General features: G+C 41.0%; 1 long non-coding RNA gene across 1 annotated transcript; it reads left to right on the top strand.

The window, feature by feature from the left end:
- Positions 1-34,996: 34,996 nt before the first annotated feature.
- LOC137141455 (uncharacterized) lies at positions 34,997-46,514 on the top strand. The gene is made up of 3 exons (XR_010916645.1): positions 34,997-35,205; positions 36,306-36,415; positions 46,377-46,514. It is a non-coding gene; the product is annotated as an uncharacterized lncRNA (long non-coding RNA).
- The last annotated feature ends 25,575 nt before the right edge of the window (positions 46,515-72,089 follow it).

The raw sequence follows: 72,089 nt of genomic DNA, 5'->3' as shown, positions 1-72,089 counted from the left end.
GTGACTGGTTGGGAAGTCTGACTTCAGTGTCACCCACCAGTGCTGGGAGAATCTGCTCTCCTTTTTACAGCCTGCCCTGACCTTGGCATTATCAGTTGGCTACCCTGGGCACGGGATGGGTCACAGCATGATTCTGCAGTCCTTACTCATGCTGAGTAGTTGTGTCCAATGGGACTATTCTACTGATTATGTACTACTCAGGGCTTGTCTACATGGGGACATTCAGGAAAGTAAGTTCACACTTTTAGTTAATTCAAATTAAAAGTAGATTAGTTAACCTGCATTAAACCCCCTTGTAGATATTTTTATTCAGAATTAAAGTGGCCTTAATTTGGTTTATTTTGATTTACAAAGGGTATGTTTTCACTGATGGTGGCAAATTTGTCGCCATCAGATCAATCTATTCGGATCGCTTGAGCAGTCAGTGAAGGCCCGCTCAATCGATCCAGAAGTTGACGTATTAAAACCACCCCCTCAAGTGGCATAGCGCTGCGTCAACGGGAATGTATTTCCCAGCGGCACAGCACAGTGAAGACGCCACGTGGAAAAGGAGTCACGAAGTCGACGGGAGTTATGCAAGCTACTCTGCGTAGCTTGCATAACTCCCATCGACTGCAGCCGAATTTCAAGATAAGTGTAGACCTTTAAACCGACTTAAGGCCACTTTAGTTTTGAATGAGAGTGTCCACAAGAGGGTTAATGCAGTTTAACTAATCCACTTTAAATTCACTCCTTTAGTCCATTCATATTCTCTTTCCTGAGAGCTGGTCTATGCTGAAAACATTTATTGGCATAGTTATGCCTCTCAGGGCTGTGAAAAATCCACACCTCTGAGACATGTAGCTATGCAAACCTAACCCCCAATGCAGGCCGCATTAGGTTAATGGAAGACTTCTTCTATCAAACCAGCTGCCACCTTTCGGGAAGGCGGATTAACTACTGTGACAGGAGAACTACTCTTGTTGCTGTAGTAAGCGTCTACACTGCATTGCTACAGTGGCACAGCAGTAGACTTTTAAGTGTAGATATACCCCGAATGTCTCCATGTAGACAAGCCATCAGTGTGAGTAAGGGTTAAAAAATCAAGCCCAAAGAAACAAAAGAAATTGGTAAGACTATATATGGTAGAACAAGATGCTACAGATTGAAATCCAGTAGACAATCATTGTAGTGGAGGAGGGCAGAGATATGCACCATAAACTTTGGTAATGACTTTAGAAGGTGTTAAATACTTGAAATGGCTTGGTTGGACTATTAGAGTTAATACTGAAGTATCTGTAAATGAGCACAAACTCAGAAAAATTTTTAGAAGGGACTGGATGGCTCGGGTTTAATACTGCAAAACTTTTCACCTGTCTCTCATGTTCAAATCCAGCTCTCAGCTCTATTAACCCCAGTAGAAAGGGGGGGAATGGGTTGTCAGGAAGGTGGTATTGACTCCCTGATTCCCTAGCCAGACCCAGGAGACAGTCTGCTCCAACATGTACCAGCTGGCAATGGTTCCAAAAAGACTGTTCTCCAATTAGGGACTGCCAGACTTCATTGTGCTTGCTCTGCATTTTCACTCCCTGCATCCTGGGCTGCAGGGAGGGGAGCAGAGGAGCCAGCTCTGTCCATTCTGTGCCAGCTGGGGACTCCCCAACATTGGGGTATCCCCAACTAAGTGTTGCTTTGTGTGACACACTGATGAATTGATTAATTGAATTAGGATTAATACCTTTGGGGTCCAGTGTACTAAAAATACATTTGTATATATTATTGAGGGATTGTATGTATTTCCATGGAAAGGGTAGATAGGAGAACATCAGGGAAAGTTCACTCAGGTTGTAACTTCTTCAGCGAAGCCACCCTTCCTAGACTGGTGCATATATACTGGTTCCAATTGGATTCTCCAGGGACCAACAGACACAGTAAGGGTTTATAGATAAATAGCCTGGTTATAAACTGGCTCAAGGCCTTCTTTTTGATCCAGCAAGTGGATGGGACGCCTGGTCCACAGACTACCCCAATCCTTAGGGAGGGGTTGGAAGGACTGGGCCTGCCAGAATCCATGCTGGGATTGGTGTTAATTCTGGTAAGCTTATTAGCATGCATATAGATTCTTTTATTAGTTTTTAATGTTTTCTCTGTAGTGCTTTTACTCTAAGAATAAAATTAGACTTGGATAGAAAGAACTGTGTGATATTTATAACTATAGCAATTACACCTGCTAACCATCTCTGAAGAGAAAGCAAGCCGGTGTCCTTGGGTAACGCAGCTGTAATGGGACTAACAAAGTGAAGGCAGGGAACTGTGCAGCTTGGAAAAACCCTGGTTGGATGGGGGAGAGAGACAGATTTCCATCCAGAAAGGCAATGGCTGGGGGCCAGAAGCCTGAGAGTGGGTGTCTTTGCCAGGTCAGGCCAAGAGATACAGGTGTAGCTGTCCTGAATTGTGACACTTTGCAGTGCACTACCCAAGGACCTATTCCAGGTCATTTTGATCATTAAAGTTACTCACATTTGAAAACTGTGGGAATTTACAAAATGTGACCTTTGTCATGCTACATAAAGGTTACTTATATTGTAATTAATTTTATTATGTAGGTGTATGCTATATGAAATTTATCTCACTGAAATAGAAAAGCTTTGCTTTCAAGGACTAATTTCAGAACAGTGGCTTATGGAAGGAGGGAGGCAGGGGGGCCATGCCCCCGGACACCAGCCTGGGGAGGCGCCAACCAGGCCCTCCTGGAAGGATCCACTCCCTCACTGTCACAGGGGGCCAGGGGCTGCTGGGCTTTGACATCCCTGACTGGCGGCTGAGGGCTTCCGCTGGGGGGAGCAAGCGTTTTCCTGTCTACCCCTACGCTGGGCACAGGGGTGCCATTTAGGTAGGGCGGGAGGGGTCTTTTGCCTCACCTTCATTTTCCTAACAGCAGGGAGCAACACTGCTTGCTTGGCTCTTCTTCCCCTCTCCCCTTCCTTCACCTGCCAGGGGCCAGAGCTCAGAGCAATGACATTGCTTGCTTGATCCTCTTCCCCCCCTCCAGCCCTCACTGGTCTAGTCTTTGCTCAGCCAATAAGAATGCAGCACGTGGCAGGGCCAATAGCAGGGCTGGGAGCCTCTGAAGCACTTTTTCAATCTTGAAACAAACACGCTCAGCTGGGAGGAAGCAAGGCAAGCTCTCAGCAGGCTCTGTGCTTGGACTGAAGATGCTGCAGATTTCATCATGATCTGCCCTCAGCTTCACATGCTGACATGTTAAAAAGGCAGGAGCAAGCTCCTTGTGCTGCTCAGGCTGGGGAGGTGGCTGCTGCCCCAGGTGCATTCAGGGGATGATTATCTTCACAGACACCCTACTTTTGGAAGTTCAATGGCACTGGGGAGCCGTGGACAACTTGGCCACACAGGTGCCAGGCAGCCAACCCAATAGTAGGACTCTGGGGCAGAACCCGTCTCATCCCCCCCCCTCTTGCCATTGGGTGGCCTGGGGGCATCTGCCCCTGTCACTCCCACTTCCAGCCATACCTGCCGCCCCCATAGCAGGGGGAGGAGTAGGAGAGAGTGGGAAATGGGCCCGCAGACACTCCCTCCCCCCCTGTGGGGTACTGCTGCTGACGGGGGAGCCCACAAATGCAAGTACTGGTCCCCAGACACTGGAGACCCATGGCATGCCACTGTTTCAGAACCATAATATGCACTATGTGGCTACAAAATAATACCCAAAGAAACCATCAGTGAAATATATTTGAATAGGTAATAAAGAATTGTAATTGCATTAACAATATTTGCAAGGTTAACAGAAACAAACACCTTGTTTGTACCAATATCAGGGCCAGATTCTGATCTTGGTTGTAAATCCAGAGTAATGTCATTAATTTCACGGAGTTACCCAGGATTTATACCTGGGTCTCTGAGATTGACATCGGGCCCAAAGTTCATGAAACTAGAGTCAGTTTTGTAGTTCTATGTGCAGTGCACCTAAGGAAAATGTCAATAAAAGCTTAAATTTGGGAGCTTTTTTTGCTATATATTTCTTTGAGCAAAGCATGTTTCTAGATTGTAAGATCTTTGCGGTAAGGGCTGTTGTTTACTATATGTTTGTACTGTGCCTACCACAAGGGCACTCTCACCCGATCAATATAGTATAATGACTGGAATTGAAGAAAGAGGTTCAGGTTTCAGGAGGGACTTAGTTTAGTGGGACATCAGGGGCTCTGCAATGCAAGCTGAGGTCAGGCTGGTATGAAATAAACACAGGCCCCTCGGTGTAAAACTCTGGCCTCATTGCATGTTCAGCAAAGATCTTCCAACAGCTTTCGCTACTTGCTGCATCACTTATTACTAAAAAAATGGTTGAACCCTCTGTGATATTGTAGTATAAATGATTAAATAATAACGATTTGAGTTCCATGATTATGTTCCATCAGGGATGGGGCTAGTGAAGATCTCCCTCAGTGGCTCCTCCTTCATGCCGAGGGAAGTTGTTCCCTAAACTCCTCTAATCTTGGAAAGGAGTAGATCGTTTGTGGGCCCCCTTCTCCAACCAGACAGCAGTGGAAGTGTGGAAACTGGAGGAAACCACTTAACATGAGAATTTTGGGAGAAGAAAAGAATGGGTCCATGAGGAGAGAGAGAGGGAGACTAAAGTGAGAATAGTAAGAGTGGGAGACGGGGAACCTGAGGATAATGACAGAGGAGAGAAACAACAAGGTGGAATATGTTGAGGGAGGATTGAAAACTGAGAAGTCGGAGGAAAATGAGGTGACAGAGAGAAACAATGAGGCAAGTGCAGTGGGTTTAAGAAAGGAGAGAAACTGACTGAGGACAGTTGGATTGAATTTAGAGGAGATGGCAGGAAAGAATGAATGAGTAGACTGAATAAAGAGGGAGTCTGATTGGGAGGAAGATAAAGAGACTGCAGTCATCAGTATTAAACTTGCTCTCAGTCAACCTGACAGTCTACATACAGAAGATATATACTACAGGGAACACTGATTAAGAGCAAGGGATGGTATCACTGCTTCTCCAATTAACCCTGCCTGACATCCACTAATATTTATGAGACAATGCCAGCATTGCACATAATGAATCTGACTGTGTTCATGTCCCCATTTCATCTGGAGCACTGGGAATTTGGTTACTACTGGTCTGATTTGCTTGGGCAAATTGTATGTGCCTGAGTCCTGGGCCTGGCAATGACAGTGAGTTAGAGCCATATTTTATTATTTAATAATGTACTTTTTGTATCTTTCCTTGTTGTTGCTATGGCAGCTGCCACTTGAATTTAGCTGTACTCCCTTAAATACCTGTTAATCCCCTGACCTTTTCTGCAGGCTTCATCCCTCGATCACCCAGAGAGCAGGCAGTTAGTTTACAGAAGGATGGCATCATTCACTGTTCAGAGTATGGCAAAGCCTGCTGGTCCCTCCCCCACACTTATAATTATTTTGTGGCTTTGTATCATGAGAGCATTATCAATTAACTTCCCAGAAAGATGCTAACCTTGTGAATCAAGGCGAATTGCTTTGTCTAAAGGCGAATTGCTTTGTCTAAACCCGATGCTGATTCCAAAGTGAACCACTTCTTTCTTCCTCAACAATTAAAAGTTACCTTGATAAATGCCATGTCCTTGAGCAGCACAGCCTTATTGGTTAGTGATTTTATAACCAATCAAGTGTTGGATTCAATGCACTGTATGTCACTGAGATACTGCTGTGAAACTCCAGTCACTCAATGATTGCTAAACGCTTCCCAGTTCTTTCCCTCTGTTGCCAGTACCTTCAAATGCCTGGAGTAAAATATTCCCTAAACTTTATACCTGTAACTCCTTTTTAAGGGTGCATTCTTTCTTGCATTCATGCTACTTTTGATTTTGATCAGAGGCTTGCATAATTTTGGGTGCTGTATGAACAGTACTTTAAAAAATCTGTAATAATAGAGAGGGGTGTATGGAGGATATCAGAGAGGAGTAGTACCTCTGTCCTTAGGGAGTAGTTCACCCTCTTTGGTCCCCAACTACATCCAGCTCTCGCCTGTGGCTCCAAGTAGCTGTTTTGCATGCAACAGCTGGGCAAACCACTTTGAGTGGGCTATACCAGGCGAGGGTAGCTGATAGGTCGGCGAGTTAGGGAAATTGCATGTGAAGACTGTTCCAGTGGAATTTGTGATTCAACAGCCATGAAGGCAGTTAAGCATCATGCTGTGGGGTGTGGAAGATATCCTGGTCATCCACTGCAGCTAAGGAAGTCCCCAGATGTAACAATTCTTTGTGCTGCTGGAATCAGGCTTCTACAGCTGAAAGAGTGAGACTGCCCCTGTGCAAATGCTGTCACACTTAAAAAATTTCCTGCACAGGTTTTCCCACAGATCTCAATCCAAGTCTTGCAGTGATGGGAGTGTGGCAAAGTGACAGGAGGAGATGACCACTGGCAGTTGTAGCCACAGTCCTACATGATGCATGAAGGCCTGAGAGAAGAACAGCTCTTGTCTCCAGAGAACTCGCTTGCTACAATATTGCTATTGCAACACTAAGTGAGACTATATTGTCTGGAGAAGGTTCCATCAGTGAGGTAGGAGGCAACTATACTTTCTTTTGGAAAGGAAAAGCAGAGGCTGAAGACAAGATCCATGGAGTTGGATTTTCAATTAGAATGTCTTTCCTGAAACAACTTCTGGACCTCCCTGTTGGCCTGAATGAATGGCTCATGCAACTTTGATTGCTCCTGAATCCTTTCTGGCATGTCACTGTTATTAGTGCTTATGTGCCTACACTGACCAGCACAGAGGAAAGCAAGGAGCAGTTCTACTCAGACTTGGACTCCATTCTCAGATCTATCCCTGCATATGACAAGTTCATCCTGCTGGGAGACTTCAAGGCTAACGCTGGTAGAGACTGCAGTGTCTGGAGCAGAGCGATAGGATGACATGGAGTGGGAAAAATGAACAGCAATGGACACCTCCTCCTTGGGTAAATGTGAAGAACATAGTCTGCTTATCACTCACACTATCTTTAGGTAAAACGATAAGTCAATCAGGTTCCATTGTTTAGACAATGGGTGCATCCATGTCATTTTATATTTATCACCCCCCAACGAGACATCCGCAATGTCAGAATTACCAGAGCCATGTGTGGCGCGGAATGCTGGACAGATTACAGATTTGTGAGAACAGCGCTCAATCTTCATATAGCCCCTCACAGTGCAAGCATCCCAAGCTCAACAGAACAGCCTTTAACACAGCAAAGCTCAAGCACACTCACTATCAGGTGCAGTTTCAGCAGTTGCTTGATGACAAGCCCTTTTCATGCCCACCAATCACTGGTAATCCCACAGAAAAATGGAACCAGTTCAAACATGTGATTATTGACACAGCTATATCAGTGCCGGGGCCAAAGAAAAGGTTACACCAGGATTGGTTCGATGAGAACAACGGGGACCTTTCCAAACTCCTAAGTGACAAGCAGAAAGTGTTTGTTGAATGGCAGAATGATCTACTTCCATCTCAAAGAAGGATAGGTTTAAATGCCTACAGACCAAGGCCCAGTTTGAACTGAAGAGAATGCAGGATGAGTGGGGAGAGAGGAAAGCGCCAGATGTTCAGTATTATACAGATACAAGCAATGCAAATGTGACTGTCCATGCCTAGGGTAGACCATCTGAAAATGCTAAGGTGAGAAGGCTGCAAAAGGAGAGCAGATGTTCCCAGCACTGGTGGGTGACACTGAAGTCAGACTTCCCAACCAGCCACAAACAATGCTTCTGATTCCCTACACTGGTTATCAAGAAGCTAAAACAAAATATACACAGCCCCCTTTACTGCATTTCAGTGTCTGGCTCCCAATCACCCACTAGGTCCAATAAAGAGACCAGTTATTTAAAACTCTGTGCTCTTTACCAAAAAGGTTCTCCTGACCCCAAAGAGTCAACCACAGTACCAGATCAATGTAAGTTTGGATCTTACCCAAAATACCATGCTACCAGCCAATCCTTTAGCAACTAAAACTAAAGGTTTATTATAAAAGGCAAGAAAGAAACTATAAGAGTATTGTTAAAGGATTACAGCAATCAGATACATACAAATGATTGGAAAGTCCATATATATCAGGTCTCCACTAGAACTGTGGAGTTTGCAGGCTTGTATAGTCCTTCTGGTGTGCATCCAGTACCTGGATGGGTCTCAGTCCTTTGTTTCACAGTTTCAGTTGTAGATGAATAGTTGATCCAGAGGTAGATGAAGACTGAAGTCTACAGACTGACTAAAGACAATATGGATGTGGTGCAGTTGCCTTTTATAGTGGATGGATTGCCATGTGGCTTATTTCAAACACAAGCCCTCAGCACATGGCATGGAAAAGCCTCAGACTCCAGAGAGAGTCCCCTGTCCATAGGGTATGTTCTTACACGTCCTAGCAACTCATCAGGTGTAGCCCTGGCTTTTCTCCCTGGGCCAATTGTACCTGTGAGTTTCCTTAATGGGCCATTGAGCAGGCTAGTGCTGCTGCTATCCTGTCTGGGGTGTCGGCCAGAAACACAGCACAAGGTGAAACACAGATACATCAAACCTACCCATAACTTCCAATACAAATATGACACATACACCTAAACAATATCATCTCAATTAGCAAATCATAACCTTTCTCATGGTACCTTACATGGCCTATCTCATATGAATTATTGGAAATCTTGAAATACTGCTGTTAAATAATATCATAAACGGTCCCCTTAATCCAGCCAGCATCACAGCAAAGATGTTCTTTGATTCTCTCAAAGCAGTCTACGGACCATCTAAATCTGGCACAGCTCCCCTGAAGACAGCAGATGGCATAATTCTTATTAAAGACAATGAGAGACTCATACAGACATGGGCTGAACACTTCAATAGGCTACTCAATAGACCATCCACAGTCAATCGGTGTGTCCTAGATCAATTACCTGAGAAACCCATCAAAGAGGATCTCAGTCTCCCTCCATCAATTGAATAGGTCATGAAAGTCATCAAACAATTGAACTCTGCCAAAGTGTCCAGAAGATACAGTATTCCAGCAGAACTGTACCAAGTAGCAGGCCCAAAGATGATCAAGCTGTTTCACGACATCTTGAGTAACATCTGGGAGGAAGAAGAAATGCCACAAGACTTCAAAGATGCTACTATTGTATAACTATTCAAAAACAAAGGTAGCAAAGCTGACTGCAGAAACTACAGAGGCATTTCTCTCCTCGGTACAGCAAGGAAAATACTAGCTCGCGTTCTACTGAATAAACTCATTGCAAACATATCTGAGGAGAATCTGCCAGAAGTACATTGTGGTTTCAGACCAGAATGTAGTACTACGTACATAATTTTTGTTGTAAGGTAGGTCCAGGAAAAATGTTTAGAGCAGAACATGGACCTACCTGTATGCACTTTTCATCAACTTGATCAAAGCTTTAGATCTGGTCAACAGAGAGGGTCTATGGGCTATTCTACATAAACTGGGATGCCCAAGAAGGTTCATACAAATCATTCATCTGATCCATGACCACATGGCAGTGCAAGTGCTCTCTAATGGTGACTCCTCTGACGCATTCGAAATCTCGACTGGAGTAAAGTAAGGCGGCATACTTGCTTCAGTGCTGTTCAATCTGTCCTTTGCCTCTGTCCTCAGCCATGCCACAAGGGATTAGACTGGGGTATATACATCCGCTATTGACTCGATGGATCCCTGTTTGATCTTTGAAGACTCAGTGCTAAAACTAGGATACTGGAGAGACTTCTCATTGAGCTGCTTTTTGCAGATGTCTGTGCCTTGATGGCCCATAAACATGACAAACTTCAGGTCATCGTTGACAGGTTTTCTGAAGCATCCCAGCTCTTTGGCCTCACCATCAGGCTAGGTAAGACAGAGGTCTTGTTCCAACTAGCACCTCATTTCAATGCCCCAGCACCAGCCATCTTCGTCCAAGGCATACAGTTAAAAAATGTGTTTCTTGTATGGGGAGTTGAGGCAGGGCAAAAGAAAAAAGGGTTGTCCGCATAAGATAACCTGAAGAGTAGTGTTCAGGGGGCTGGCATCAATTTTAAAGAAGTCGAGCAAGTGACTCAGAACAGGACTCACTGGCACTCTCTGACAAGATCAGCATGTAACAGGTTTGAGCAGGATCGACAAAATCGTCTGCAAACTGCATATGAAAGGCACCACAGAGCTGCATCATCAAACATCACAGATACGGACTTCTCAAGCCCTCAGTGCAGCCAACTCAGAGCATTAGGGTTTGGACTTCAGAGTAATATGGGTAGCCATAAATAAGAATTCAGACAATATCGCCATCATCGTCAGTGATAGACTACTACCAACACCACCAACAATAGTGGAGAGGAAGGATGTTCTCATGGTTAAGGCACTGCACTAGAACTCAGTAATTCTGGGCTTAGTTCTTGGCTCTGACACACATTTCCTATGTGACATTATGGAACTCACTTAATTTAATTGTTCTCCATCTTAAAAAAAGGAATAACAAATTCTCTCCCACCCTTTGTTTGTCTTGCTTATTTCCACTGTAAGCTCTTTGGGGTGGGAATTGTCTCACAGGGCTTGTCTACACAACAGGCACTACAGTGGCACACTTATGGAACTGTAGTTTAGATACTTCCTACAGCAACGGAAGGAGATCATTACACCTCCCTGAGTGGCAGTAGCTAGGTCGACAGAAGCATTTTTCTATTGACCTAACCATGTCTACAACGTAGTTAGGTTGGTATAAATACAGTACTCAGGGGTGTGAACTTAGTGAAGTAGTTATGTCAATCTGAATGTTAAAATTAGATTGCATGGACAGCCTCTAACACAGTTGGGTTCCAATCTCAGTTTCAACCCCTAGATTCTTTTGTAATATGCCTATGACTACTACTAATTAATAGATCTCAGTCTTGCATCCCTGCTGACTGTTAAATTCTCTAAAACAATTTTTTTTCATCTCTCGAGGTGAGTGGATAATTTAATCTCACTGGCCAATTCAATCATTGGTCTGTTTGATGGATACTGTCAGTACCAACAAGGATTCAAAATTATTGCCAAATGTTCAGGTAGCTTTTGTGATATGGTTTCCTGTTCTCAGTTAGGTAGATTTTTCTAATTTTCCTTACAGCAAATAGATTGACACTTTTTAATGGTATAATTTCTATTTTGGGGCAATCATGGGTATAATTTCTTGAACTGATATCTCATTAGTATGAAATTTTGTGTCCATATGCATCTAACCGTCACCTGATTAAATTAAATGAAATATACATGAATATGTCATATTCTCCTTCTCCTCCAGGGCCTGTGCGCCATTCTGTCAGACTGACATGTAGTTTCTTTGTGGAACTGCACTCACAATTCCATTTTTATTTACCAGACAAAGAAAAAACTTTAGGATGGAGTTAAAGGTAACAGTTTAAATCAGTAACTTAAGAGTAAAGCCCTTTAAAAGAACAGTGTATTAATCAAAAAACAATAGTTAGAAACCCAAAGCATTCAAAATAAAGGCTCAATTTAAAAGATATCCCAAAATGTGAAAGTCTGAAAATGCATAGTTTGAGTATCCAAACAAGCTTAGATCTCTACTACTGTACTAAAACCAACCTAATATCTTCCTTTCTTTACCCTTTCATGCCTGCTTTTGTAAGATATTATTTTGGGATCTTAAACTTTTTCAAAAGGCTTCAAATTTGGAAAAGCCACTGTATTGACACAATGGCCATGATGTCACGATCCTTCCCTCATAATCTTGTCTTCATAAGGACTTAAAGAAGTCCAGAGTCTTAAAACACTATTCTTGTACAGCTTGTGAGTGGAATATTGAAATATACATCACAAAGAACTGGCTTTATGTATCAAAACTGAAAATCCAGAAACGTGGAACTTTTATACAAATAATGCAATGCCCCAGTTTTCATATTTGAATATACACTCTCTCATGACTAAATTAGCATATTTGTCTTGAGTAATAAAGTTCTTTGTTGTTTTCTGCTCCCTCAGTTCAGTATCATTTGTTCTGCTCCAATGATAGGAACATTATAAAAGTCATTTAGAATTATTTTAATAGACATTAAGGTGCCTTTAAGTCTTGGTGAAAATGAGCATACATACAAACAAAAGCTAAACACTAGATTTATGATTTTAAACATATTATTCACTGACAATCTGACTGGGTCTCTCCTATGAGAAACTCCAGCAGCAGCTGAAGGAGTAGGAGTGAGGAGTTCAGACATTGCTGTGCAGGGTAGGGAGAAATGCCATGTCAACTCCATTAGTGATGTTAGAAACACCACAACAGCTCCAGGCAGGAGGAACCTTGAGATTCCTGGTTGCTTGAGTGGGAGACTCTTTTTCAGAGAGGCTGTATTCAGCCCACCTGCCAAGTTCCCTGGGAGCCAGGAACATTGAGGCTGGCTCCATTCTGACTCTGCTACTACTACTGGGCCTTGCTCTTCTTCCTCACCACACTTCCTGTTCTCACTGCAAAAGCCCTACATAGGGGACTACAATGTGCCCTACCCCAACATACGGAGGTCTGACAGGAAGCAGGAGGAGATTTTCTAGCAATTTCAATGGGCTGTGAATTGGGTCCTTGATGAGGAGAGGGGAATGATGACCATAAGTATGCTATCTTCCAAACCAGGAACTGATAACATATGCTTTTTTTGTGTGGTCTGAGTATGGCAAAGAAGAAGGCCAGAGTTGGCATGAACACTGCAGTTAAGGGTAAAATATTCTAGTATCTAAGGGGACTGAGATGGAACATTTACAATTATAGTGGAGCTGGAAGGGCACAAGGCACAACTTGGCAATCTTAACTCTGCAGAACAAAATTTTGGGATGATTAAAAGATAGATAATGGTGTCTCAGAGGTCTTGAACTTTCAAAGGAATATTGTCAGGCAATGGCTGCCTTAGTTGTGCATTTCCATAGCTTCAAAAGTTTGGGTTTCTTTAGGAAAAACCTCATCTCTGAATTTTCTGAGTGCAGGAAATGATTAGCAAAAACAGCATTCACTCAATTAAGTCAATAGGGAAACTGAGGCACAGAGCTGTTTAGAAAGTGGGATATGTCTACACTATAATAAAAACACATGGCACCAAGTCTCAGAGCCTAGGTTGATTTACTCAGGCTCAGAGGGCTACTAGGATGAACCAAAAAATGGAAAACCTGCCTTATGAGAGGAGACTCAAAGAGCTTGGCTCGTTTAGCCTAACCAAAAGAAGGCTGAGGGGAGATATGATTGCTCTCTATAGATACATCAGAGAGATAAATATCAGGGAGGGAGAGGAGTTATTTAAGTTAAGCACCAATGTGGACACAAGAATAAATGTATATAAATTGGCCCTCAACAAGTTTAGGTTTGAAATTTAGGCAAAGGTTTCTAAACATCAGAGAAGTTAAGTTCTGGAACAGCCTTCCAAGGGAAGCAATGGAGGCCAAAAATCCTAAATAGCTTCAAGACTGAGATTGATGAGTTTATGGAGGGGATGGTATGATGAGGCTACAATGGCATGTAGCTGATCTTTGACTACTAGCAGCAAATATCTCCAATAGCTGATGGGCTCTGAGTTACTACAGAGAATTCTTTCCCAGGTGTCTGGCTGGTGGGTCTTGCCTACATGCTCAGGGTCTAACTGATGGCCATATTTGGGGTTGCAGGTTTAAACTAGTGTAAATGGTGGATTCTCTTTAAAGTTAGGTCTTTAAACCCTGATTAGAGGACTTCAGTAACTCAGCCAAGAGGTAAGGGTCTATTACAGGACTGGGTGGGTGAGGTTCTGTGGTCTGCAATGAGCAGAAGGTTAGACTAGATGATCATGTTGGTCCCTTCTGACCTTAAATTCTGAGTCTGTGAGCTGCGGGGCTAAGTGTAAATCTCCTCTGTTGCGGGATTTCACAGCCAGGGCTCCAGCCTGAGCCTGAATATCTGCACTGCTATTTATAGCCCCACAACCCAAGCCCAAGGAGCCTGATCAATTGATCCAGGCTCTGAGGCTCAGTGTCATGAGTCTTTTATTGTCTAAGAGTATGCTCTGTGGCTAAACTGGTCATAGAAATTAAGACTCCAGTCTTGTGACATTTGATCACTTTGCCGGAAGTCTGCTCTAAAGACCGTATTGTATTCTTGTTAGTCTTTGAAAATAATGGGGCTGTTCTGAATAATTTGGGGTTTAAAATGAACGTACAAGTGGTTTTGTGCCCTGTGACATTACTGACAATTAGTGCTGTGTGTACTTTGTAAGATTTTTGGTTTCTGTCCATAGTTGTACTAAGTAGCATGGCTACCTATGGTACACTGTTTTTAGCTGTGTGTTGTGTTAAAATAACTGCTGAGCAAAAACCCCATCCCCAAAGTCTTCAGGTGGCTAGCATCTGATCAGTCTAGTTTCTAGGTTACTAGTTACCCAGCTGATTACTAATAGCAAAGTAAAAGGAACAATATATTTTTCTTGCATTTATTTAATTATGTTTTCATATTCTACATCAGATAAGTTAACCAGCTCTGAAAACAAATATTTCATTTCAGGAAAAAGAAGTGTTTTTCACCCCATGATGTAAATAAAATACCTGTAAGAATTGTATTTAATTGAGATGCAAATTCCTAATTTTGTTTGAAACAAGTCATGCAGTATAATAAAGCCTAATATATGCCACCGTGTAATTATGCATAATAACCAGTGATCAGTGTGTGTGTGTGTGTGGGGGGGGGGGGGGGGGGAGATAAAAGAGAGGAGTTGTGTATCCAGCTGGTTCTCTGTACCTGCAAAAAGCAGACAGCTCCTTTCACTGCAGAGGAAACAAGGTAATGACAGCATGATATTAAATGCAAACATTAATTCTCTGGAACAAAACACAAGGAAGAGGTCTATCAATTAAGATATGTTGTTGTGAACAACTTAAATTGTGTTTCATGCTATCTTAAAGACAAATAAGAGACTGGTGGAATGAAAATCTTAATTTGTTATTTACTGCATTGCCGTTAAAGCCATTATTATTACTTTGGAAAAGATTTATGTGGGCTATTTAAATGCCCATTTAACTCTCCATATAGGTATGTATGAATGAGACCTGGATTTTGAAATAAATCATAAGGAAATTCTCAGCCTGGCGGCTGTAATATTTCTTTTCTTGGACTAAAAAGCAACACCCTACTCTGAAAACATGCAAGTCCTTCTGCTGGGGACTTATTAGCTTTATTAATAAAACTAAAACTGTTAGTTGGGGTCTCCTTGCCAAACTATTTGAGCTCACATGGGGAAACAGATACTCGCCTCTTATGGATGGTGGAAGCCAATAAAGTATATATTAGGCATACAACTGATGGAGATGAAGACAGCCTCCTTCAGAGAAAGCAATCAATTGACCACTCAGAAGAATGGCATCATTCTCCAACCAGAATTTGCTGCCAACTGTCTTCCCATTACTCTCCAGTCTCTAATATACTTTATCTGGGCAAAATTGCTGAGAAGACAGTGATCAATGCTTGACCACTGCCACCATTTTACGTCTTTCCTAATTGGGCTTAAGAGTTGGGACTTGACAGGGAGATGACTTCAGAGCCTTGATGAATGAGCTCCTTATGGCTATGAAGAGAGAGGTCAGTCTTCAGGGCTCATGCTATTGGATATCCCAGCAGCTTTGACACAACTACAGACTGGAACAAAAAACGGAGCAAGAGTGGACAGTGTGACACTAAGCTCCCTGCAATCATTCCCCTCACGTGGATTGTGTACAGTCATGATGGATGGGCAAGGGATCCTTTTCCTCAACACCTCGCACATGTAAAGTCTTCAATGGTGAATTCAGTGTCCTCACCTTTTAATATATATGAGACCTCGGTGATCATACATAACAGGCTCCAATGTCCCCAGTAGACTGTGTCATCAAGCTTTACATCATATTAAGAGCAGATGCCACCAGTTAGCTACAATTGGGTTACTCTGAATTTATACAAGTGTCCTGAGAGCAGAACTACAAGTTAGCAGGAACAGGCTAAGTGCTTTTGTTGCTATGTGTGTGTTCTAGAGTATGTTAAACCCTGCGAGGTGGGAGAGTCTCAGAGCCCAGGGCTGAGCCCAAATGTCTACAATCCTATTTTTAGTCTCACAGCCCCAGCCCCATTAGTCTGAGTCACTTGACTCTGGCCGTGAGACTTGGTGCCATGGATTTTGTTTTGAAGTGTAGATGTACCCATTGTCACCCAATTGCCATAATACCTATCTGTGAGGGTAGAGCACATGGTTCAAGATTAATACAGATGAGGATGAGGTGATGTTGGAAGCAAGAGGGAAACAGCTCAATCAACTATCTGACTTCACCCTTAGTCAACAGTATCGAATTGTCAAGGTAGTTTGCAGCATGAGGCTTTACGGGGGTCATTGTTTAACATATTCAGTACACTTGAAAATGCAACTAGCATCAAAAGCAATTACCCCGTTCCTGCTAACTGGTAGTTCTGCTCTCAGAATATTTGGGTAAATTTAGAGTAACCCCATTGTAGCTAACTGATTTACCCTGGATTTAAACCAGTATAAGTGAGAAGTAGAATGTGGCTGCTACAATTCCTAGTCACCATTATATGATCATATGTTTTGGTGCAGGAACATGGCAGAGGAAAGTCTTTTATTACATTGCCTACCATCTGATAATAAAGAACCCATTCACAATAATTAAATATAGTAGGATTAAAAGGTGAACACAACTCATGCTACCATTATACTAAAAGAACATTACTATACAATTAACATTAATATGCAATAATTATCTTCACAAATTGATGATCCCAGTCAGCACTGTAAAACAAATATACAATTTAAAGCATCAATGTAATTAAGAGCAAAGTGTTCTTATACACCATGATACAAACAAATGACTAAAAATTTGAACCAGGTGTTCAGTATGAAATTAGATGTCTATAAATCTGAACATAGTGTTATAGCAATTCACAAAATGAACAACATATAATTTAGAAGATGCCATAACATTGGAACTATTTTACTGAGGTTAGTGAGAACTAATTTTAATGTAGTATGCTGCAGCAATCGGGAAATCCTAGTCGGAGCACTTCTTTTTGTTCTTAGACATTTAATTTTGTGCACAAGGAAAATTTCCCCATTGAGCCGTCTTTATCCACATAGACTTCCATAGGAGTAAATATAGCTATTGGTGTTGTCTGTTTTAAGTCCACCAAGTTGTATAGTCTTATATTGTTCTTTCCTGAATTAAGGCCTGGTCCAAAGTCCACTGAAATCAGTTAGTCTTTCCATTGACTTCAGTGGGCTGTCAATCTAAATGAAGAGTAAAAAAGGGAATAATTTGTTTTCATGCATTCTGTCTATCTGTAGATTAGTTGGGCACCAACGTAAAGTTTAGTAGATTATTATTAGTAGATCTTGGGCATGAATAGCAGTCCTAGTGAATTTTAAAATCCAGAAACTAATCAACATTTGTTTAAAGTCTTCCATGAGGCTCGTTTGACAATTTATTCCTAAAGTTCAACAATTTCAGTCTGGACTCTGTTAGCTTCTGCTTCTGGCCAAGACTAGAATAATATTATAAGGTGTTTATCTCTATTAATTCTATTGTGATTGGAGCTGTTAGCATGGACATCTCTCATACTGCCATGTGTAATGCTGAAACTTTCTTCCATCAATTTTATTTTGCCTACCCCTTATTCTTGGGTCTTGATTCCAGTCTTGCATCAGTCTTGCATATCCTGAAGAAGGAAGAGCAAAAAACACCCAAAATGAATAAATTAAGTGGAACAAATACCTATGTAGCAGGAGAATCAGAAAGTCCTTTCAAGAATTAAGGAAAAATGATTTAGAAAACATCCAAAATTGTGCCATGTATTTTACAGAGCAATTCCTTATTTCAAGAGTGTACAATCTAATTTGGGGAACTCCTCAGGCCAGGAACTATGTCTTCATACTTCTGTTCATTCTAAGGAAGAGCAGCTAATCTTAGAAGAGGAGGTGAAAAAAAGAAAGTAGTTTAAACCCTTGAATGGTGAAGAGCATGCTCTATATTACCATACTGGCTTTGTATGTGATGTTGATCTCTCTGGCCCACAGACAGGATAAGGGACTTACTACCACTGCCAGCCAAGGGAGAGCTCCTTTATATCCAGTGGTAGAATTGAAAGCCAAAACTGCTGGTCCTGGTTCCACAGGCACATGTGTAGCAATTATGTCTGGTGTCTGCAGCACATGGATTTGTTACATTTACCATATATTGAAAGAGAAAGTCAAATCTCCATTTTTCTGAAAGTTCTTTTCATATGTTTCATTGGTATGGCAGTTACAGTAGTGATTCTGAAACCTCAAAATAGCTATGCATTAAAGAAACCATTATTACAGGGATGGGAGGTGGAAGGAGATGACAACCTTCATATGGTCTCCCCTGCTACAAGCAAAAGCACCATGAATGTCATCAGATCAGTGACCAAAGGTCCTTAGAAGATCTCCCGGTCAGAAAAGCCATGGCAAAAACAGCTCATGTCAGAGCTAAACCTTCCATCAAATAAGCCAATCACTGTGAGTTATACAGCTCAATACTGAGAGCCTATCCAACACAAGGTGCAATTATATCTCAATGATCATGTGGATTCAAAACCTCAGTGTCCTTGTGCTAAAAGAAACACATCTGGAGAGTGAAGGCCATGAACTGAAGATCAACAGATATGTTCTTTTATCTGCAAGCCATCACCCTAAACATGGATTTGTGACATTCATAAAACATGACCTTAAGGATTCCATCCAGGTTATGCCTACCTTGAACCCCTACTTAGTCATCATCAAACTCAGTGATCTGACAATTGTAAATGTGTACAAGTCAATGGCAATGAAATGGCCACATCCAGTGTTACCAACACCATGTCGTCCTACCATCCACATTGGCGATTTCAGTAGCCACCATAGCCTATGGGGCTATAACAAGAACGACCATTCTGGAGAACAGCTCACATCTTGGGCTTTCACCAAAGACTAGTGCTTCTATGGTGCCAAAGACTGTGGCATGTTCAGGTCCGCTGATGGAGGAAATGCTACACTCCTGACCCGTGAAACATCATTGGCCCCACAATATCATCCACAAGGTCAGTTCTTGATGACTTTCCCAAAAACCAGCACCACTCAGTCGTGACTTGCATAGGCCTCCAAGTTCCACTCATTCAATCCCTCTCAAAAACACACCAGAATCTACAGTTTATGGACTGGTCTTGTTATATGGCCATTGCAGAGAGCTTGATAAACCAGATTCCACCATATCCGGCTCATTACTACTGCTTTGTAGGCCTACTAATATCAGCCACCAAACTGAGCACTGCAAGGGGCTTTAGAAAAGCATTCACTCCTTGCTGCACAGAAGAGAGTGAGGAAGTCTTCTGTAAATATCAAATTAACAAAAGCCTTGAAACTGCAATGGCATTGCTTGACGTTTTGAACTCAGCAAGAAGAAAAAGGTGGTGCAAAACCGTGATGGCTCTTAACTTCGTAAGGTCAAACTGCAAAGCTTGGAAGCTCCACCAGCTTTTAGGCCATGCAGCTCCAGCAGCCTACAAACCACCTCAAGTAAGTGCAGATGCCATCTTCTCAGTTAATTACCATCTCCAAGGTGCCAATGGATAACAACATCAGGTAGAAAGTCCACAAACAACTTTACCATGCACTACACCAATCACTACATGCAATCACCAGGGAAACAGTATCAACACTGTAACTATCAATATTATGCTTTACTTAGTGAAATAGTATGAATAATGTAAATACCAGGAAAACAGAATCAACACTGTAACAATATCAATATTGTGCTTTACCTAGTGATTACAAATTCAGAGATTCTTGTTAATAAAGTATACTTCATTGACACATGTTTCAACTGGTACTTTCATTCATACTCATACACACAGACAGGCAGACACAGACAGGGAGACAGACAAACATACATAGGGATCTCACAGATGTTATAGTTACCAGCCTCTTGGTGCTCATGGTTATCACTGGCCAGGTGACTGTAGCACGAGGGTGAGGAGCAAGGTTCTGCCGATGCACATCAGTATTCCTGGATGGTGTGGTGACGTAGACCCGAACCTCCAGTCTTCATCTTTCTATCCCATTTTATAGGGGAAAGACCTCATGTAAGTCTATGGGTTTTTGCTCTGTCATGCTGCATCTACATTTGGTGCGATCCTTAATCACCACATTGTTGCAAGCCTGATCAGATTTTGTTCTTTGAAGTGGGCTGACTCCAAAGTTATCAGGGTGGACTCCTCTTCGGCCAGTTGAGTGATAAAAGGTATAATCTTCGCTCCTTTCTTCCTCCCTACACGTTTTAGGTGAGGCTGGTGTTTTCTTCATCATGTATTGCCATCCCTTACTGAGACCAATTGTTCAATCACTCTCCCTGTGTCTATACCCACCTCAATTGCTCAGCCATTCACACTTCAATTACTCAGTGCCAACTCCTAGTTGAAGAATTCACATATTATTTTTAAATCAAACATTATTTCATTTTTGCCAGTGTCTTTCACAATTAGGTTGGTATATTACATTTCACAGTGTGGCTTCTTTTACTTAAAATAGGGTTTTTACAAATATTTTGAAAGTGGGCAAAATTAACAGATAAAATGGTCAGTGGACTGGTTTTACAAACTATCTTAAAACAAATAGAATTATACAAAGTAAAGACAGACTTGAATTATTATGTGGTCAATGGATATTTGAAAAAGACTGAAGTGAACATTTCAAAGGGAAGAAAAATACGAGTCAGTTGAGGCTTTAGCTTTTGATTAAAGTTACAAATTGCCTCTTGATAGAAAGTGGGGGGGGGGGGGGCGGGGTGTTTGTGGCTCTGTTCTTTCATGTTTTTCACAAAAACAGGATTTGGCCAACACCAGGCGAAGAGCTGATTGAAGAGCCAGTGAAAGAAGTTTGGGATTCTGTGTTCCCAGTGGATAGTGGACAGCACTCAACTGCTTTTGGACAATGCATGGAAGGTGTGGCTATTTCCTTCACAAATAGAAAATCAAAGAATCACGACATTGTGATTGTGTTGATGTACAAACGATGTGATACATCATGGACAACTGCCCTATTCACTCCTAGTGGTGGCACAAAGGGGATCTACTTAGCTACCCCAGAAGCATTAGAATGGCTTTCAAAAATCAAGATTCAATATCAGTTTCTGCCCATTGCCTTTCAAATGGCAGATGAAAGAAGAGGACAGCAGGAATTGCAAGGAAGTGGGAGCCAGTGGTTTAATGTTTGTTAGTTGGTCATGGTGCTACAGTATTTCTGAAGGCACATAATACTTCTGGGTTATTAGTGGTTCTGCAAATTGTGGCTGCAAAATATTCCCTAGCCATTATAGTTGTGTTTTCAGTCATGTGGGTTTATTGTTAGATATAAATACATAGACAATTCTTTCTGTAGGCGGCAGCACAGAGATAATTTTGAGACCCTGTTGGGGAGTGTGGGGAAGTAATATTTTCATGCAAACTTGGATAGAATAATAATAAGCAATACTGCCAACTAATGGTAAAGCTGGAACTCTACATTTAACAGGATTATCACCAGAGCGGAACAAATACTGCAAATTTCCCCCATGGCTATTCACTGACATTTTTACATGAACTCCTTTGGGCTGTGTTCATGCCCTTTTGTATTTGATTTCCAACAACTTTCAACTGATCAAATTTTATTGGAACTAATGTTCTGAATAAGCAACTTTTGAAATTGTAGGCTTAAATATTCATGAAAACTCCATTTTAAATTCTCACGTGCAAATATCTTTCTCAGATGTTCTTGAATGTTCAGTGACCAGAGAAATGCCATGTGACTTATCTGGAATCACAACTAAGTAACACATCCCAGATTTTGAAAGCTGAGTATCAAATACTGTTCATGATCTACCTAAACAGTAGTATAAATGCGAAATAATGGTAACAGTAAAAATATCTTTAAAAATAATGTTTCTAAAAAATTTAAGTAAATTATGATCTGTTTGCAGATAGTCTGAGAGCAAAAAAGGAGGTTACACTCTTTGAATAAATTATTCATTGTGCATGATTTGCTCTGCTTTGTTAAACACTCCAGGCCCCATCCTGTTCCCATTGGAGACAAGGAGTGCTTTGCCTCTGTTTAGTATGGAAGTAACACTGGCTCCTTCTTCAAACATTTAAATAGACACCATAATTACTGTGGGGATAGCATTCAGCAATTTCTGTTGCAAAACCATATGTCTGTACTATTTTTAAAAAATGTATTATTTGTTATAGGCTTGGAGCATTAGAAGACGTAAGGAACTTACTATCTAAATAAACAGGCAACATAAAACACATGCTTGGAGGTCAAGAGGAAGATATTTTTATTTCTTACATTTTAAACTCTTGAGTGAAGGAGAATTTTTATTAGCTGCAGCAGTTTCAGGACTTGTGTCCTTTATGTAGGCCAGCCATTAGAGAAGGACTGGGGCCTGTGCAGGAGATTAAATTTGACCCCTTTTGGAGAAGTACGTTTTGTGTCCCCCTCCCCTGCAGCTTTGGGAGGAGCTTGCTCTTCTTCCCTCTCCCCCACCCTGCCTGGCTCTGGGATGAGCTTGCTTTCCCCCTGCAGCTGCCTGGGTGGAGGAGTTCTGTGCCCCTGATGATTATTGGGGTGGGGAGGACACCCCTGATTGCACCCCTTGTGCATGTCATGATCATACACACTTGAACAGGTCTGACATTCTGGTGAAGTCAGTGTTATACATACAGTCCCACTATTACATTACTTAGCCAATTAGTCAAAACTTGCCTTGAAGAATCTAGAGTTCACAGGAGTTAAAATCCAATAATAACATGCCAATTATAATGATGCCATAGCCACATGAAGTTTCACAATCATTATTTCCAGTGCACAGGACTTCATAGTTATCAGCAGGATAGACTCCAGGATCTTCTGCTCCAGATGCACCGATCCCTACTGCTTAAGATAAAGAACCATCTCTCCGGTTGTTGTAATAGTTGAGAATGGATAGATATCCTCTTTGTACAGCAGCTACAGATTTGTTTCTTCTGTGGTAAGACTTGCAAACACGAGCTCTTGCTAGTCAATTGCCATCTACAATGCTTTTTTGTTTAAGAAAAAGCAAAAAAATAGGAATGTGAATGGATATAATTTAAAACAAGCAAAAAACCCCACCCAAACAAAAACACCGCTTTTATAAGGTAACAGGCCCACTGTATGTCTTGTCTTAGATCTTAAATGTCTCCTGGCAGGGACTGTTTTATGTGTGAAGTGTACCAAGCATATTGTAAGGCCCTAACAAACACTAACAGTTATTATTGTAAACAATAACAAATGTGAACAGCGTTTGACACAATATATATATATGTTTCACATTAAAAAGTGGAAATCAGAACCTGTTTTCCCTCCTCCCCAAGTTTAATTACTGATCCTTTTTAGTTAGTCTATACTGAATGCTTTTAGAATATGTGTAGACCAAAGCCAGAAATCTTCTCTCCTTCCATCACCCATACTGGAATTTAAATGTAATTAAAAAAAAAAAAAAAAAGAAAGAGAGAGAGAGAGAGAGAGAGAGAAAGAAGCATAATAAAAACATATGGAATCCGGGTTTTTCAGAAAGCAGCACCTGGCAAAGCCAAGCTCCTCATTGCTGTCAGAATTTCAAGCTTTTAGCAGGCTTCAAATAGAACAGATTGGAAAAATCAAAACTGCTAATGGTGTTTCACAATTAAAACAGTAGTGGAGGCTAAATCTGTAAGGCATTCTTGCTGGAAGCTATTGTGTCTATTTTATGGCCTCTGCAGAAGGAATCTTTCCTTGCACACTACCCCTTCTGTACCAGTAGGGTCCTGATTCCACAAGGTGCTTAAGTATGTGCCCAAGTTTAAATATGTGAACAGTCCCTTAAACTTCAATAAGCATATTATTCCTGCCTGCTACTTCAGTAGGATTATCCATGTGCTTAAAGTTAGGCATATGCTTAAATATCTTGCTGATTAGGGGCCTGGCTAAGATGATGAACTGCTGTAGTGAATTCTCAGATTTTATAATCACTGCTTGCAGGAATTCAATCTTCATAATGATTATTGATACAATCTATAGTCTCTGAACAGAGGGTCATAGATTGTACTCTAAGAGAATCTTTAGAGTTTATAGGTGTCGAGTGTGTATGGTGATCCTACCTTCTATCCAAATAGCGCTTAAATTAAATGTGAGCAGTAAAGAACAGGCATGGGGAATGATTCTCAATTAAATAGTTACTACTGATTTACCCCACAGTGTTTCAATTGATGGAAGAGGAAAATCAAGTAAAAGATGCCAAAAACCAGTGGGCCTGATTCTGATCTCACACTACTGTGCCCACATTGATTTCAATTGAGTTATTCTTGATTTACATTGGTGTAAGAAAAAGCACAATTTGGTGCTAATAAGGCATAGGACATAGTAATATGTTTATAGTCCGTGACCTGGGTTGGTTATGGCAACAGTTCTGTATAGTGAAAAGAGCTGTTGTTCCTTTGATCTGCTTGTTGTACCAAAGGTGCTGACATCTCTATAGTAGCAAATATAGTACGGTTCTCTCTACAGATGTTGTCAAAACCCGCACTCGTTATGCTCCATTTTTAAGTTTAAAAAGAAAGTTGAGGGGAAAACCTATTGCAAAGTAATGGGTTAGTGAGTATGTGGCTCTATGCCTTCTGCTGGCTGGAGTGCCAGCTGGGAGTAGACCGGTGAAGGAGAGGGCATATATAATACCTGGGCACATACCATGAGTTCAAACTCTCACATAACATAACTAAGCCTTGACAAACAACTAATCAGAATTTAACTTCGAACCAATCCATGTGATCATGGTAATTTTATGATACGGAATTTGGGTTCCTCCATGTTTGAAATGTCCAGAGCATGATTGTGAGGGCTCTGTCCTGTGAGGGGTGGATTTTCCTGTAGGGTGCTCCAGGGCCCCCACTCCCAAAGATTTCAGTGGAAGTGGAGGATGCTGAACACCTCTTAGAGCTGGGCTGTAAGTGGGTTGCCTTCTTGCATACAGTGACAAAATGATTTAGCTGACGGCTAAAGGCCCTTCTAAAAAGGGGAGGGGGGAGCTGGAAGAATACTGGGGCCCTAAACTCAGTCAAGAGATTTGAAGTGAGTCAAGAAACTGATTATAAAGGAAGTAGCCTGTGTGCCAAGGCAGTAGTTCAAATGTGTAGTTTCTTCTCCTTACAGCAAAGGAGCTTGTTTTCTGTAGTGGCCTCTGGTTTCTTTGTTGCTTAACTGCCTTTCTAGTTCTTTTAAAGAACTTTATTATCGTCTCAAGTGTCTCAAGTACAGAAAATGAAAAAAGTGCACAGGTCAGACACACCGACAATTCCAGGGCCCAGGACAGAATAGTCAGTGCCCTCCTTGGAAAGGGATGGCTGAGGTCTGAGTGGGCTTTCGCCTGAAGTTTTTCCTTATTTATTATGTGCCATGCAGGTTCCCAGGTGGCTGAGGAGGCAGTATCTGCTACTCAGCTTCCTGCTTTCCTTGGACTCCCCAGGGAGGTTACTGATGAACCCAGGAAGCTGAGTAGCAGACACCACCTCCTCAGCTGTCTGGGATCCTGCATGGCGCATAATAAATAAACTTGGCTCAGGGGAGGGGCGGAGAGCACGAGTGGCGGGGGCCTTAGGGAAAGGAGGATATGTGGAGGAGAGGAGGATACATACCTATCCTCCTATCCATTCGGGCCCTTTTAAATCTCTGGGCCCCTGTGCAATTGCCTCTTTGCCCCCCTCCCCCCATCAGCAGGCCTGACACAGATAATGCTCTCTGGGCAGCGGCAGCAGAGTTGCCTCATGGCTGCTAAGGAGACCTGAGCTGGGCAGTACACTTTTGCTGCTGCTCTGTCATCTTTCTTATTGGCAGGGGAGGTTTGGCTGGCATACAGCCTATGGTTGTTGGCCAACTGATGATGCCTAGGTAGGTAACCAGCAGGGATTGCTATTGTTGTGAATAGATATTGCTTCTTGGTAGCTTTTAAAAAAACCAATATACAATGTTGTGCACACAGCTAACCTATGCAGTCACATGCACCGATCACTGTTAGGCTCGTCCCTCTTTCCCCAGCTCCCTCTAGGGGCATGTTATGTCGTGTTTTGTCTTAACCTAAACTATTTGCTCTTCTGGGCAGGGACAGTCTCCTACCATGTATGTCTATGTCCCCCAGAGCAAAGGGACCCCAATCTGATTTGGGCATGTGGGTGGTACTGTGATACAAATAATAATAATAATAAAGAATAAATCATGGTGGATTCTTTCACTGCACAGTGAGGTATAGGGAATCCTCCAGCTCAGCAATGCACATTTGGTCCATGCCTCCTGCCCCAGCTGTGTAGTAGAAAGCTCACTTATTGCTCTGTGCTCAGAGGTGTTGGAGGGCTTCTTATTGCCATGTGGATAGAGTATTGGACTGGGACTCCTTTTATTCCCAGCTCTGCTGATGGGTGATCTTGTGCCTCCATTTACTCATCTGTGTGGGGGTAATGGTACTGACCTTCTTTACAAAGCAGTTTGAGATCTACTGATGAAACGTGCTATATAGGAACTAGGTGTTAATATTATGGTTCTGTGCCCATGGAAAGGTAGGTAAAATTGGCTCCTAAATGCACTAATGACCTCTTCTGAACACCCGTCACAATGTGCCATAGTAGATGGACACAGATATAGAACTCACCTGGCCAACAAATCCCCACTTTTGATTTCATTCAATAGTGACAGCCTCACCCAGTTTTGTCAACATGGAACACTGACAATCTCCAGAGCAGCAATTCACTGTAATCCAAAAATGTTTTGTGCCAGAGCAGACCATTCAGGTTTTCAAAACAAATTTGCTTAAATGGAGACTATAAATAGATGTATGAGAATCAAGGACAAAGATGAAACCATTACAGGAGAAGTAAAACCTGTTAGGAATGCAATGTGTATCTTGGTGAGAGTGACCTTGAGAGAGTAGCTTTTCCAGCACTCATTTCAAAACATGAAGACAAAGCAATCAGGGTATATGAGGGTGGTATGTGTGTGCAGAGTAACATCCAAAGCAACCCCACTTCTGTGAAGGAAGAACTTCCTTTTCTACAGTTCCCCAGGATCCGTGGAGTTTGAAGGCTGCATCCCCTACTACCTCTTCTTTGGTCCCTTAGACTACTCTTCCTTAGACTACTCTTCCTGACTCTTCCTGATGGGATAATAAGTCAGAAACTCTGCATTATTCTCAGGCTATGTCTAGACTGACGGCAACAAATTCACTGCCGTCAGATTGATTTATCCAGATTGATTGAGCAGAAGTGGAGACCCACTCAATCGATCCGGAAATCAACACTATTAATCCACCTCCACCTGGTGGGAGTAATGCGGTGTCGACGGAAGCACATTTCCCATCGGCGCAGCAAACTGAAGACACCGCGGTAATTAGGAAGTCAACAGGAGATACGCAAACTATTCTATGTAGCTTGCGTATCTCCCATCAACTGCCGCCGAATTTGGCAGCAAGTGTAGACATAGGCTCAGTTTTCTGCCTCTGCTTCTGCAAATGTTACTACGGGAAGGTAAGTTCTTTCGGTAAGTTCTCACAGGACAGCATCATGATGCTGGAGTATTTATTATAGCAACAGGTATTTGAGGAAACAAATTCATGTGTATTGAACGTCACTTATACTGTGCACATATCTATTTATCTATCTAGCTATATATGAAACACAGTGCACCAGAACAGGATGAAATCATTTTGGTGGTTTCTTCCCTTCCTTACACCATTCACTCTCCCAAATTTTAATTGGATTCCCCTTGACTATGCAGATAAAGATGAAAAATGAAAAAAAGGCCACTACCTGTCAGAAAGAGTCACTACAAATTTCACATCATAAGAGTATCAACTTAATTAATTTTAAAGTATCTATCACTGTAGCAACTAAAGGGATACCTTGCATCAAAAAGTTGTCATCACTTCCAGGTGGCCTGGAAGACTTGGACTCAGGGATCAGGTTGTTTGCATGTTGGGAAGACAAATGAACATACACAGATAATGTATTTTAATATTCCAAATGCTGTGATACCTTTCATCACATCACAAGATACTGCTATTTCCAGTTTTCATTTACTCATAACACTCCTTGGCATATCATTCCATCTCGGGGGGCAGTGTGATGTATGCCGTATCAGGAAAAAATAGTTTCTTCCCTCCCCTACTCGATCTGGTTTTGTATCTTTTCCCTTTTCACCTTTGTCAGTGATTTGTCTGATTAGATGGTAGGCCAAATAAATTATCTTCTTGCATGCTTTTAAAGAACTTACATCACTTCCTGGTGCTTTGTCCTGCACACTTCCCTTTTTGCCAATGATAGTTCTGAGGGTAGTTACTTTTAGCACATTCTCAGTTGTCTACCATTGCATTGTCCATACAAATAGTTACTACTGCTGCCCTCAACAGTAGTAACCATTTTTATACTATCCACTAGCTTTACCATCCATACTTTCTGACAACTCTTCCATTGTAAATATTAGAGCAGACAGTGCTATGCATAGCTTTGCCCAAGTTTCCCCTGGTTATGCTAACATTTTGAACATCTGCAGAGTCAATGAGCACGTTACGTGCATTCTGAGTCTTGTGGTGTGATTTTGGGAATAAAGAATACATAATTCTCTTTTCTTCTCAACCTTGTTCTGGGCTCTCTCACACAGATCTTACAATTTTTCATTTGGGAATGTGCTGTATAGCTATATGTCCTATGCCTCTTAGTAAATAAGAACTGGGCCCAAAGTATTTTTATTTTATTCTGTAAAATTTGTTATGTTTTTACTGAAATGGTTCGATTTCAATAAGTGCCATTCGGTAGGTAAATACTACAAGATTCTTCAAGGACTTTACAATATATTCTTGTAAAGTATCATTCCATAGGCATAGGTAAACATGAAAATATATAGATGAAGGAAGAAAAAAGCCATAGAAGTTGGTAGCTTAATAAAATAACTAAGAGTATATCATAACATGCTCTTAGGAAAGGGCTGGTACTTTATCTGAGTTTGTCCTTGAAAATGGAGCTATTCAAGCAGTTCCAATGTGCCTGAGAGGCACAAAAGGAAAACACAGGTCAGTGAGAATCACGAACATTTTTCAATAACCGGTTTTCTAAGTGTTAAGATTAGAAAATTTAGCAGCATTGTTCTTAGTATACACCTGCTGTATTGTGTAGACATGTTTTCATAGCTCTCTTGGCAAAGGAGGTCTCACAAAAAGCCAACAGAAAGATCGGTTGAACACTTAAATGGAAAAATCAACACAAAATTATTTTAGAAAGCTTGATCAGTGCTCATTGCTTGTTCACTGGAATGGACGTTAGAGTTCTGACATTGAAAATTCAAGGTAAAATGGAAGCGTGAAAAAGATACCTAATGATCACAATTCAAATTTAAGCAATAGGAAATCTGCCTGGACTTCATTTGGCCTTTAAACTTAAATAGACTATCCCAAAAGCAATGACACTAACAATTGTTTGGGCAACCTGTAATCTATGCATAGATAAAATTGTATAATTTAGCTCGGACTTGGGTATTCAGTTTATGGTAGAACAAATGCTCAATGGAAATGAAACATTAACAGGAAAAACGGATCGGTGCCAAATGATAACATATGCCACAGTACAGACAAGTTAATAATTGACAAAGGAGATTTTTTGTTTGTTTCGTTTTGCACTGAATGATATACATTGACAACTATGATATTTCACCTTTTACAACTGGTTAGAGAATACCCGCAAATGACCTTAGCATTATTCATTTAAAAACGGAAACTAGAAAGTATTGAGGCCAGAGTCCATTAATCGGACAATCTCTAGAAGTGCATCTATCCAAATACAAGACGGTGTTCAGCAATGGAATACACATAGCTGCTGGTTGCCATACATTCTGTGGAGATGAGATCTGACGCTAAGGGTTTTGGTAGATGAGGGAGTAGTTTATTCCAAGTGTGGTAGAGTTTAGAAAACCAGGATCTATTTTGTGTATGCCAGTATCTCCCAAGGGAATAGAACTGAATTTCATGCCAGTGAAGAGGGCAAATACAAGCCTAATAATGATTAGGCTGCTGGTGTGCTGAGACCACAGCCTATTATGCTGTTTAATATTGTCTCATTGTTTCCTTGTACTCCCCTGCTGGTCTGTCAGTATCCAGCTGTTATCTCTTGTCTTTGGGGCAGGGACTGTCTTTGTTCTGTTTGTACAGCACCTAGCACAATGGGGTTCTGGTCCATGAAGGGGCTCTAGGTGCTATGGTAATGCAAATAATAAATAATAATAAGACCCCGTACACCACTTGAGCCCTACATAAGGCCTGCATTAAAGGCTTATATGATGGAGTGAGCCTTATGTGGACACTGCATCAGGGTCAATTTCACCCTTAATGAAGTTCACACGAATTGATAGATCTGTTGTTTTTAACTGCTGCTGATCAATCAGTGTTCACTTTCTAAATACTGGACTTGGATTTCACTCCTGTTTAGATGATTCTGTCTCACGGATCCTTTTTTTTTTTTCTGTGTGAGAAATTCTGTGGTCTCAATTTAAAGTATTGTTTTTACAGAGCCAATACTGGAGAAATCAAGTCCTTTCCTGACCCTCAACTATACATCTCACCAATATGGGCTGTTGTGTGGTTCTAGCCATTGTGATGACAGTTACCACAAATGTTATGTTCTGCAGTGGCATAGCATAGACTAATGACAGTGCTGATGACATCTTAAGAAAGAGAGACGCTCTGCAGCACCACCTCCTCCTCCCCATTATCATCCGTGGCATACTCTGCCTCCATCAAAAAGGGATCTGTTGTCTGTATATCACAGAATCATAGAAGATTAGGGTTGGAAGAGACCTCAGGAGGTCATCATATTTTGGGGAACATTGGTTAAGGAACTTTAAGATTCTTGTTAGGTGTTACTGTGTTAGATCTATCAGCCATGAGTTCAGTTTAAGGTGCAAACAATCCTGTTGTGTCATCCAAAGAGACCAATCTCCTCCACACCTCTCTGTGCAATGGGGAAGGAAATGCACGCACATGCACATGCACTACTTCCATGATATCATTCAGTTAAGCCCTGGGTCAAGGAAAGGGATTGACAGCAGAGTAAGTGTTATATGACTGTCTGGAAGTGGATTGCTCCAGCCTCCTTTTATTATTTAGGTAGTGCTCTGTGGGCTGGAATAAGCCAGGCAATGGCTAGGACCTGGCTTCATATCAGAAAGGTGCAGATGAGGATTTGATCCCTTTTCTTCAAGCTCATAAAAAAGAGAACAAGGATTTGTGGTTTCTTTATTTTTTAACTTTGAATGGTAGAAGCTATTGGAACTAACAGTGTGATGGTGGCTGGGAGAAAGCATTTATAAGAGAGAAACATGAATCTTCACAATGATTAGTATAGTCTTGACAAAGGCTTGATAGGGCTAGAATGGTTCATGTCTTGCGTGGAAGGCATCCTCTAATTCGTGTGATACATTAAGTGTCTTGAACAATGTAATTTGGTCCTGGCATTTTTTTTTCCACAGGACCTTTCTGTGTATTAGATTTCTCCTACGAGGCTGAAGCATTACCAGTGGCTCCTACTTGATTTATGTCAGTTCTTAATGGGGGCTGATTATTTTTCTCTCTAGGGGAACATGAGAAATGCTCTTATCTTGCCTTCCATTTAATTGCCTGGAGTGTAAAGTAATTTTAGGAAAACAGCCATCCCACTGGCATCTGTGCACCTGGGGTGAGCCTAACAGATCAAAACAACCTTGTCAGATGTATGTGAACTGTGGGGGATAAGTACCTAAGTGGGCTGGTTTGTGTCTCCAGTTCACTTTTACTTTACCCTACTTTGAAATGGTCTTTTTGACACTTTTGTCCTTGGCAGATTCAGAGAAAAGCGTTTGACAAAAGGACACTCTAGAAGGCTATATATTGTCCTAGATTGCCTGAAAGTAGTTTCTGCCTGATTTACTTTCCTGACGTATCATAATGATGTGAAGACTGAAACTACACCACTTTTCCATGATTTCATACTAAAGATGCAGCAGGTGGATACTCAGCTATGGAAAATATGGTATGGTTAGGACTGTAGGTTTCTCATGGGTGTGAAAAAGTCATAGATAGCCTTATTTTCCCATTTGTCTGTATTTTTTTTTTTTTTTTTTTAAATCTGTGACTCGCTCCCAAGTGGTAGCTCCTGTGGCCCCTGTCCTGCGGGGCTGGACTTAGCACCCTGCTCTGGGTATTGCAACATGGCATGTGGGGTTGCAGTGGGCTGCTCAGGTTTGACCTGGCTATGCCTCCGTCATGAACATGGATGAGGGGGCAGGCCAAACCAGAGCTATGATGGGACCCCATGCGCTGGGTTGCAAAACCTGGAGCAGGAAGTCTGGATCAACCCTGGTGGGGGAACACAGGATCCACTGCTGCCTGGTGAGTGCAGAATGGGCTAATTCTCCAGCCTCCCAATGCCCCAGGCTTTCCCTCTGCACCAGGCTGGGATTAGGGTTGTGGTGCTGGGGCAGAGGATGCTGGTCTGGGTAGTCGATGCCCCCTCATATGTCAGGGCATTTGTTATAAAAAATCATGGAACAATCAATAAACCTGTGACTTTCACTAAATTTACCATGGCTGCTCTGTGATTTTTGATTAAATAAAAAATGCCGTGACAAATCTGCAGCCCTAGGTGTGTTATTTCGTTAATGAAATATAGTTTTGTTACTTTAATTACATTTCATCTTGTTAAAATAATCTAGTCCTGACTCCTAATAATGCATTAAAATGAATTTGCTTTTGCTTAGGGAAGATACCTATCAGATGGGGACAGATTCTCTGCTGCATCTGATACCCTGATAGCGCTCTGCAAAGGATCCTGTGGTGGTTTCCTGCACATCAGGCTAGTTCTACCTTAGCTGCAGTGTAAGTTAGAGCAGCTTGAAGGAGAGAGTTTAGGATCTGGTTATGCTGATTCTGTGCCAGCTCCAACACTGGGGAAATCCTCAGCCAGATGAGATCTGACTGGGTCGCAACCCTTTGCATTGCCAGCATAGCAAAACAGCCCACTCCCATGGTGTGGACTTGCCTTTGCACTGTAGCTCTACCAGCTGCTGGGAATGATGGTGGCAGATTTTTTTTTTTTTTTTGATATAGACAGTGGCCTATCAGATCTTTTTGTGGTTAAAGGACCTGTGCTCATCTGAGGAAGTCTTGCCTGTTGCAGCCACACAGGAGAAAGAGATTTTTGATCCTGTCTAAACAATCACTAATCTGGCCACAGTGTACAGTACTGTTAAGCCTCCTTTGGTCTGGGAAGAAAGATATTATGTACAATGGCTGCAATTTTCAAAAGCACCTATGCAATTTAAGAACACAGGTCTCGTAGACTTTCAATGCATTTCACGTTTCAAAGCACTGTGCAGGTATTAACTAATTAATCATCAGCATACCTTTCTGAAGGAGGTGAAAATACTACCACCCCATTTTACAAATCAAGGAAACTAAGGTAGAGAAGTGAAGTGACTTGTTCAAGTGAATCAGTTGTACAGCCAGGATGAGAATACAGATCCTCCTGAATCCAAACCTAGCTGTTAGTCCTCTAAACCAGGTTGCCATGAAATATATCCATTTTTTGACTTTGTAACTGTGCTGGACTGAAGGGTACAGTCTCTCTTAGTTTACTTTTCTTTTCAAAATGAGCAGTACAAACTCCACTTTAGTTTGATAGTTTTTGTAGTGAATTTTCTAATCTGACTAGTTTTCATGCATACTGAAAGTAAACTGAGCCAAAAGAGGTCTGAAAGTGATTTGTGTATTGATTTGACAAGAGACCAGTGCTTAATTTGTGTCAGGGCTTGCCAGGGCTAAGCTCTGGCACCTCTGGCTTGGCAGTTCATAGCCCCGGCACCTCTGGGCTTGCCGCATCAGTTATGAATGTAACAAAATTGCTTGAGACCCAGCACCTGGATTGTTTGAGCCCCTTCACTCCTTTCATTACAGTTAATTAAGCACTGCAAGAGACTGAATTTATAAAACTCGGTTAGGCTGTTCTCAGTGTTGTCAGATGACAGAACAAGGCACAATGGTCTCAAGTTGCAGTAGGAGAGGTTCAGGTTAGATATTAGAAAAAACTTTTTCACTAGGAGGGTGGTGAAGTACTGGTATGGGTTACGTAGGGAGGAGGTGGAATCTCCATCCTTAGAGGATTTTAGGGCCCAGCTTGGCAAAGCCCTGGCTGGGATGATTTAGTTGGGCTTGGTCCTGCTTTGAGCAGGGGGTTGGACTAGATGATCTCCTGAGGTCCCTTCTATCCTGAATCTTCTATGATTCTAAAACTTTTTTCTCTAAAATTTGGATTAAAATTGCAGTGAGATTGCTTTTGAGATCTGTTGCTTAGTTTACAAGGAAGCTTTTCAAAATCATAATTTACAAAGGATATGGAAAGAAAAGTAAATTTCTTTTAAATACGTGATTCAACATGTTATCCAGATGTTCCCCACTAACCTGTCAGGGAACTGGCAGAGGCATACATTGATAGTTCTAAAACGTGACTTAGTAAATTACACAAAGGAATGGAAAAAATCCCAGGATCTAGTAAAATTCTTTCTCAATGAAATAAAAATCATTGAAAGGAGCTTTTCCCCCTATAGAGTGTTTTATTTAAAAGAACATACTTCCCAAATGACACATTTTAAAATATTCTGACAAGGTATATCAGGGGTTTGCTTGTCCTCTGCTGGAAGCCATGCTGTCTTGACACACCCAAGCTGGGATAAAAAGACAAGTGAATTCAGACCTCTGAGAGCTGCCTAGAAAGGCTAACCAGGATCAGCTGCTGGTGAAACCATCAAGAATTGGTCCTCCAGCAGCTAGAAAGGCCAAGAGCAGGCAAAAGCCAATCAGGGCCCATTGGGCAAGATAAAAAGGACTGGCTGTTTCCTCTAATGGTTAATTCTGAGTGAAGCTGAGGTAGGAGAGGAAGTATTTCTCTTGTCTTAACTCAAGAAACAGAAGCTGGTTAGGGACCTTACTCTGATTGTATCTTTTGGTTGGAGTAGTAAAGGACTGTTTTATGTTATGGAATTTAAAGACCAGGTGGCCATTCTGAGTTAAATATCAGTTTATTGTTGTAAAATTGATGTGAGCTTGCTTTGTGAGATGCCCCACTGGTACAGGTGAGTCTGTCTCAGGTACAATATGGGTATCTTATAAAACTTATTTTTGACTCTTAGGAAGAGGTTTTCACTATTTGATCCAATCCTCTCTTATGGGTTCTAATATGTAAAGGAGAGTAGCAGACTTCTGTAGGCTTCACTGAGCTGATAATATACACAAAGGTGAGCTAAGCCAATTTTTATTTGGTATAATGCAACAGTGAGGACAACTGGCACAAGAATGGCTAGATCTGCTGGAACATATACTTGCAAAAAGTTTTCCTGCTTTGTGAGGATAGACCACTAGATACAAAATCAGTGGACCATATAGACAAATTCTCTACCTGTATTAAGGAAGCTGCAGATATGGGCTAATATAATTAATAGTATGTTAAGCAAAAATGTTTTACAAGAGCATTGGAATTACATTTTTCTAGACTAAAGCCCTGAATCTACAGACACTTATGCCTGTACTTAACTAATAGTCTAGTTCTGTAGATTTCAGTAGGACTTCTCCTGCTACTAAAGTTAAGCATGTGTAAGCAAGTATTTGTAAGACTGGGGCCCACTTATATTGGACCAGGTTGTGCCCTTATTTATACCAAATATATCTGAGACAAGGTTTGCATAACACAATGATACAAGAGAACTGTGTTTCCAAAAAGCAATTTTTGAGCATATAAGAACTTAGTGAATATGGTGCAATGGGGGAAGAAGTATTAAATCTATCTGTGGAAGAATGTTTGTTTATTTGAAAAGCTATGGTTAAAGTACAATGAACTATATAATTCCAAAAGTAGCCTCTGTCATTTTATAAAGGACTGCTCAATGATCTAAAGATAAAATAAGAATATGGTAAGAACCAAATGCTGTCAGATTTGACTTTCAGATAAAAAAATAAAGGGAGTTAATGTGAGCCAAAGTAGTTTACAGGGATATATTAAGGAGAAAGAAGAAACACTAGAAAGAGAACAGAGCAATTAGAGGTGATAGGTGACTTTTATCATTCTAAAATGGCTGAGCTACTGGCCTCCTTTTAAAATTGACCTTTAACAAGAAAAGTAAAGCAAAATGGGTATATGAACAATTACAACTATATCTTTCCATTGTTCTCTGCATAGTATTCTCATTGAAGTCAATGGGAGTCTGGCACAAGGATCAGTGACAGTAGATGGTCCTTGGAGAAAAATGAAGACTTTTTAAATACAGTGTAGCTGTTGATAAAAATGAGGTAAGTGAATACTTGCAAATTTGCACCTGTTCTCGTCTGTGGACAGGGAGCAGAACTTCAGATGCCAATTCGATGTCACTTTCGCGTGTTACTTCAGCACTAAGTGGCAAACCCTCCTAGATATTGCACAGAGTGTAGGTCTCTCTCAAAGGACCTGGGAGAAAGGAACGATGCTGACGGGGGCACGAAGCAGGTGGAAGTGAAATGGGTGAATCTGTGCAACAGCAGATCCTCCAGTCAGGTGACTTTGTGAAGTTGTGGCAATGGACAGCTGATTTCATTCTAACTCCATCTATCCCTTTCTGTCTTCTCCTCACCATGGGCCATTTCTTCCCCTTTTCCTGCTTTAGATTTCCCTGTTTTTCAAATGCAGAGCTGCATTACTGGCTAAGGCTCCTATTTGGAATAGCCTGTAAGCATGCATTTAAATCCATGCCTATTTGAGGTATGTATTTAAGCATGTATTTAAATCAATTGATTTCAAAGGGAACAGATTTCCTGAATAGGGATACTTTCCTTTGGGGCCCAAGAAGGCAGTTGAATAAGTTAGAAATAGAACTTTAGCTCATATGCTATGGAAAAAATGGGCTATTCAAATATAACTTCATTGCCAACTGGCAAACTCACTGCAATATGTTTTTAGGTTTCATTTGTCTAAATATTAATTATTACTTATTTGTATTCTGGTAGTGCCTGGGAGCTCTAGTCATGGACCCAGATCTCACTGTAGTGAAGCTCTGGAAGAGGCTTCCAACTGAGGTTTTTAAGAACAGGTTACACGAACACCTGTCATGGGTGGTCTAGGTTCACTTGGTCCTGCCTCAGTGCAGGGGGCTGCACTCGATAGCTTTTCAAGGCCCCTTCCAGTTGTACATTTTTATGATTCTATGATTGTGCTAGGTGCTGTACAAGCAACAAAAACATGGTCCCACTACCAAGAGCTTACTTTCTAAGTAATTAATATTTAATGCCAACAGCATTGTCAACAACTAAAAGACAAATTAGGATTAAATTAAATTTCATTGTTTGCTGCTTCCCTTGAATCTACCTTTGACTTAATCTTTGCTGCTTTTCTGTTGCATTTGTCTCACAGCACATTGCAAGCAAGCAATTGTTTAACAAGCATTAAACAGCTAAACTAATAAACCCTGTTTTCAAAAAATCATTAAGCTGTTGATTACAACACTGAGCTTCCTTGTGCTTGTTTCTCTCTTGAACTGGCTGTCAGGAATTGTTTGAAGTCAGAGTAAAAATTGTTCGGCAAAAACTGATATATCCTGTTTAGGTTTTTGGATTATGATGAAATTTGTTCTTAATCTAAATTTTAAAACTGCAGCATTTAATCTGAAAATGAAATAACCTAATCCTAAACCACACCTTAATTTTTATGAATTCATTTTAAAGTAATTTGTAATCTGAAGGGGGAGGGAGTAGCTAAGGCCTATTAATAGCTGTTTTGTGTAACAAATGTAGCATAGAGGAACTGAGGTCCAGCTTGCACACATACTTGTTTATATTATAAATTAATGTGGATGCCTTTGATTGGTTATATGGTAGAGCCAATCATCTCCTATCAAATGTAATACTGGAAGCACTAGGGTAACTAATTATGCAGTCACTAGTAAGTATCTAGATGAAAAAAGATTAACTCCTCACATCCTTCTTTTTTCCCCACTAACTGCAAAATTTAAAATCTAAGAAACTTCAGACAAGAATATTCTGTGCAAAAACATCAGCGCCATGAAATATTAAGTTACATTGTTCTTATATTTTCTACCTGATAAATAGATTAGTATGTTCTAAATTGAAATTACTCATTAGATTGCTTTTAAGCATTGCTCTTCATATTTACATCACTATAAAAACAATTTGTAAGTATCAAAATTTGTATATCAGTCATTTGTGTGATCCTAAACTTAAACATCAAGATTTGCGCTCTTACCTTGTTTACATGGTTCCCTTAGCAATGCATAAAGGTTACAAAGAAAAACTTGAACGGTTCCTTTTCTCTTTCTGTCTGGCTTCAGTTTATGAATTAGTGAAAATCATCCATATATATCGTCTTAGTTTTCCAGTATTGTTAATTAAAAACAAACAGATTTACACTTTGTTGCATTTAATGTTGATCTATTCAATATTCCTTTATGATATTTAACAAAAATAGGGACTTCTTCTGTAGATGCCAGTAGATATACTGTTTTTTTTCTATCTAAAACAAATCTTTTTGCGTAAGAACATTTAAAAATATATTCTTTAAAATATTGAATTCCACACTAAACAGTAATTGATTGTAGTATCCACCACTGGCAATTTATTATCTCATTTGATATGTTGGCTGAGAATGCTGATGATGCTGTGTACATTGATGGCAATTAGCAAATAATAATGAATAGTTATGTTGCCTCTGTGTGTGCAGAACTCCATCTACACTGGGAAGTAATATATTTTAGCAAACAAAATATGGGGCAGATATGCAATGTGTATTGTGGCCCTGGAAGGACTGAGGATGATTAAGGATGCAGTGTGTTTCTGGTGAGAGTGGCACTTGAGGTATAATCACAGGCACAGATTTAGATGGTCACAACTTGCTAAGACACCCCTGTGCAATGTAGTGAATCTGCAGCTGTGAAGCACTATGAGGGCCAAGTGATAGACTACTAGCAGAATCATAAGACTGATAGAGGGAGGAATATTTCTCTCAGATCCCTAACACTAGTGTGTATATGAGCACATCCCATTCTCATTTAGCAGATACTGGGAGTAGTGGACTTGTCTCTGTATTTTCCTTATTTTCACTGTGGCACAATTACACTGATATTCAATGTTGACTGTAATGATACATTTACTTGCAGTAACTCAACAACTACATGTGTCTGTGCTGTACAGAGTTTCATACAAGATGTGGTCCCTGGTAAACAAGGCAGGCAAAGGATGGAATGCAAGTTGAGTGGAAGCCATTTACATCTCCAGTTGTAGCTATTGTCTTTATAAATGTCTCCATTTAACAATTATTCTATATTTTGTGATGCTTTGAAAAGGTAACTGGAAGGAGACTAGTAGTGGATTTAATTTGGGTTAGGGTGGTCCTTCTGTCTCCCCACAGTGGCCCCTGTCATGGCCTGCTACTCGGTAAGTCATGATACTCCGAGCTTGAAGGCAGAAGAGTATCTTCTGAGATCTGCTTCACTCATTGTATGGCCCATAGTCTCCTAGCAGAATCATAAGTAGCAGCATTGAGGCGCTGTTCTGTCCACTTTCTGCTTTGATGCTGTCTGCTTTTTTTAGCATGCCGGGTTTATTCATGTCCAATCATGTGCACTTGTGGATTAGTTATTCTACCTGTTGTCAGAAAAAATGCCCACAAGCAATATGCATTTGAACTACCTCACATGTACGGCACGCAGCCAATACAGCTCATTAGTGAACAGAGCCCACTGTGTGATGTACAAACCATTCAGTGATTAGGACACATTGGATTGCAAAAAAAGAGTAAGTTCCACATTTTCAATACAGTCCACTAATTTTGGTCTCCTTTATTAAACTGCATTTTCTGTGGCCCTGATTCAGGAAAGGATTTAAGCCCAAATTTAACTTTAAGCATGGCTTAAATCCTATTGACTTGAAGTTAAGCATGTGTAAATGCCCTGAAAGAAGATACATTCCTGAATCAGGGCCTCTTTTTGTGGTGATGAGCTATTATTATTGGATCTCTGATTTACAGCAGAACCTTCACAGTTCATAGCTTTCAAATGTATACTGTAAACTTTTGTTAGAAAGTTTGTCGGAAGTAGTATATCTCCATTAAAGGAAAATACAAAAAGTGGGTGGGGAGGAGACTACCAGATTTTGGACAGGTCAGTTACTGTCATTTTTCATTTCCTGTGTGTCTGAAAGAACACAAAAGGTTTTAAATGGAGAATTTGCAATACTGCTTTTGAAACTATGTATTCTTTGGAATACACTGCTATCTTGTGACAAAAGGGAGAATTGCAGTCCGAAAAAGGGCTTCTCAAACTGTCAAAGCCCAAATGCGTGTGATTTGAGCAATTTACTTTCAGTGATTCAATAAACATGTTTGTTTGTGTCTCACAACATTTCTAAATATGTAATATCTTGCATACGGAAGTGGAGTCATAAAAGCTTATATAGTTATTAACCTCTCCCTTAGTGCTAAGAAGATATAGGCTTTCTCTCCTTGTGATATCTTGCATCCTAAAATAAACTGGAATGCTTGAGTTTACAATACTGATTATTACATTAGAATCTGAGGCCAGAGTATTCTCCATGCCTTTGATGCTAGAATTTGCTTCCCCTTCTGGTCAAACAGAGCAACGTGCGTGTGTGTGCGCCAAATATATTTTGGAAATATTTGGTAATGTTGAACTGTTTCTCGAATTCATGTTTTTGTTTTTGTCACATAATTTGGGTTAAAAAAACAACCCCTCCACCCCCAAATATCTCCCTCCCCCCCAATGGAAATTGCTGATTTTGACCTTTTTTAAATGAAATATTTTGATTTGATTTTTTTTTTTTTTTTTTTAAGAATGAAACTACTTTTATTTCAACCATTTTAAAATCTGATAAAGGAAATTTTGAAACAAAAGTTTTGATTATCAAAAGAAAATATTTTGTTTCCTTGAAACTGATTTTTTTTTTTACCCCCCAAAATTTTCAGTTAGTTCAACCCCAAATATTTTTTAACTTCTTGAATTGTCAGCAAATCAAAAAATTCCATTGTTTGCCCAGATCTAGTGCAGAGTATGCAATATGTATTGTGTGGATTAGAGATCATAAGTGCAGATCAGTGAGGAAAATTATGCCATATATGTGCATTCATTATTTCTCACTAGTTCCATGAGAATAATGTAGGGTTTTTTTAGGAAATGAAATTGAATTTTTATGGTTCTTGGATTCTCTCTAACAAATATCTATTTTCTGGTTGATAACCTGTCCTTTGTCAGAACCCTAACTGATTCTTGATTACTATCTTTCTTTTTAATAAGATCTAGTTGGAGGATACTTAGGTTTTGGGATTTGCTGTTTGTTCCTGTTTTGTCTGGAACACTTGCAACTTTAAAACAAAGGAATTAGAAAACCCTAAAAAGTAGTAACTTCATTACACGATGACATCATCTTCTATGTCCATTCTGGGCAGGTAGGCCTGACCTCAGGTGGTTAGCCGAGGCTCTACTGGTGCTGTGACATCCATGCTGCCATTTTTTTAGCAGGCTACCTGGCACTCTGGTAGTGCAAGTCTGTCTACTGAGCCTGGGAAGCTCGCTCCAAGGTGTGGGGTAGACATACCTTTTCTATAGTGTCTGAGTGCCTGTTTTCTGAAGATGTGCAGTGGTGTTGTAGCCGTGTCAGTCCCAGGATGTTAGCAAGACCAGGAGGGTGAAGAAATATCTTTTTATTGGACCAACTTCTGTTGGTGAGAAAAAAGGTGCCATTTGGAAGAGCTGTGTTGCTCAAAAGCTTGCTTCTGTCACTAACAGAAGTTGGTCCAATAAAAGATATTACCTCACTGATTCTGTACCCCAAAGCAGCACACTGTAAACCCCATAGTCGTCATTTTTGTATGGTTATAATAATTCATATTAAGCACACCATGTAAGATAGCTAATGAAAGGTCATAATCTGCTAAATCCCATTGTGCTGTCAAAATATGCATATTGGTAGTATGTATCACGTTATAAGATTTTGCTGTTACAATACGTTGTTCGCTTGCTAATAATAGCAGAGGAGGCACTCCCACCCAGGAGGGGCTCAGCATCCATCAATCTGCAAAGGAGTTGTAAACAAAGAATTTACAATACAATGACTGTTGCACAGACTATACAATAGAGACTGCTCAACTCTGACTCTCTCATGAGAAGGATTAAGCAACCTGGTGACCAAGAATATCCAGGGGGCTCTGTTTAGATTAATGTCTAGTGAGGGGTAGGGGTAGAGCTGGGTGTGTGTGGGGTCACTTATTGTCCGTTTACAACATTGGCATACAGGTTGCATAGCTCGGCCTTTAGTTTAGATAAGCTCTCAGTTATGTGGATGCTTATCAGAAGTGTATCCAAACCCTTCCCCACTTTTTTCCCTCCTTCTCAATCCCCCACAAACCCTTGATTCCCTGTGGAGTCAGAGAGGCAATCTCTATCCCAGGGTTTGAATAGTGCTCCTTTATATGGAGGCAGGCTAGACCACAGATCTCTGTCTAGGTCTGTGCTGCAAAATGTGATCATGACAAGATTTGGCCCAGTGTTGGGTGTTATGATGTATTCAGTGTATTGCATCAGATTTACTTTTTTTTCTTTTTGGCTATGTTTTCCCCATTAAAAATCCCACTTGCGAAGTATTGAGATCAAATGTACATAAATTAAGGCTTAATGGAGTTTTTCCGGGTTGTTTGATGGGGTGTGTAATCTCTACACTGGGGAACCAAGGGTTATCAAACAACTCTGGGCCCAGAAGGCCCTGCCCAGCTGCACTGGCTGAGCATGCTTATGATGGGAGTAGCGCTCAAAAAGAAGCAACCCAGGTCAGTCAGGGTGGACAGGGCAAGGGAACAGTCCTATGCTGTTAGCTCCCTCAGAGGCCACACCACATGGACAAGTCCTCACTGCCGAGCAGCAAATTCCACAATGGAGACTGGGAATGGTGGGCTGTGACTCATGGACAAGAGCCTCTGTATTGCTGCCAAGGAGCATCCCCGCTTGGTGAGTCCATAAGCAGACTCTGTGATTTGTTTGGAGGGGCAGAGGCCCTTGTAGGAAGCGACCTAGGAAGTAGGCGTGGGGGGTGACAGGGTTTGCCCTAGGCCATGTATCTGACCTGCCGGTCACAGGGCTTTAAGTTGGAGTCTAGTGGAGCAGGGAGGGCCCAGGCTCCCCTTCCACTGGCCCCACTGACTCTCACCACTGAGTAATACTGCCACAGACTCTTGGCATTAGGTGTCACTATCAGGCTCAGACACCAACCCTCCCACCCAACAACTGTTGGAGGACATGGGCAATAACTCAGTCCCGATGAAGGGGCAGCTAACCCACCAATTTAAAAACAGCCATGGGAGATCATGAGTACAGAAAAGCTGCTTAAGTGGATGAGAGAGCCAACGGCAGGCAGCTTAGCAACAACAGCCGGGTCAGATACTGCAATAACAAGCAGCCCAGCCGCAGCAGCTACTCTGAGAGTTGGTGGCACAGAACCAGGAGCAACAACAATGCCTTATTCAACAGGTAGCAAGGCTCCTACAGCCCCAATGGGCCATCTTATTCCACAGCACTAGGACCTTCAGCTGCTCATCAGTCTTGCAAAAATGGGCCCTGGGGACAAAGCAGAAGCCTTCAAGCAGAAGGTCACTGCAGTATGCTGGCCAGAGGAACACTGGGCCACCCTCGTAGTTGATGGGACCCACCTAGGCTCCTTACAGGGTGCTGGATTACGTTGAAGTGTAAACATTCATTTGAGACTATACAGATCTCAACCCCCAAGACATTCTGTCAATGATACAGGAAGGAAAAATACATACCTGAAACTGAAAGAACTGTGCTGGTGCTGGCTGAAGCTTGAGAAGCAGACTGGAGTGCAGGTAGCGGAGACCATTGTGCTGGAGCACTTCGTCCAGGTTCTCTCAGCCAGCGGGAGAAAATAGGTGCAACATCGACTGACAACAGTGGTGGAGGCCATAACCTTTATGGGGAGGCTGGACTCTTTGCATCCACATAGTTCTCCAACATCTAAGACTGAGGCACCAGAACTCAGGGCGTCAATCCCTAGCAGGAATCAGGCTGGGAGGGGAGGCCGAGGGTTGCTGAATGGGCCGCTCCCTTTCAGGTTGCTCCTGCCTGGAGGTCGGAGGCCACAGCTTCATCACCAAGGTAGAGCTGAGAGGGGACAGAGTCCGCCCCAGACTATATATCTGAACTGCCAGTCACAGGGCTCTGTGTTAAACCTGGTGGAGCAGGGAGGGCCTGGGTTCCACTACTACCAGCCCACTGACTCTTGCCGCTTGGTAGTACCATTGCAGACTCTTGTCACTGGGTGATAGTCACAAAGTGTCACCACTGCGCAATGCTACCGGGCTCAGACACTGAACCTCCCGGACAGGTTGGCTAGTTTTGTTTTTTGCTTTTGCTTTTCTGATACTAATCAGATTTTTCTCATTACTTTTGGTCTGTTTAATCTTTGTAATGAATTAAAACATATGGCTGATGGGCTGCATTTCTTGCTCTTGGGCTCATTAGTTACAATGCTTTTATTCCTTTGGCCTGAAAAAAGGGGGGTGGTGTTTTTTTTTTTTTTTTTTTTTTTTTTTTTTTTTTGTTTTTTTTTTTTAAAGCTTGGTTATCTGCCTTGTCCTGGTTTTCAAATTAAATCTATTCTTCTAAACTTGGCTCTGTCTAAAGAAGTAAATCCAGACTCTGTAGTTACTGGTACATTACACTAAGAGTTTGTGTATTTAAAGATCTCTGGGTAACATTTACTGTACATGTATCCTTTCCCCAGTAGCAGTATTTTAGCTGTTTCATTGCTGCTTTCCAAATTAGATATTTATAAACCAGATGGCAAGTGGTCTGACATTTCAGTTTGATTTATACCAATTGAAATTGACAGCCTCATGTCAAAGTATGCTAATCCTTAATTGGAAAGCATATCCCTGTTGGACTACTGAATTTGTTTAGCTTTAATTGAAGAAGACTGCCTGAGAATCTCTGTAGAGATCCTCTAACACAAAGCAGACTAGACAAGCTAGGCAAACAGTGCCTTTCTCTGAAAAGATATTTGAGAAGAAATTGAAGCTCCCCTTTTTAAAAATTATATATTATTCACATAGTATTTCATTCAGGGGCAACACCTTTCCTAGACCCTGAGAAAGCAGACACTAATGATGCCAAAGATGTGCTGGGTGAATTGCAAGTGATTTGGAGGTTTGGCTTGTGCTGATCTCTTGGGTTTGCAAAACTTGGCTGGAAACATGGGTGTTAATCTCTCCATGGCAGTGCTATAGAGGTCCTTACATCCAGAAGGTTAGGGGGCTCTGTAAGGGCTACTAGTGCGCGTGGTTCCTTTCTCTCATCGGCCTGCAGGGAAATGAGATTGAAAGGAAGCAGCAGGGGATACCAAAGAAGAGGACCAGCTGGGATTGAGTCTTTCTAGTTATCTGGGGATCTGAGAGAGAAGCTGGGTTCTGTTCTCAAACATTATTTGATGGAGGGGGGCGGGGGCTATGATGGAAAAAAAAATTGTTGATCCCTTCCCCTGCTTCCCTCATGTTCTTTTCTTTCCTCACCTTATTTCTTCTCTTCCCTATCCCTCCCCTTTCTGTAGTTGTCATAGGCAGCCAAGACTACATATTTTTGCAACACTTCGGTAAACCTGTGACCAGAAAGGCAGTTAAAAACAATGCCCTAATTGCCCAATGCTGGCACAAATTTGCCGGGGCTTAGGGTGGCTGATAAGCCCATGTGCTGTGCCTGTGTTTTTCCAGCAGTGATATTGCAAATGAAAGTCAACACCAGAGACAGAAGCTGCATTTTCTATCTTTGTGTTTTTTTTTTTTTTTCTCCCCTTTTGTATGCGTTTGTCATCTTTTGCCTTCTATGAAAGGGGATTGGAATTTAACAGGTCCAGCCCATCTCAGCTAATGTCATTCCTTTCACCAAAAAGGACATTTATTACCATCTTTAATACCATCTAAAAGACAGTCAAGATGGTATTTTTTTTTTTTTTTTTTTAAAAAAAACCAAAAAAAACCCCCAAACCCCAAAACCAAACAACTTTCTACGGGGAAAGGGAACAAGGGTGTCAAATCCAGGGGGTCTTGGATATGCCACAGCCTGTAACCAGCCCTTTGGGAGTGACCCCTTTAGTGTGCTGAGCCCCAAGGACCTATACAGGGCAGGCCCATGGCCTCTAAGACTCTGAAACTGGGCCTTTGGGTACCAATAATCCTCTTCTCTCTTCTTAGGCACCTGGAGTGAATCCAGCTAAGCCAGACCCATGGAAGGATTGTACTATACCCCTTCAGGGCACGATGCTTAGTGAGTATTTGCAGTGACACCAGGCAGCCTGTTCAATACTATGCAACAATAAATTAGTTCACTTGGCATGCACAATCTGGAAGTCCTTACCTTAGCATAGAAAGGCAAAGGTTAAGATAGAGTTCAGCCTGTTCAAAGCCAGGCCAGGGCTCCCTTGAGCCATGCTGCCAATGAGGCCATCTTGGATCTCTTGCATCTGTTCTCTCTCTCTATCTCAGTCCCAGGTGTGTCCTGTATTTCTGTGTGCTCAGCTCTCAACCCAGCCACCTGAAACCTTTCCCCTTTGTTCTCTAACTGTGGCCTTCCCTTTGCTTCCCTGAGAGGGATGGTGGGAAATGTCCTTCCTCATGGATTTGTGTGGATGTCCCAGCCACTGGCATTTCCATTCTTTCAGGATCTTCTGTTGATATGGTTAGTTTAAACTAGTACTTTAAGGACCCATTCATACCACCACAGACAGTTATGTGACACAACACCTTGGGTCCCATGCTCTGCCCCAAGAGTGGCTTTTAACCCTTTTGCTCTCCATTCCTAGCAATACAAAGCATGGAGGGAAACTGAGTCATGAATAGGGATCATAAAAATATTACCTAAATTCCCACTTTGGCACAAAGCGATATGGTTAAAATGAAAGCCTTATTTAATAGTTTACATTTCAAATACTTTAACTGTTTTCCTTCCCTTTAACCTGTTAAAGATACAGAAAAATGTTTAATAGTGTGTTTGCCATGCTACTAAGAGGTCTCTGTATACCAAACCCTGACCTTTATTTAACACTGTTCAAATGTTGTACAAGGGCAGGGTCATGTACATCTTTGTCTCTTTGGGCTCATATATTCCATCTAAATTAATACAATATCTCCGCTCACCCCTTTTCCAGGGGAGGGGGAAAATTTTTTCTAAAAAAAGAACGTGGGGGACCCCCCCCCCCGGGCTCTATTTTTCAGTGTGATACAGAAATTTTCATTTTGTTTTACAATTCTTTGAAAAATTTCAACCTGGCCATTTTTCACCAAAATGTTAATTTTGGTTGAAAAGGCATTTTCAAATAGAGTTTTAAAGGAAAATTTTTGGCCAGTTCTACCTCTGAAAATTTCCACAGATGCAACTAATTGCATCTTAAATGCACAACATAGATTAGAATCCAGCTCTCTTATCTGTCTCTGTAGGCGACGTTGGGGTAAAAGCAGTCAAATTTATCTTTGTCACCCAAATCAGAATATACAACTGTATAAATAGGAATTCACAATTTGTCTTCCCACCCCCCCCCCCCCCCCCCCCCCCCCCCCCCCCACTACCAGAAGTGCACTTGAAGCCTGGCATAGGCATGAAATAACAATATTGCCAACTCCAAGCATTCAAAAATCATGAGTTACTCTGCCTAAATAAATTACTTAAAATCATAAGAATTTAAAAAATAATCTGGGGTTTAAATTTGTTCTCTTGTGTTATAGCCTGTAGGGTTCACATTTTCAGCTTTTTCTCTGCAATCATGAGTACTAGAAACTTTTTATAAATGAAATCAGAGATTCACATGAATCCAGGAACTGGAGCTTTAAGAAAAGCTCACAATATCACAAGGCTTGTGATAGAATAATAGTAGCTGGCATTGCTGAAATTACGTGCGTGGGAGGGAAAGAGTTATGTGAATTTTTTGTCTCTTAAAAAGGTTTGATTCATGTTGTGGATGAAGATCATGTTTAATTCACAGAATGAAGCTGAAAACAGGTTAGGTTGAACAAGAGAAACTTTATTAAACCCTGTGCACTGCTCTGTTAATGTAACCGAGTTTCACAGATTCAAAATCAGAATGGACCATTGAGATCATCTAGTCTGATCTCCTGTATAACACAGGCCATGGGACGTCCCCAAAATAATGCCTAGATCAGACCTTTTTTTAATTTAAAAACTGAGTGATAGAGAATCCACCACAACCCTTGGTAAATTGTTCCAGTGCCATATGTTTACACCTTATTTCCCGTCTGAATTTGCGATTTCCACCCATTGGATTGTGTTAGCTTTCTTTGCTAGAGTAAATAGCCCATTACTAAATATCTGTTCCCCATGTAGATACTGAATGACTAATCAAGTCACTCCTTAACTTTCTCTTAGTTACCCTAAGTTACCATCTATTTAGCTTATGTCTACACTGTAATTAAAAACCCACAGCTGGTCTGTGCTAGCTGATTCGGGCTTGTGGGGCTTGGGTCAAGGGGCTGTTTAAATGCAGTATTAATGTTTGGGCTTGGCTGGAGCCTGGGCTCTAAGACCCTGGGAGGTGGGAGGGTCCCAGAGCTCACTCTGCAGTCTGAGCCTGAACATCTACACTGCAATTAAACAGCCACACAGCCTGAGCCGCATGAGCTCTAGTCAGCTGGCACAGGTCTACCACAGGTGTCTAATTGCAGTGTCGACATACTTAGTCTATCCTAAGACATGTTGCATAATCCTTTAATCATTCTTGTTGCTCTTAAGAACATAAGAATGGCCAGACTGGGTCAGACCAATGGTCCATCTAGCCTAGTATCCTGTCTTCTGATAGTGGCCAATGCCAGGTGCTTCAAAGGGAATGAACAGAACAGGTAATCAAGTGATCCATCCTGTTGGCCATCCCCGCGCGCCAGTTCTTGTTATGAGAAGAGTAGATAATTCCTTATTTACTTTCTCCACAGCAATCAGGATTTTAGAAACCTCTAACATATCCCTTTTTAGTCGTCTCTTTTCGAAGCTGAAAAGTCCCAGTTTTTTATTAAGCTGTTCCATACCCCCAATAATTTGTTGCCCTTTTCTGTACCTTTTCCAATTCCAATATATCTTTTGAGATGCGGTGACCAGAACTGCACACAGTATTCAAGATGTTGGCATGTCATGGACTTAGATAAGGAGGCAATATGATATTTTCTGTCTTCTTTCCTAATGATTCCCAATATTCTGTTTGCCACTGAACACTGAGTAGATGTTTTCAGAAAACTATCCACGATGATTGCAAGATCTTTCTTGAGTGGTAACAGCTAATTTAGACCCAATCATTTTATATGTACAGTTGGTATTATGTTTTCCAATGTGCATTATTTTGCATTTACCAACATTAAATTTAATCTGCCATTTTGTTGCCCAGTGTAGAAGATCTCCTGTGGTGGGTGGTGCTGGTGGCGCTCCCTTGCTTTCAATCTCTGAGGGAGGCCACACTTCCTGGGGCCTGCACCCTGCAGGGAGCCCAGAATAAAGGGGCTGTCTACAGTTAGCAGAGTGAGCCTTGGTTTCAGGTCCTGTGCCTTAGAGACAGTAGTCTCTAGCCCTTTAATAAAGCTATCACATAGTTCAGGGCCCTGACCCTTAGGCAGGGCAGGCAGGGAAATGGGAATAGTCTGGAGCCTGGCATAGGGCAAGTAGACAGTTCTGAAGTCCTTGGGCAGGGTGGGCATCACCACAGGAGCTGTCTCCAGCACTAACAGGGTGAGCAAACAGTCTGGCAATGGGGGAAAACAGTCTCTAGCCCCCAGAGGGGTGAGGAAATGGTCCAAAACCCTGGCCCTAAGGCAGGGCGAGGCAGTCAGTCAGAAAGGAAGCAGTCTCTAGCCCTCAGCAGGGCAAGTAGCTAGTTCCACACCTGGCCCTACACCAGGGCGTGGCAGGCAGCAGGGAACAGGCTCTGGCCCTCAGTGCGTGATCACCCCTTGGTCAAGGCGGGAGGGAGGGAGTGGGATGCAGGCCCACCCATCTCCACTGAGTCTCAGGCCAGAGCCCTGTTAGTGATGGGGTGTCCCGTCACTGGGTCAGCAGGGCTCCAGCTGAAACACGCTGCCTCAGAGTGAGCGCAAGCTCAGCCGGACTGTAGTTGGCTCCCCTGGGCTACTTTCTTCCTTCCTCCCTCTCCCTAGAGTATCTGGTCTTCTGAGCTGTACCCCAGCTCCTCGGGGTACTGTGTCCAAGGGAAGCTCTTTAGAATCTCTCTGCCTCGTCACTTGACAGCAGGTCCGGGAACTGTTCAAGTCATCTGCGGAGGGCAGCTCCTCTATATATACAGGGTCCTGGGGTCCCCTCCGAGCTCATGGAGTTGGCAGCTCGGGTAGCTCCTCCAGGTCCTCGGGGCCACAGGCAATGGGCAGCTACGGCAGCCTCTCATCCGGGTCACAAGATCTGGGGATCTCCTGCGGCTTGCCAGGTTCAGGCAGCTCCCCCAGGTCCTCAGGGCCCCACACCGTGGGTAGCTCCGGCAGCCTCTCCTCTGTGGAGCAGTTGGGTATGGCCCTGGGCTCAGGACACAAGGGAGAGGTGTTCTTCTCCCTCAGCTGCTTGGCCCTGACTGAGCAGGCAGGCCTGGCTTTATACTCCTAGCCCCCTCTACCTGCTTCCAGTCAGATGGTATACTTCTGGGTTCCACGGCTGTCCCTCACTGTCAATGTTTGAGGGAGGCCACACCTCCCAGCTACACCCAATCACTGATATATGGGTTCCACTACTGCAGCCAAGTTTGGACAGAACTTGATCAGAAAATGTATCATTCATATGAAGTGCTGTACCCTTTCACATCCACTGGACCTGGTGGGTCTCTGGATGCCTTGCTCTTGTTTGGATCCACTTTCAGTCCCTTTGTGGAGAGCAGGTATCTAATGTATATCACCTCATGCTGTTTGAATCACATTTTTTTTCTTGATTGAGTTTTATGTTCTTGTCCCTGCATTGCTGTAGAAAAGCTTGTAGTTTTCTGTCATGGTTTTATTCAGCTTCTGTATCATTGGTCCTTTTACCTACAATGGGGAATATCATCTGCAATTATTTTCACCCAGCCTTCCTTCCAGCACTCAGCTGAGTCTTCTCTGGAACATCTCTGGTGCTGGACTTGTGTTCATCGGTATGCACAACCAAATGGTGTGGCAAAGGCCCTCAGCATGCTGGATTCTTCATCCAGGCTTATGTACCAAAACCTGTTCCTCACATCATGGACCATAAAAATTCTGGCTTTGGAGAGTTCTGGCAAGACGTCTTTAGGTGTGGGGGGTAGATAGAGGACTCATTTCAATGCCCAATTTAGTGGCTTTGGGTCTATTTAGATGGCCACCAAGCTGCTTACCCAGGTTGTACTGACCTGTACAGATGTAATGATACCTCTGCTCTGCAAACTTTTGAGCTTTTTGTTTATTCAATTACGTAGTTCCACTAGAATTTTTCTTCGTGGTAATCACATGTTCCACTGTAGGGTCTACTTCCAGTCACAGCATTCCTTCAAGGCACCATCCCTTTTGAAAACTTCCCCTTATGCTTTTAACATTATCTCCATTGTCCATAGGACTCCCCCTTTTGCATCACAGCTATAAAACTCTGATGTTGCAGCTTAATCAGATCTGTGGTTTGTATAGCTCTATTCCTAAATAGAGGTCTGTAGTGCTTACTATCCACCACCACAAACTTCAGTTGGTACCGCCTGTTTTTTGGGTTAGTTACTATGAGATCACATTTTCCCATGGGCTGCATTATGCTCTTATTGCATGTTATCAGATTGCACATGCTTTTTGGAACGGTTATGTGTGAGTCCAATTTGCTCTGAGGAATCATATTGCAGGAGACCCTGCTATCCAGCCGAATTCACACATGGCATTTCCCTATTACCTTTTTTGAAGGCATGGAGGTTGGTATTGTCCACCAGATTGAAAAGATATGATCTCAGACACAAGGAGAGAGTCATGATGTCATCACCGCCATCTAATGTGCCCTTTCTTTTAAAAATCTGACTGAATCTTTGAGCTCTTCCTCTGCACTTGCACACACTGCTAAAATAGGTTCATTTCCCACTCTTGACAACCCACCTAAAGGAAATCATGTTGCACGCACGCACGCACACACGCACGCACTGCTGCAATAATTTTAGCAATGTACAGACAGGCAGAATTAATCCTCTTCCTCCAGGGCATCTACCAGTGTGACAGCATGGTGCAGCTGTAGAGTCAGACGTATATACCGGTTTCAGAAAAGAAGAAAGTGCTGGGAGCATGAAGCAAAATCTGATCTGGATCCATATCAGACCAATTTGTATACCAGTGTAAACTTTCAGTTTTTTGTTATAAAACTGAGCAGAGACTCTATTACACAACATTTGCTGGATAGAAAATGAGATATGCCTTAGTTCCATATGTACGCTGCATCCTGTTCCTTTAGTTTATTTTCTGTTTTCACTCCAATGGTACAATCTATTTACACAGAAGAAATAGTAACAAATAATATATTACATATTAATAAATGGCCAGGAAATATGACAATTTCCTGCAGTTTATTCTGTTTTTCCTTTATGTGGAATAATACTCTTTAAATTTGCTAATTTACAGAGGCAAATGTACCAGTTTGTAATGTTAAGGCTTTACATGCTTTTCTATTTAAGGAACAATCTTTTATCTGTTAAACTAACTCTTCACACAATTTGTTCCACTGCTTTACTAATGTGGTAGCTACATTATTTAGAAGCCTTTGCAGAAAAATGTTGGGATCCAAAGGGAACCCTTCTGTTCAAAAGTGCATTAGCTCTTTAAATTCCAGGACAAAGGAGTTCATGTACAAATGGACATTCCAAAAACATACCATAGGCATTAAAATCACATTCAACGAATCACTGCTCCAGCACTTGTCATTTGCTTTGATCCCTACTTTAGCGATCCTGGATGCAGTCCAGTAAATTCTAAGAAGTATTTAGCCATTTTACTTCATATCTAAGGGTGTAATTATGGTCCTATTGATGTCAGTGGCAAAATTCCCATTGATTTTAATAGGGCCAGGATTTCACTCTGAGAGTCTTCCAGGAATGAAGGACATCTGCTGGGGGTGAAAAAACAGGGAGGGAGGAATCTGTGAAACTAAAATTACTTAACGAATAAGTATTGCACAGAGAGCATTTGATAGTATTTAGTGAAATTCTAGAATTATCAGTAAATGAGAATCTTGAGGACAAGATCCTGCAAATAGCTAGATACATGCTTAATTGTAAGCATGTGTAAAGTTAAGCCTGTGCATAAGAGTTTGCAGAATTTGACCTTAGTTAAGTTCGAGAGGGGTAGCCGTGTTAGTCTGTATACAGCAAAAACAATGAGTCCTGTAGCACCTTAAAGACTAACAAATTTCTGCAGGCATAAGCTACAGGACTCTCATTGTTTTTTGTTTTGACCTTAGCTTTTTCTTTAATATTACTTTCCTGAACAATATGAATTACTAACTATGTGCTAATGCTTCTGCCTCCCCTACATGTGTTGCCAGGCACAAAGATTCCAATAAAGAAACGGTTGATATCCACTGTTAAACAGAACATTAACCTAATGAGATTTGAAAATGTAGCATGGTTTTTTAACTTCTGTACAAGTTCATTCCGAAAAGAGTAACTGAAGTTGCCTTGTTATAAACCCAAATAGATTTATAACTTGTCCTTTGGCTCAATCTTCTCCTGATGAACACTAAAATACAGTTCATTCAACCACTTGTCTCCTGCCATCAATCAAATCCACATCTTGACTCTGTGCAGAGGGCTGAAGAAATGTTAGATTGGTGAATATTTTCCAATCTGGAAGATCAAGATTGCTCAGCTATTAGTAGACTAAGTTTGGTGTGCTCCAAACTGTCTGTCTAGTCCATGTCGTCTGTTTATTCCTTTGCCATGCCAATTGGTCAATACTTCAACTAAGCGGATGCTTCTTTGAAAATGTTTGAATACATACGCAGTCTGAATATTTTTCAAAGTTTCTTGAAAGCCATTTAGTTCCATGGGAGAGACAGCTTTAGCAAGCTTGAATCCTGGTTTTTCTTCAGACAACTGGTAGTGCAGAGCTAAAAGCAGAGAGTCCAAATAAAGCAACTACTGGCTTTGTCTATACTTGCAACAGCATGTAGAGTATGTGTAGCTACATGCCACAGTGAAACACAGGCTGTGTCCATGCTGCAATGTGTAGCTAGCTATGTGTGGCAGTGAAAGGCTCTGGCAGGGAGATGCAGCAGGGAAAGGCTGCAGAAGTAGGGGAGCTGCCAGAGCCTTTCCCCTCCAGAGCCTTTCACTAGGGCCTGCAAAGGCTCTGGAAGAGGGACCCTATACTGTTAAAAATAGCAGTGTAGACATGGGAGACTGCACTTGGGCATGTAGAATCATAGGACTGAAAGTACCTTGAGAGGTCTTCTAGTCCAGTCCCCTGTACTCAAGTCAGGACTAAGTATTATCTAGATCATTCCTGAGAGGTGTTTGTCATTGGAGATTTTTGAGAGCAGGTTAGAGGTTGTGGAAACTCTGTCTCCAGGCAATTTAGTCCAGCGCTTAACTACCCTGAGAGTTGGAAAGTTTTTCCTAATATCCAACCTAAACTGCCCTGGTTGCAGTTTAAACCTATTGCTTCTTGTCCTATGGTCAGAGGTTAAGGACAACTTTTTTCTCCCTCCTCCTTGTAAGTATTTTTTTATATACTTGAAAACTGTTATGTCCCCTTTCAGTTTTCTCTTCTAGAGACTAAACAAACCCAGTTTTTTCAATCTTTCCTCATAAGTCATGTTTTCTAGACCTTTAATCATTTTTGTTGCTCTTTTCTAGCCTTTCTCCAAGTTATCTACATCTTTTCTGAAATGTGGCACTCAGAACTGGACACAATACTCCAGCTGAGGCCTAAATCGGTGTGGAGTAGAGCGGAAGAATTACTACTTGTGTTTTGCTTACAACATTCCTGTGAATATAGCCCAGAATGTTAACTTTTTTTGCAACGGTGTTACACTGTTTACTCAGTTTTAGAGAACTGTTTAGGGTACATACCCTAGGATTTCAGCATGTCTGTACAGTATTTGCCTAAGCACCACACTGCTATTTACACTGCATGTTCACCTAGCACAGATATATGTACTTTGTGTGTATGTTTACAGTGGCATATAGCCACGAAGGGAGTAGTAGTGAAACTCTACAGTGTATTTATGATGCCTGTTCAGTGCTGGAATACAACAAACCTCCAGTGTGCCAGCAGAGTGCCAGGTGTACTGAGACTCTGAGGCAAGTACTGTAAGTGTTTCAGCTGTTGGGTCTTGTAGACAGTAGCCCTAGTGGGGTCCTAATAACGACTCAGACACATGGCTAATGGATGGGATATTTTACTAGGGCTGGCAGAAGAGAGAGAGGTTGTAAATACCCTAGGTACAGAGGCTTAAATGGTTACAGTTCAAAATAGTGTCTCTCTCATTGGGGGCCCCTCTTCACCATCTCCTTGCCCAGTTGCTGCTGCTTTCCAAAAGTGCCCAGTTGCTTCCTGGATCAGGGTCCTTCCTCCTATGTGGCCAGGAGGAAGGAAATGTGCAGGGGGAGGGAGCTGATGGGACTCGTAGTCTGATGCTTATTCATCACACTCTACTGTAGATTCATCTGGGTGATGGGCTGAATTTATCTGCCATGATCCTGTTTATAAAGCTCTATTTTGCTTTCTAGTTCAGCTACCACTTTCTGAGCACCAACCATTATTATGATGAAACGGTACTGAGCAGTTTCACTATGCTGCTTGAGCACTTCTGTTAGATCTTTGATGTGAGCCTGTTTTGAGCCAATGGCTCAAGCATGAAAGAGTATTTTATGATGAGCAAGTTCATGATGAAAGACCACACACACTTTTCTTGCCATTCTGGAGCAACTGTCACATCCTTGACCAACTCTTTTGGAGAGGTTTTGCTCCAACTCAAATACCACTGAGATTTTATTGGCTGTGGCTTCCACATGCAGTTCAAATCTTGAGATGAACCTCAGTAAGATGGGGATTTGCGTGCTTTAATGCATCAAACCTTACTCCCAATGTTGTTTTTTCTGTCAGTCACATCTGCAGTTACATCAGCTACAACTGAAAATGTTGCTTCTAAAACAGCATTTATCACTACCTGAACACACTTCAGTTGCTTCATTCTGGATGTGGGAATGTTTCATGCTGCAACTGGAGCAGTTTCCAAATGCTTCCATAATAGTTTATCATCTGCTTTCACCAATGTGGAAATTAAATAGTTCTTGTGCAATTCCTGTGGAGCAACACTTGCCGTGGAGTGCATGTCTTGTGCATCACAGCGAATGATAGTAGGCACAACTGGGTGCTTTGTTCTTGATCAGGAGATCCAGGAAATTGGTTACACACTCATGGGAATCTCCACGGCACTTAAGGTTTATGGGATTTCCTTCTTCACTGAAGTCCTTGTATTTGATCTTCTGGAAATGAAAGCACCTTGGGTTACTTTTAGTTGGAAAGCAACACAGTGCTGGCAAAGAGCTCCTTTCAGAGTGAAGAGTAAGGAAGTCAAGGTGAATACGAGACAAGTCAAGAATAAAAAAAACAAAAACAAAAACAAAACTCGTCACTTTTTAAATCACAAAAAGCATGTAGAGTTCTTACCTTAATAAAGAAGTCCTATTTTAATTCACCAGGTGGAATCTGGCTTGCATCATTCCCAGCATCAAGGCAGGCTTCTGATTCTTAGCTAAATATCACTGGTGCTTTGCTCTGCAGTGTCAGTTCCTGTTGATCTTCATTTTCAAATCTCTCAGTATAGAATCTGTGACTATTGTGTCTCATCTGTAGATTTCTTGGTTCTGGGAAATGGTCAATCAAAGGAGTTAAAAATAGAATATGTTGGAATATTAAAAATAAAAATGGGATCTTGAATTTTTTAATACTGGAATTTGCAGGGATCTATTGAGCTAAATAAATAACAGTAAAAGGAATGTTTTAAAAAAATCACACAAGCCACTAATGTGAAAACGAGAGCTGCACAATTTTAATTACATTAATAATCTCTTTAATTGAACACATTGAATTAAGGAGCTCATATAGGACATGGTACATCCATTTCTCTTAAAATCCCTACATTTCAATCCCACCACAGAAACTCCCCATCTGCTTCAATATCTCAGGACCTCATTTCTGCCCTGATTTTTGCAGAATTGGTCAGAACATGTTAAGGGTACGGGTAAGGGACTACAAAGCTGGTTTCTAGCTCTGAAGTCTGAGCTCCACAACCAAAGATTAGAATAGTACCACTTGGAGTAGGTGTTGCTTTCCAGACTCCCATTAGTGTCTGAGAGGACTGTTTTCTGTCTTCCATCAATATATTCATTGTAAAAACATCTGGGCTGGCCCATTGGTTTAACTTCCAAAAAGAAGCTTTGGAAGCTGCTTCTAACCTGTCAAAGTGGAAATACTCCTGTCTATATATTCACATTGGCACTGAAAACACAATATTAAAACAGTAAAAAATTACACCCAAAGGAGACAGTGAAGCAAAACAGAAAACTACAGCAAAATTCTGAGAGAACTATTTTTAAGAAATAAAGCATTAACTCTTCAAAGTTTACAATTCTTTGAAGAATAATTAAAGGGGCTATTAATATCTCTTTACCCCTCTGTTCAAAAGCTTGCTGACTTCTTCAGAGAGAAGTCTGGAAGTAGAGCTGTGTGAACTACAGATTTTGTTTTGCTGGCAACTCTGAAAAATTGGGGGGAAAAAAAGCTACTTACAAATCGAACTGAAAATATATTTTTCCCAAATTTTTGCCAAATCAAAAAGTGAAAAAATTGTTTTCAGTTGAACAAAATGTTGGTTTGACTGAAAATTAAATATTTTTTCTTGATTTTGAGCATTTTTAACATTTTAAAATGAGAAAATAATTTTTAAAACAAGCCATTTAGAATAAAACTTTAAAAGTTTCAGTCTGAATTTTAAAATGAAACATTTTTTTGATTAAAGTTTTTTTTTGATTGAAACAACTTCGTAAAATCAATACAAGTTGTATTGCTGTAACTGCACTCCCCCCCCCCCCCCCCCCCCCCCCCCCCCCCGGAAAAAGATTTTGGTTAACATTTTTTTGCCCAGTTCTTCTAGCTAAACCTGTCAATCTCTCCTCCCCCAATAAAAAACAAAACCCCCTCCTCCCCTGTGACCATTATTGAGGTTTATTGCCTGCTCTCCACCTCCTCTATTATTCCGTACCTCGCCATCTCCTTACGTCCCTTGATCCGGCTCTTAACCCCTTCCTCATCTTTTTTTTAAATTCTTACTGTCCTCTGACTCCTCACAAGAAAAGCATGCCCCAGTCCTCCACTATGTCAAAAGTCATCCCTTGATCTCACCAGTCTCTCCAACTACCTTCCCATCTCTTGTCTCCATTTTTCCTTTAACTTTATAAAAAGTGTGATTTACAGTCATTGCCTTGACTTCCTCTTCCCCTGTTTCATCTTGGATTTCCTCCACTCTGGCTTCCTGGATGTATCATTTGATTGAACATGCTCTCACTAAAACTTCTAACCCTTTTCTGACCAAATTTCAGAGTCTCTTTGCTCCAGCCTTCTCCTCCTGTCTGCACATTTGACACTGTTGGCACCCTCCGTGTAAACATGTTCTCCTTGGAATTTTTGTCATACTGTCTCCTCTCCAGATTCTCTAACCTGTCTGGCCATTCAGCACATCTTTTTGGCAGGTCTTCTGACTCCTTTTCCTCTCTCCCACTGCCTATTTGAATACCATTGAGTCACTGGCTCCTTCTTATTTTTACTTTATACCCTCTCTTTTGGTGATGTGCTCTTCTCCCCTGGCTTCAACTTACAGCTCTACGCTAATGACTCAGAAATGTTCTTATCCACTCCTGATACATTGTCTACATTCTTCCAAACGCGCATCTCACCAGTATCCTCACTCTGACTCAGGAGCAGGCCCACAACCTGGGGGTCATCTTTTTACTCCACCTTTCCCCTTGTCCCATCCATCTAAGCTATATCAAATCCTTCTGTTGCTGCTTTCTCTACCACAGATGTAAGACCGTTCATCTTTTTACCTCTACAGCAATACCCTTTATACTCTCATGATGTTGCATCTTGATTTCTGTAACCTCCTTTTCTCTGGCCTTCCTGACATCCAAATTGGCCACCCACCCTGCAGGCTACATGCATCATCTTCCTTGCCTCTCACTCTGACCATATCACACCCTGCTTTGAATACTTTCAGTGACTTCCTGTTTTCCACTGTATCAAGTTCAAGCTTCAACCCCCTACCTAATTCTTTCCTTCCCTACTTATTTGCTCTTTCCTCATTGTCCCATGCTCCCTTTGCTCCACTGATGATGCTGTTTGACAAACCATTTGTCTGTTCTCCTGCAGTTGTCTCTCTGCTTTCTTCCATTCATCTATGTATGGAATACTCTACCATGCTGTTTCACAAATCCACAAATTGGTGGTTCTATATTTACTTCTACCATGGTGCTTGCGAGAAACTGACTGCTAAAGGCAACATGAAGGACATAACTGGGGAAAGAATATAGAGCTAAAAACCCAAACCCAACTACCATGTTGTTAAACATAGCATTAAGAGGATCTGGCTAATCACCTCCTTGGCCACTTTATTTTGTAACTCTTCTCCCCTCCTCCCTTCATTGTCTGGCTGTCTTGTGTTTTTAAGTTGGAGCAGAGATTGTATCTTCTTTGTTATTTGCATAGTACATAACACATTGTGGCTGCTCCTGGGAAAAATATTACAGATAACAGTGTCTGTGTTACTGTAATTTCACTATCATTTGAGTGTTATAAACAGTTAATCTCTCTGGACATCTCATCCAACCAAAATTAAGAATAACCTAATAAAAACAGAAGTAAGCTTGAACAAACTGTTTGTTACACTTTGGGCATATTCTTTTGCAGAAAAAACAACATGGAAGACTGGTTAAAAATAGAGGTTTGCATATCTTTCCATAAGGGAACATTAATTCTCAGGAAGCATAATAAACAGTCTTTGATTTCCCTTTCCTTCCTTATACAAGCAGCACAAGAAGTACTGTAGAAAATTGGGAATCTAGAAGCCAGACAGGAAGCAATATACAGAATCTAAAGTACCTTGGGTCTTGTTAGCATTAGATAACCATATGGATCAACTGAAACCGTAGAAAAACAGATGTACTAATTATAGCATCAGTGATGAAAGCAAGTGTAATCCTAACCTCCATTAAAACAGCAGCTGAAGATATCTCATTACAGTGGAAAAATGTTCTAGAATATAAAGGATACCCTATTTTAAAGGACCACATGATAGTAATCAGTAAACATTTCTTTAAAAAGTCATGAACATTTGTTTTGGTTTCAGTATGTACTAGCTCCGTTATACTTACTATCAAGAGCTGAAGAATCGGAATCTATATGCCAGAATACAACATTCTTCAAACATAATTGTAAACTGTACTACCTTAATCTTCAGAACCTTATGTTTTTAGATTTGCTGCTGTTCTTATTTTTACTTGCTTATGGTATCAGCTAGCTACCAAAAATTAGAGTTGGTTGGGGATTTTTTTGACAAAATAGCTTTTTCATCTAAAAATGCTGATCCATCAAAACCAAACTTTGTGGCAATGTATCACTTTTGAGAGAGAGAGAGAGAGACCCTAGAATATCTGATAGCCTCCCATAGCCCAGGGAAGAGCTCTAGCCACCAGCCTATAGAGTAAATTTCTCTCTCTCAATTTCTGTGGTTGGAGTTGTTCCACTATGTATCCATAATTATTCACTGGTCCAGACAGCAAGACTGACCCTATAACGTGGTGGCTATTGCACTCTCCTGGGATGCAGGTGAGTGCACTAAGTACAGTACTGCGCTATTGGCTACTGGGTGTCTCTCTCTCTCAGATTTAAAAAAAACAAACAAAAACCTTCTGTTTTCTACCAATGCAGAATGAAAACAAAAGTTGAAACCTCAAATTTTTATGGCACACAATTCCTGTTTCCCCACTAAAAATCCAAGGGCCCAAGAATGATAATGTAAGCATAATTAACTCACAGTTGCTAACATTTCCATCACAGTCACCAGTTTTTTACAAGCTCTATAACGTAAATAAAGAGCATAAAAGACTTCAGGCAACCGCATAGTTTTTACCTGTTTTTAATGGATTACATTTTTTTATTTTTTAAAGTTAAATATAAATAAAAACTTAACATGACAGGTTACCCTGCCTATAACATTGCTTAAATAGAATTTTGCAAATGAGCGATGGGCTAAGGAGGTGGGCTTTGGTTCCAGATCAGGTTCATGTTCGAATTAGGGGATCAGGTTAAAAAGTGAAGCAAAGCCTTGGATCTGACGGGACCCACTCTTGAATTAGTTGAGATTTTGGCTTCAAACAGAAAATGAAGAAACATCCAAAATCTTGTGAGTGTATGGCTGCTAGTAATGTGGTATCTAAGCACGTGGATTCATCAGTCACTAAGTTATAAAATGTTTTCATTTCAACAAAGCCATTTTTCCTTATTGCAAAATCTTCTTGTGAACCAATAAGCAAGATTCAGTTTTGATTAGTTAGTGGCTGTTTGCATCGGTTCACTGGACCTGGAAGTGGGACTAGACACCCGTGGTAACGCAAGAACAAATCTCTGATTTCAGGGTAACAAATTTCCCCTTGTAAAACTGAGGTATAATTATGTGAGCTAAAATATAAAGTAATAAGGAGAGAGTGTTTCCATAGATGAGGGAGTTATTTTAAAAGTGTTTAGACGTCTGCCAGGAATATACAGAGACTAGACCTCAACTCTGATGCAATAAGAGAAATATCTCAAGGATATGTTCCTGTCTATAGTTATGTGAGCCAAAATGTAAAAAAAAATAATGAGACCGTTCCCAGTAACTAGGGAAATTACTGAATTACTGAAGGTAATATAGTACTAAACCACGGCCTGTCAGAATCAGTTGGATGCAGGCACTAGGAGGAAATGTTTCCTCCCCCGATTTTTCCATCTACTGTACACTAAAAGGCAATTTTTCTTTCTGATAAAGTGAAAATAGCTTCTGCTGAACTCAGATGACCTTTCTAATCACACAAAATAGGCTCTGCCAGTTGAGAACACAGGGCAGTCACTTTGTGACTGCTATCACATGACTGGCACCATTTAACCTGTCTCAGCAAACCATGTTCAAACTCAAAATACACCACGAATAGCAGCCTGAAAAAGGTTAGTGAATGTTCAATCACAGCAAAAGAAAAGTTTACTAAAAGTTTCTATGAATGGTTTGAGGGCATGAAAGTAACATGGGAAACCACTGCTTGTTTTTGGAGACTAGTGGAACTTGAATCAGTCAGTTTGGGGAACAATGGATGATCAAGCACAATAGTCTGCACAGCTGCAAATGTCGTGTGTGTGTGTGTGGTGTGCTGTGATGCTAGTGTTATGGATCTGCTAGGCAGGGGACTACAACTCCCATTAGCCCCCTCCCTGCAGCAAATCCCCTTCCTCCCAGTTAGATAAAGGGAAAGATGCAGAGAACCAAGACATAGCTGGGCGCTATTTGAGGAGCTGCAGGGACGCTCCAGGAACTGTGGACAGAGGTGCATGAGGAACAGGCCATGGCTGTTGGACATTACAGCGGTGTGTGCAGATTTGTGTGGAACTTCTGAGGGAGCAACAGTGGTTCGACAGGGGAGCCGATGCAGATGGGCTCCAATGGATATTTCTATACTGATGGCGGCAAACTTGCCACCGTCAGATTGGCCTATCTGGATTGATTTGAGCAGTCAGTGAAGACCCGCTGAATCGATCCAGAAGTTGATGCTGGTAAACCACCCCCTCAAGTGGCATAGCGCTGCAGCGATGGGAACACGGTTCGCATCGGCGCAGTGCAGTGAAGATGCCGCGCAGAAGGGAAGCATAGCAGTCGACGGGAGTTACGCAAGCTATTCTGTGTAGCTTGCATAACTCTTGTCGACTGCCACCTTATCGTCAGGTAAGTGTAGACCAGGGCTAACTGAGCCTGGTTTGGAAACCTGTGAGTGCCTATTTGCTTGAAATAGAGACTGGACTGAAGGCCTAAAGAGCTCTGCCTGCTGCTGTTCACTTTGAAACAGTTTTCCTATCTAGGGTATTTGCAAACTTTCCCTTTCCTGACAGCCCTAGTAAAATCACCTTTCCCTTAGCCATGTGTCTGAATGGTTATTGGGACCTACCAAGGCTAGTGCCTACAAGACTTAGTTGCTGAAGTATCTACTGTGCTTGCCTCCAAGTTGCAGTACACCTGCATGCTATTGGCACCCTGGCACAGTAATTACGCTACTTTCCTATCCCTTCTGCTGTGCACAAGGATAAAGATTGTGGTTAAGACAGAATGATGCAGAGAGCCAAATTGGAAATGTGATCCTGTCTATAAAAAGTTGTTTTTTCTTAGTCAAAAGCAGAAAAACCTGGCAAAAAGCCCGCTTTACATTATGAAAAAAATTTAAAATGGCATAGAGTGAACAATGAATTTTTTTGTCTTTTCCAGAGAGATTAATTACAGATGTTGAAATATTTCATAAATATAAACTAGAGAGAGCAAAGCAGAATGACTTACTTACCATATAAATGATACTGCAGATTAACATTTTAACTACATACTATATATATCTCTCTTTTGACCTCCTTTTCCTGAGACCAGAATGATTCCTTCTCTACACTAGATTTTTACAAGAGAATTGCAGACAAATCATTTTGCCCAGCCACTATAGTATATTTATTGCACATGCACCTGTGAGAACTGCAACCAGTGCTTCTATAATAAGGTGTAAACTTATGATTGAGATGAATTTTGCATTTAAGCAGAGATTCAACCATTTTATTAGATATGGAGAATAAAGCAGATCATCCCCAAAATTACAGCACTGAGTACAGAATTAATTTCTTGAGAATTTACAAGTAAACCAGTTAATTTAGTTGATGGGGTCCTTAAGAAATTTAATACCCTGTTATCCGGAATAATTTTAATGACAAAATAACAGATTTTTCAAACTTCCCATATTGTTAAAACTCATGGAAGTCTAATGCATTGGCTGCATTTGAAGAAATGTTTTTAGGATGAACGTCATTCTTTGTTTTTCATTGCTGAAACTTCTTTAGCAGTGACCAAAGAACAATCATCTTGTGAAGAGAAAGTTACAAAGATTTTTCCCTTTTTCAAAATGGCTGTTACCTCTATTGTTTTCAATGGGATTGTAGACACCATTTACCTTCAGGGAAAATGGCAGTGCTCCCTCCCCACCGTCCAAACAGCTTAAAGCATAGAAATGTACAGTTAATTCAACCAAACAACCTTAACTCATCTCTGCAGTGATTCTGAGGGGGGAGGACGAAAACTTAAAAAAAAATAATTTAATCTAATCTGGGACTATGAACATTTATGTACTGGTTATTCCATGACATCACTATAGAGCTTGGGTAGTTTTTCTCTGAAAATTGCCTTGCACTTTCTGTAGTTTATGCATAAATATTTAGGGGTTGGACACCTCATTAGTGTCTCGACACACAGCCTCAGAAACTATGCTACAGAACAGAAAGAAAAATCTGAATCCTTCACATCAGCTATGTTTTAAAGAGTTCTGCCTTGGCAAATCACCACTGTCATCCATAAGTAAGTGGATTTCTCTGAAAGGATTCTGGAAAATGGAAGCTACCCTCAAGAAGGAATTTTGAATCTGCTTCAGTTTCCAGAAAGCAGTCCCTGCCACCTGCTTTGGAAAGCAAGATGCAAAGTTTGGAATTTACACCTGGACCTGCTGCTTTGAAGTAGTAGAGATGCCAAGTTAGCAGTAAGTAGAAAACTATATATAAATTATTTCTTCCTATGTATATCTCTGTTAATTTATATATCAGAGAGAGGCTGTTTCAATAAAAGTTACTCCTTTGTGTGTCCTATTGTGTTGCATGTTTCTTGGCATAGAGGCTTTGATTCATCATTTGAATATTACTGTATTTCATCCTCTGCACAATTTATATTATGAAACACATCGTTATATTTATGCTTAACTCCATGAGATCAAATCTCACTTGCCTTGTGAAGATCAGATTTTAGTGAAACTAACAAGAAGTGTATTTTTCCCCCTCAAAGGTCTAAAATATGACTCTATCCCCCTTTCCATTCCTTCATCTATGGGTGGAATTTCACATTTGGTTTCTACATTTGCATACCTGAGCCTCTTTTGTGAGACATGGCTCAGGAAATTTTACTTGCATCTTTGGCTTCCTTTCTGTTAAATAGCATTCAGTAGTTTTAATCAGACATTCCCAGTTATTTGACACTTAAAAAATCCACTTTCATTCTTGAATACATTTGCTGTATGTTGGAGCTCTTCAAAGTGAAAGATCAATTTCACCAAATACCAGAAAAGAATGACACTATAGTGTCTACTCTGAGCTTATTTTATGGACTCAATAGCCAGTGATGCTAAGTTTTGTAAAAACTATATTACCTTTCTGAGAGGTAAATCTCATCAGTGACGCTTCTGTGTTACTGGAATCCCCACAGATATTTAGTAAAAAATGGCTAGCTATAACGGTCATCACTAAGATGTCCCTATTTATCAACATGTAGTACAATGTAGTTTCAGAGAGAGTGCACTATTACCTTATCCTTGGAAAAGTAAATACTTACATTATTTTAGATATTATTTTGTAGAAAGTCCTGGGATCTATCTTTACTTCAGTTCTTTTGAACCCCCATGAGTAATATAGAGAAGATCTTTACACAGGCATGTTCATTGAAAACATTCTCTATCAGTAGCACTCACTCCTCCTGCAAATAGGTTTGGCTCTGAGCGGTACTGAGCACTTGCTGATCGTCCACAGCTCTCAAAGTGCATGAGAGTTAAAGGTACTGAATTCTTCTTAGGATTGTAACAGGAATATAATTATCTGAAGATTCACTTCTCTAAACACATCCCTGGTGGGCCATAATTAATATTCAGATGACCTCATTCACTTTCTGAGAGACTTAATGTACCAAATGCTCACAACTATTTAGCATTTGAAAAATGTTAACATTTTAAATATTTTATAGGACAGGAAAATTTGAGTAACTTATAAACCTTTTTAATACATTTTATTGTTCCCAAACCTTGCACGGCCCATTTGATTCACCATCATTGCCTATCACATGGAGAAAATTCTAGCTGCATGCTGTAAAGAAAAAGGATTAAATCCAGAGCAGCACACTTCTGGATTTTCATGTAGCCTATTTCAACTGCTGTCAAATAACATGCATCTGAAATGTCTTTTGGGATCAGTATCCAGTTTCCTTTTAGATTGGTATGCAGACTAAAGCACTGAAATATATTTAGAAATGTACACTGGTGCCCTTGGCTCAATCATTTGAGCACAATATATCTGAAAAGCAGTCAACGGATGAAATATCTGTGACCATTGCAGAACCTCCTGCAGTTTAACAGCCCTTTCCCCAATTTTTTATTAATACAAAGATAAATCAAAAGCTTTGCCAAGCAAATAAGTTTTACCCTAATCCATGAAGCTTTGTTGGACCACTACTAAGTGTAAGTTCTGTGAGTGCGGGGACAAAGGAGGTCAGCACTGGGCCAAATTCCTGGGGGGCTGGGACTTGGGCCAAGGCTTTGGACATGAATTGTCCTCCGCGGGACCCCTGGCTTGGGCTAAAAAGGCCATGTACTACACAAGCAATAATCATGCGCTGATCATATAGCAGCTTCCCAGCCTTGGAGTTAGGGAGGGGTACCATGGGAACAGGGTTGGTATAACTTGTTAAAGCCATGTTATTTCTCTTCTTTCCCTCCTTTCCTGGCCATCTGCGCAGGGAATGAGGCTAACAAAGTAACTATTCCCCCCCCCCCCCCGTGTAAGAACTTTGGTGGGAAGAGGGCATTATCTTCCTTCCCTCCCTTGCATATTTTAAAGAATGTTAGTTTTCAAAGTAATGTGCCTGCGCTCTGAAGTAATTCTGTAAACAACAAACGGGCGGGTATAATTATATGCCTCCCATATCCATTAATATTCATTTTATAATCACTTATGTTACCAGATAGGGGCTTTATGGGGTGTTGTAGAAGTGTGTGTATTGTAAAGTAGTTAACTCAGGGCTCACTGCATTGGTCACGAGGCAAAGGGGAACGAGTAGACTAGAGGCTGTAACCAAATAAATGCTCCTTATCACTCCACCCAGCTCAATCTTTCTTGAATTGACCTTGCAACACGTGCCAGAGGCACGAACCTGCCACCAAGACTCCCCTACCACCAATCATGGAAAGTTCAAACCCTGGAACCAGTAACAAGAGTGATACAGTAGATCTAACTCCCATTATGGGAGACTGGGGAAGACGTGATCTCACACATGATTGGCTCTCAGACACTGCATGACTTCTTTACATTGACATTGACTTATTACAGTTTCTGAATGTTTGGATGACATGCCTGCTGGTGGATTCCATGTAGTGTGCACAGGGCCAGATTAACTCTTCTGTGGGCCTAGGGCTATTAGGCTTTCTGGGGCCCCTGTATACAAGTCTTCTTCCTAATTTAAAACAAAATGATCACAATTATGGCATCGAGACTATTAAAAGGCAAGTTTAGAATAGCGTTAATTAACATAAAGCCATTCTGTGGTTACGTTTCAGTCTTAAAACATGTAGAACAGGGGTTGGCAACCTATGGCACATGTACCAAACGTGGCACACGAGATGATTTTGAGTGACACTCACACTGGGCCCATGTCATGTGGGAGAGGGGTGGGAGGGAAGAGGTGGAGCTGCTTGGGGCCGGGAGTGGCTCTTGGCCAGGGCACTGGGCCCATGGCACATGGGAGGGGGGAAGGGTGAGAGACTTGGCACCACGTCCAAAAGGTTGCTGACCCTTATTTTTGCAGGGCCCCCCCTTAGTTTGAGGCCCTGGGCTGCAGCCCCTAAAGTCCCTGTGTTATTCTGGCTCTGAGCGTGCAAATAGATTAATAAAAATATTTTCACAAGGAGGTGGCAACACTATTCCCCAGCAGTGGTGCAACAGTTAAAAATTCTCTTGCTGATAAAAATGCAGCTGTAAAATATAAATAAAAAATGGCTAAACAGATCCCAAGACTGGGAACCTTGTCTGCTGAGCTTCAGGCTACGAAGAAATTTTATGCCTATATTTTTGTATAAACCTCAACATTGCAGTGTTTATAAAGGAAAAACTAACTCCAGTGGGTACAGTTAAGAAGTTATATAGCCAGTAGATAAGAGATTAATGGCTGAGCAGGAACTGTTGCTAGAACAGCCAGACCTTGCAGTTTAATAAAAAGTTAAAAGGAATATTTTTAGTGCTCCCACTCACTCTTCTGATTAAAGCACAGGAATGGGAATCAGGAGATCAATGTTCTATTCCACTCTCCACCACTGATTTGCAGTGTGGCCTTGATTATTTTTATCAGTTTCACTGTGCCTCTTTGCTCATCTGTAAAATGGGGAGTCAGTTCACTGAAGTGCTTTGGAATTCTCAGATAGAAAGTACTATGGAAACGAAGGAAAATAACCTCTGTAGTCACATGATGCTTATTTGAATACGTATACTCTGTTTTTGTGAGTGTGAGGGTCTTCTTATTACAGAAGCAGAAGTTTTAGGCTTTTTTAAGTACCCATCAGTAAAATGGGGATAATGGTATATTCATCAGCAAAAATGAATTACTGCTCATAATCTGCAGTGACAGGTGTCATATAACTTCCTTAGATACATAGTATCAATACAGCTCCTAAAATGGAAGTCTGATCTGAAGCATGTAAACCTACTAAGAGGATGTTTTGCAAATTACAATTATTCCAGATTAGACTAATATTTTAAATTTTAAAGTAACCATTGCAAGATCTGAAGGAGACAAATATTGAACATGTTTCTTTTGGTGAATTTTTTTTTCTTTGTAGCTTGGACTATGTTATCCAAGCAATGCAAGTGTAATGTTTCTTTGTTGCAGGACTTTTGGTCTTTTGTTCTAAAACAACTAAGAATATGGAGTTGTTTATGATGATTAATGTTAGTAATGAAGTATCTTTTGAAGGGGCATGGGATTCAGGAAACTTTTGCTTAAGAGGGCAAGCAATTACATATAGCTCTGCTGAAAAGAAAGAGACTAATGCATGAATAAAAGAACTTGAGGGCCAAATTGAAATGATCTATCTGCATCTCTACTTTGTAAAGATTTTCTCAATGAGCTGCTGAGAACAAAGTATAAACTCATTTTGTTGTAAAAGGCCTCGGTATGCTTTACTCAGGACTAGAGCCTTATTTCATAATCAAAGAATGTAGGAAAGCGCATAGTTAAACAAAAGAAAATGGTCAGACTGTTCTGACAAATAGATCTGAAAATGTTTCTTTAGTTTCTGACTCACCGGAGATTAATCTAATGTGTATGCAATGTTTCAGCCACTCTCAGATCTCAGAGTTTCAAGAAGAAAAAAATCAGGTACTGTAATTAAAAAATTTACATCAGTTTCTGACTCTTCCCTTGAAATACTCAGTGATTGGTTACTTAGCTGTCTTTAGTTAAGGTAAATCAGGAGTCTCTCACTAAGGAAAATGTGGCATTTTAGGAGTGCATTAGCACTTAATTGGAAAGATCAAATTTACTGTGCAGTGAGAAACCAGCATCGTAGCTCCTGTCAGGGAAAAATTTATAGTGGGTGCCCTTAAAAAGTTCATTCCGATGTTAGCAGTATTTCCGGTTCCAATGATATTCCCAGCACATAAAATGGGCACTACCATGAAAACTGGTGATATATCTGCAACTGGAGTCAACTTTAAGTGCACACACTGCATTTGTTAGCAGCTCTGAAAACAATGTGCTGTCCTCAGCAGACGGATGGATGCATGAGATAGAATAAAAGAAACCAAATGAACCTCATAGTTTTCATTGATTTTTTTTTTTTTAAGGCTAATGGTAACCTTTGTTTATTTGTTCTGATCTCTTGCATAGCATAGGCTACAGTGATTTCTGCTTCTAGCACAACAACTTATCGTTGAACTAGGGCATATCTTCTAGAATGACATCTAACCTTGATTTAAAGACTCCTAATGATGGAGAATTTACCACATCCCTTAGTAGTCTGCTCCAGTGGTTAATTATCTTCTCTGTTAAAAATTTGCATCTTATTTCCACATTGAACTTTGCTGATTTCAACTTACAGCCATTGAAAATTATTATGCCTTTACAAGATTGAAGGTCTCTCTAGTATCCACCTAAGACAGCGTTGAGGCTGTCCTAACTTGGACCCTTATTGCAACAGTCTCCGCAGGGGCATTGCAGTGGTGAAGAATTGCCAATCAGTGCAAAGTGGGCACAGCCTGGCGTATGGATTCATCTGGCCCCTTTGTGGGCTGTCTGGTGCCTTAGAACAGGTATGAATCTGACTGACTCCCTGTTTATGTATTTGCTAGGAAGGAACTGAATTTCATTAAGTGGAGGCATGAGGTCTATTTGAATTTTTGTGCCTTTTGTATGCTTGCATTTTATTACGATAGCACATGTAAATTACGCATTTTTGCTCACAAATGGATATTTAAATCCACTTGGACAGGTGGAGGCCTGACATGTTTGACAATTGCACTGATTTTACACAAAGTAGGCGTGGAAATGCACATGCACAAATGCAAATGAACTTGGACCCTCAACTTTCTGTTCTTAGACGGAAACATAAAGTAAAAAAAAAAAGATAATCTTTGCAGATGACACAAAGATTGGGAAAGTGGTAAATGACGAAGACGACAAGTCACTGGTACCCAGTGATCTAGATTGATTGGTAAGATGGGCACAAACAAACTACGTGTTTTAATAGAGCCAAATATAAAATTATACATCTAGGAACAAAGACTATATGTCATATTTGTAGGGATTGTGGACTCTATCCTGGGAAGCAGTACCTCTGAAAACTTGGTCATGGAGGATAATCAGCTGAACTTGAGATCCCACTGTAATGCTGTGGCCAAAAGGGCTAATGCAATCCTTGGATGCATCTTGAGTAGGAATAGAAAAATTATATTACTTCTGTATTTGGCACTGCTGCAATTGCTACTGGAATATTGTGTTCAGTTGTTATCCCCACAATTTCAAGAAGGGTGTTGATAAAACTGGAGACGGTTCAGAGAAGAGCTGCAAGAATGATTAAAGGATTGGAAAACATGCCTTATAGTGACAGATTCCAGCTGTTTGTTTTAAGAAAAAAAAGGTTAAGGAGTAACTTGATCAATCTATAAATACCTACAAGGGGAACAGAACTTTGATAATGGGCTCTTCTATCTAGTTAGTAAGGTGTAACAAGATCCAGAGGCTGGATGCTGAAGCTAGATAAATTCAGATTTGAAATGTGGCACAAATTTTTAATAGAGAGGGTAATGAAGCATTGGAACAACTTACCAATGATTATGGTGCATTTTCCGTCACAGGAAATTCTAAAATGAAGATTGGATGTTTTTCTAAAATATATTATCTAGTTCAAACAAAAAATAATTCAGGGAAGTTCTATGTCCTGTGTTATACAGGAGGTCAGACTAGATGGCCACAAAGGTCCCTTCTGGCTGTATACTCTATTAATGTAAAAGGGAGCTTCCTTACAGTGTAGGAGGAGGGAAGGAAAGGAATTCTCCCCTTCTTTCCTTCAGAAGGATCCATAAGCCAACAGAAAACCCAAGAGAAAGGTAAGAAGAAACCCTTCTTTGCCACTGCAGTTGCCTGACAACCTTTCCTTCCCAGATAACCAAAAACACACCGACAATAACAAACAACTTCTTAATAAGTTAGACTGCTTTGTCATAGTGAGATAAGATACCAGGCCTGAGGGTAACATCTAAAAGTTCCAATTACACAATTTCTCTTTTTCACCATCATCTTCTTTGTTAAAA

Source organism: Emydura macquarii, unplaced genomic scaffold, assembly GCF_026122565.2.
Source record: "Emydura macquarii macquarii isolate MOO-44397 ecotype Brisbane River unplaced genomic scaffold, CSIRO-AGI_Emac_v2 contig_3062, whole genome shotgun sequence".
NCBI lineage: Eukaryota > Metazoa > Chordata > Testudines > Chelidae > Emydura > Emydura macquarii.
This window is presented reverse-complemented; position numbering and strand designations above follow the sequence as displayed.